General features: G+C 32.5%; 3 protein-coding genes across 4 annotated transcripts; 1 reads left to right on the plus strand and 2 right to left on the minus strand.

Moving 5' to 3' along the window:
• The first annotated feature begins 9690 nt into the window (after nucleotides 1-9690).
• Nucleotides 9691-39236, plus strand: LOC134699737 (inversin-like). 2 transcript variants are annotated; one of them, XM_063561165.1, is made up of 5 exons: nucleotides 9691-9777; nucleotides 17934-18487; nucleotides 23901-24002; nucleotides 33304-33510; nucleotides 36784-39236. In XM_063561165.1, the coding sequence occupies exons 2-5, from the start codon at nucleotides 17989-17991 to the stop codon at nucleotides 36963-36965; spliced, it is 990 nt and encodes a 329-aa protein (XP_063417235.1). In that variant the 5' UTR covers nucleotides 9691-9777; nucleotides 17934-17988; the 3' UTR covers nucleotides 36966-39236. The 2 variants fall into 2 exon arrangements, with proteins under 2 accessions (XP_063417235.1, XP_063417234.1); XM_063561164.1 differs by lacking the exon at nucleotides 9691-9777 and adding an exon at nucleotides 16312-16724.
• Nucleotides 39237-47586: 8350 nt separating this feature from the next.
• On the minus strand, nucleotides 47587-48372 carry LOC134699840 (uncharacterized). The gene has a single exon (XM_063561249.1). The coding sequence runs from the start codon at nucleotides 48370-48372 to the stop codon at nucleotides 47587-47589; it is 786 nt and encodes a 261-aa protein (XP_063417319.1).
• A 3369-nt stretch (nucleotides 48373-51741) lies between these two features.
• Nucleotides 51742-58692, minus strand: LOC134699787 (calmodulin-like). Its single transcript, XM_063561203.1, has 4 exons — nucleotides 58618-58692; nucleotides 54844-54871; nucleotides 53781-53921; nucleotides 51742-53188 (listed from the first exon to the last, which is right to left on the minus strand). Exons 1-4 carry the CDS (start codon nucleotides 58618-58620, stop codon nucleotides 52893-52895), a joined length of 468 nt encoding a protein of 155 aa, XP_063417273.1. The 5' UTR covers nucleotides 58621-58692; the 3' UTR covers nucleotides 51742-52892.
• Nucleotides 58693-72089: the final 13397 nt, after the last annotated feature.

The following is a 72089-nucleotide window of genomic DNA, read 5'->3' on the forward strand; positions in this document are numbered from 1 at the left end:
TGCGATAGGCTATGGAATATGGTTCAAATTTGATCGCCTCCCTTTTATCGAAAATAAATGTGTATTTATTTAGATAATAACAACATCCCACATTGATTGCAAGATGCGTCAAGACACGCTAATTTATATCTGTATTTCAGCCAGTACTTAAATGCTTGTCATATTTATATTTCATTCACTTGAATGTTTTAACAAATTGTCTTAATTTCTTATTGTCGTCATTATATGTGAAATGACTTATTTGAGTTCAACAACAAATAGTTCCATCCACACGTTGGTGCAGAAAGTATTTTCAAGTTGTATTTAAGATAAAAGCTTAGATATACATACGGTTCTTGTAGATAGCATAGAGGCAAACAATGGAAAGGAAATATCTGTAAATAAATAACGGTTTAACAAATGACAAACAGACAGCATAGAGAATAATAGATAAAACTAAAGGCTCTATAGACCCTGTGTCGCTCACCTTGGTCAATGTGCATATTAAAAAAGGGACACAGATGGATAAAGGACAAAATTGTGTTTTGGTGAAGGTGATAATTGTTATGTTTGTAGATCTTTCTTTACTGAACATGTTTGCTTCTTACAATTATCTCTATTATAATGAACTTGGCCCTTTAGTTACAGAGGGAAATATTTTGATAAAATTTCCAAACAATTTACAAAATTTATGAAGATTATTAAAAATGACTATAAAGGGCAATAACTCCTTAAGGGGTCAACTTACCATTTTGGTCATGTTGACTTATTTGTGGATCTTACTTTGCTAAACTTTTTTTTTTAAATACCAATTCAGGGGCAGCAACCCAACAACTGGTTGTCGGATTCATCTGAAAATTTCAGGACAAAAAGATCTTGACTTGCAAAACAATTTAACCTCCGTCTTAATTGCTTCTTATTGGTTTGGTTTCAGAGTTATAAGCCAAAATCTACATTTTATCCCTATGCTCTATTTTTAGCCATGGCGGCCATCTTGGTTGATTGCCTGGGTCACGCCACACATTTTTTAAACAAGATTACCCAATGATGATTGTGACCAAGTTTGGTTTAATTTAGCCCAGTAATTTCATAGGAGAATGCCGCCGTGATGTGAAACGCTATGTTGTCCCTTTGGGCCAGGTGAGCTACAAAAACAGAAATTAAAAATGGTACAAAAACTACAGGCTCTAAAGAGCCTGTGTCGCTCACCTCGGTCAATGTGCATATTAAACAAAGGACATAGATAGATTCATGTCAAAATTGTGTTTTGGTGATGCTGATGTGTTTGTAGATATTACTTTACTGAACACTCTTGCTGTTAACAATATATCTATCTATAATGCACTTTGCCCAGTAATTACAGAATGTAAAATTTTTACAAAATTTACAAAATTTATGAAAATTATTAAAAAATTACTATAAAAGGCAATAACTCCTCAAGGGGTCAATTGACCATATTGAGTATCATGACTTACTTGTAGGTCTTACTTTGCTGTACATTATTGCTGTTAACAGTTTATCTCTATCTATAATAATATTTAAGATAATAACCAAAAAACAGCAAAATTTCCTTAAAATTACCAATTCAGTGATAGCAACCTTACAACTGGTTGTCGGATTCATCTGAAAATTTTAGGGTAGATAGAACATGACTAGATAGATAAGTTGATACCTCAAATTTGTTCTAAATGCTTTGGCTTCAAAGTTATAAGCCAAGATCTACATTTAACTCCTATGTTCTATTTTTAGCCATGGCGGCCATCTCGGTTTGTTGTTCGGGTCATCGGACACACTTTTTGAACCAGATACCCCAATAATGATAATGGCCAAGTTAATAAAATTGGCCAAGGAGTTTTAGAGGAGAAGATGTTTGTAAAAGATTACAAAAATTAAAAGAAAAATGGTAAAATAGGCTATAAAGGGCAATAACTCCTTTAGGGGTCAACTGACCATTACTTTGTCATGTTAACATATTTGTAGATCTTACTTTGCTGAACATAATTGCTGACTACAATTTATCTCCATCTATAATAATATTTATGGTACTAACCAAAGACGGCAAAATTTCCATAAAATTACCAATTAAGGGGCAGCAACTCAACAACCTGCTGTCCGATTCATCTGAAAATTTCAGGACAGATAGATCTTGATATGATAAATAATTTAATCTGTCAGATTTGCTCTATTAAAATGCTTTGATTTCCGAGTCATAAGCCAAAATCTACATTTAACCCCTATATTCTATTTAAAGCCATGGCGGGCATCTTGGTTGGCTGGCCTGGTCACTGGACACATTTTTTTAACTAGATACCCAAATGATGATTGTGGGTAAGTATGGTTAAATTTGGCCCAGTAGTTTCAGGGGAGAAGATTTTTGTAAAAGTTAAAAGACGACGACGGACGACGACGGACAACGGACGCCAAGTGATTAGAAAAGCTCATTTGGCCCTTTGGGACAGGTTAGCTAAAAAAAAAATAAAGACAGAGAATAATGGGATGCAACAGTGTAATTATAATTATATGCAAAACGGATTACAAATATTAAATGGTGTACAGTATGGAGAAATCATCTTTTACAAAGAAAACTTAAATTAATAATACTATTATTATTGTTTGATGTAAATTTTACATTGAGGTTCTAAAAAAAATTACCAATTCACCAACATTCCAACTGACCCCATTTTCACAAAACGACATCTGTAACAAACATAAACTTTTAGCTACCGCTCTACAAGCAGGACCAAATACAATGAAAGTCCCAACTATGTATTGGCTTCCGAAGCTACACAAAACACCTTACAAATATAGATTTATTTCGTTTTCAAGCTATTGTTCCACTACTAAATTTTCTGTTCTACTCACCAGTACACTAGGTACATGTATACAATCAAAAACCTGTTCATAAATTGTTCAAATAAGGCCTTCGAAAATCGTGGAATTAATCACTTTTGAAGTGTTTAGAACTCGTTTAAAATACTTGATAAATTGCATGCTTATATTGGCGATTTTGAATCTGTTCAAAGTTTTGATTTTTCTACCCTGTATACCACATTGCCTCACATTCTCATTAAGAAAAAAATCACACACTTAATTAAAAAATCAGAATGTGAATATATATGTTCAAACTCTTTTAGGTATTTTTTTAGTAGCAATAAACAAAAAAACTATGTCAATTGGACATGCTTTGATACTATATACATGTATGCCCTTGAATTTTACTTGATAACATTTTGTTCGCTTTAGAGATTCCGTATATCGTCAGGTTATCGGAATTCCAATGGGGACTAACTGTGCACCACAACTTAGGACAACATGACAACAATCAGCAAAGACCTATCGAAACAACATCTGATAAACAAATTTAATAATACTTTTAGATATTTGGATGATATTTTGGCTCTCAATAATGACGACTTTAGTATGTATAATAAAACAAGAGGCTCTCAAGAGCCTGAATCGCTCACCTGAATTTTTTTGGTTTAATCTCTCATCAATGATTATTTTTGCTTTTCAATTTATTTAAATTTTCTTTGAATCGTCCTATTTTCTTCAAAAGCAAAAAAAAATCATTTTCTCCTATGTTCTATTTTAGCCATAAGAGCTATGTTTCTTGACATGCAAGGAAATGAAATATAAAATTTATACTAGATACTCTGAAACTCTGAAACTCATTTAGCCTAAGTTTGGCTGAAATTGATACAGCAGTTTCAAAAGAGAAGATTTTTTAAAGTAAGTCAACATGATGAACAAATTGTGAAAAAAGTCTTTAAAGGGCAATAACTCCTAAAGAGGTCAATTGACAATTTTGGTCAAATTGGCTTATTTGTAGATCTTACTTTGCTGATCATCTTTGCTGTTTACAGTTTGTCTTTATCTATAATAATATTCAAGATAATGACCAAAAACTGCAAAATTTCCTTAAAATTACCAATTAAGTGGCAGCAACCCAACAATTGGATGTTTGATTCATCTGAAAATTTCAGGGCTGATAAATATTGACCAAATGAACATTTTTACTCCTGTCAGATTTGCTCTTAATGCTTTCGTTTTTGAGATATAAGCCAAAAACTGCATTTGACCCCTATGTTCTATATTAAGTAACAGCGGCCATGTTTTTTGACGGATCAAAAATCAAAGCAAACACTTTGTGCAGGATAATGTAAGGAACAATCATGCTAAGTTTTAACCAAATCCATTCAGTAGTTTCAGAGGAGAAGTTTTTTTTAAAGTTAGCAAATATGATGAACAAATTGTGAAAAATTGTCATTAAAGGACAATAACCCCTTAAGGGGTCAATTGACAATTTTGGTCATATTAACTTATTTGTAGATCTTACTTTGCTGATCTTTTTTGCTGTTTACAGTTTAACTTTATCTATAATAAATTAATATTCAAGATAATGACCAAAAACTGCAAAATTTCCTTAAAATTAACAATTAAGTGGCAGCAACCCAACAATGATTTGTTTGATTCATCTGAAAATTTCAGGGCTGATAGATCTTGACCTAATGAACATTTTTACCCCATGTCAGATTTGCTCTAAATGCTTTCGTTTTTGAGATATAAGACAAAAACTGCATTTGACCCCTATGTTCTATTTTAAGTAACGGCGGCCATGTTTTTTGACGGATCAAAAATCAAAGCACACACTTTGTGCAGGATAATCTAAGGAACAATCATGCTAAGTTTTAACCAAATCCATTCAGTAGTTTCAGAGGAGAAGTTTTTTTTAAAGTTAGCAAATATGATGAACAAATTGTGAAAAATTGTCAATAAAGGACAATAACCCCTTAAGGGGTCAATTGACAATTTTGGTCATATTAACTTATTTGTAGATCTTACTTTGCTGATCTTTTTTGCTGTTTACAGTTTAACTTTATCTATAATAAATTAATATTCAAGATAATGACCAAAAACTGCAAAATTTCCTTAAAATTAACAATTAAGTGGCAGCAACCCAACAATGATTTGTTTGATTCATCTGAAAATTTCAGGGCTGATAGATCTTGACTTAATGAACATTTTTACCCCATGTCAGATTTGCTCTAAATGCTTTCGTTTTTGAGATATAAGACAAACACTGCATTTGACCCCTATGTTCTATTTTAAGTAACGGCGGCCATATTTTTTGACGGATCAAAAATCAAAGCACACACTTTGTGCAGGATAATCTAAGGAACAATCATGCTAAGTTTTAACCAAATCCATTCAGTAGTTTCAGAGAAGAAGATTTTTTAAAGTTAGCAAATATGATGAACAAATTGTGAAAAATTGTCATTAAAGGACAATAACCCCTTAAGGGGTCAATTGACAATTTTGGTCATATTAACTTATTTGTAGATCTTACTTTGCTGATCTTTTTTGCTGTTTACAGTTTATCTTTATCTATAATAATATTCAAGATAATGACCAAAAACTGCAAAATTTCCTTAAAATTAACAATTAAGTGGCAGCAACCCAACAATGATTTGCTTGATTCATCTGAAAATTTCAGGGCTGATAGATCTTGACCTAATGAACATTTTTACCCCATGTCAGATTTGCTCTAAATGCTTTCGTTTTTGAGATATAAGACAAACACTGCATTTGACCCCTATGTTCTATTTTAAGTAACGGCGGCCATGTTTTTTGACGGATCAAAAATCAAAGCACACACTTTGTGCAGGATAATCTAAGGAACAATCATGCTAAGTTTTAACCAAATCCATTCAGTAGTTTCAGAGGAGAAGTTTTTTTTAAAGTTAGCAAATATGATGAACAAATTGTGAAAAATTGTCAATAAAGGACAATAACCCCTTAAGGGGTCAATTGACAATTTTGGTCATATTAACTTATTTGTAGATCTTACTTTGCTGATCTTTTTTGCTGTTTACAGTTTAACTTTATCTATAATAAATTAATATTCAAGATAATGACCAAAAACTGCAAAATTTCCTTAAAATTAACAATTAAGTGGCAGCAACCCAACAATGATTTGTTTGATTCATCTGAAAATTTCAGGGCTGATAGATCTTGACCTAATGAACATTTTTACCCCATGTCAGATTTGCTCTAAATGCTTTCGTTTTTGAGATATAAGACAAAAACTGCATTTGACCCCTATGTTCTATTTTAAGTAACGGCGGCCATGTTTTTTGACGGATCAAAAATCAAAGCACACACTTTGTGCAGGATAATCTAAGGAACAATCATGCTAAGTTTTAACCAAATCCATTCAGTAGTTTCAGAGGAGAAGTTTTTTTTAAAGTTAGCAAATATGATGAACAAATTGTGAAAAATTGTCAATAAAGGACAATAACCCCTTAAGGGGTCAATTGACAATTTTGGTCATATTAACTTATTTGTAGATCTTACTTTGCTGATCTTTTTTGCTGTTTACAGTTTAACTTTATCTATAATAAATTAATATTCAAGATAATGACCAAAAACTGCAAAATTTCCTTAAAATTAACAATTAAGTGGCAGCAACCCAACAATGATTTGTTTGATTCATCTGAAAATTTCAGGGCTGATAGATCTTGACTTAATGAACATTTTTACCCCATGTCAGATTTGCTCTAAATGCTTTCGTTTTTGAGATATAAGACAAAAACTGCATTTGACCCCTATGTTCTATTTTAAGTAACGGCGGCCATATTTTTTGACGGATCAAAAATCAAAGCACACACTTTGTGCAGGATAATCTTAGGAACAATCATGCTAAGTTTTAACCAAATCCATTCAGTAGTTTCAGAGAAGAAGATTTTTTAAAGTTAGCAAATATGATGAACAAATTGTGAAAAATTGTCATTAAAGGACAATAACCCCTTAAGGGGTCAATTGACAATTTTGGTCATATTAACTTATTTGTAGATCTTACTTTGCTGATCTTTTTTGCTGTTTACAGTTTATCTTTATCTATAATAATATTCAAGATAATGACCAAAAACTGCAAAATTTCCTTAAAATTAACAATTAAGTGGCAGCAACCCAACAATGATTTGTTTGATTCATCTGAAAATTTCAGGGCTGATAGATCTTGACCTAATGAACATTTTTACCCCATGTCAGATTTGCTCTAAATGCTTTCGTTTTTGAGATATAAGACAAAAACTGCATTTGACCCCTATGTTCTATATTAAGTAACGGCGGCCATGTTTTTTGACGGATCAAAAATCAAAGCACACACTTTGTGCAGGATAATCTAAGGAACAATCATGCTAAGTTTTAACCAAATCCATTCAGTAGTTTCAGAGAAGAAGATTTTTTAAAGTTAGCAAATATGATGAACAAATTGTGAAAAATTGTCATTAAAGGACAATAACCCCTTAAGGGGTCAATTGACAATTTTGGTCATATTAACTTATTTGTAGATCTTACTTTGCTGATCTTTTTTGCTGTTTACAGTTTATCTTTATCTATAATAATATTCAAGATAATGACCAAAAACTGTAAAATTTCCTTAAAATTAACAATTAAGTGGCAGCAACCCAACAATGGTTTGTTTGATTCATCTGAAAATTTCAGGGCTGATAGATCTTGACCTAATGAACATTTTACCCCATGTCAGATTTCCTCTAAATGCTTTCGTTTTTGAGATATAAGCCAAAAACTGCATTTGACCCCTATGTTCTATTTTAAGTAACGGCGGCCATGTTTTTTGACGGATCAAAAATCGAAGCACACATTTTGTGCAGGATATACTAAGGAACAATCATGTTAAGTTTCATTCAAATCCATTCAGTAGTTTCAGAGGAGAAGATGTTTGAAAAATTAATAACGACGACATACGACGACGACGACGACGGACGCCAAGTGAAGAGAAAAGCTCACATGGCCTTTTAGGCCAGGTGAGCTAAAAATGTATCCTGTTGAACTTACTTTACATTAAGCTAATACTAACAATGACCACTGCCTTTCCCTCGATCTTGATATCTTTATCACTAACTGAAAGCTTAGTACTAAAATTTATGATAAAAGAGGTGATTTTTCATTTCCTATCGGTATTATCAATTTCTATATGGTGACGTTCCCTTGTCACCATCTTACATGTACGGTGTTTATATACCTCAACTTGTACAATCCGTTCGTGTATGTAACAATGTTTTAGATTTTAACGAGAGAAATTTATGTATTACTGAAAAATTATTACACCTGGGTTTTCAATATCACAAACTAGTCAAAACATTTACTAAATTTTATCATTTTGTTTATTTTCTTTGGTTACATCTTCTGACATCAGACTCTGACTTCTCTTGAACTTAATTTTAAATGTGCGTATTGTTATGCATTTACTTTTCTACATTGGCTAGAGGTATAGGGGGAGGGTAGAGATCTCTCAAACATGTTTATCCTCGCCGCATTTTTGCGCCTGTCCCAAGTAAGGAGCCTCTGACCTTTGTAAGTCTTGTATTATTTTAATTTTAGTTTCTTGTGTAAAATTTGGAAATTGGTTTGTCGTTCATTATCACTGAACTAGTATTATTTGTTAAGGGGCCAGCTGAAGGACGCCTCCGGTCTGCTGGAATTTCTCGCTACATTAAAGACCTTTTGGTGACCTTCTGTTGTTGTTTTTTCTATGGTCGGGTTGTTGTCTCTTTGACAAAAAAACATACCATGCGTCAACGCTATATATAACTATGATTAGAAACGCTAGATATTCTAGGTTTGTTATGCTTTTGCCTCGAGCATCACTGAAGTAATATTAAAGGTTGAAATACGCAGCTGGTGTCGTAAATGTTATAAATGACCCTTCAGGATCTGCTTATTTCTCGTAATGATACACGCCTCCACAAATTTGAAGGCTCACATTTTATTGACTAGTGTAAAAAATAACGGTTCAGAGGGTACATTTTAGACCGTAGTGTCAGAAGATCTTTGTAAGTAATTACAGCAATATATTACATGTATAATAAATTGATGTTTTAAGGGTGCGATGCTTCTTGTACATTTAAGGTGTTACAAAAGTGAAAAAGGTCTTAAATGCGTATCCTCTTCCTAAAAAAAATATGTCATACATTGATGAATCTATCTATATAAAAATTATTTATCTTCGATTATCAATAATATATCAAATTTCAATACATTTGAAAATTAGCACACAATATATTAGTACATTTTGTAACTAGGCTTCTTAAAATATTTTTGACTGCTTAGTAAAGCAATTACTAACTGTAACTAGGATAGTCTATGTATTTACGATTCCCGCGTTTCCTGGATATTTAATTGTCCTGTCATTTTTAAAAATGTCAACATTTATATAATGATCATGGGGCATACAGTGATTATCAGAAAACACTGCCTCCAGCCTCGATGTGAACATCATGTTGTACCGGGTTAAGAATGATTACTAGTTCGACACATTGTTTATGCAGTTTGTTGTACTTAAAAATTAAATGAATTAAACTCGTTTCTGCATATTATGTCTTGTGTCAAATTCTATAAAATTAACAAAAACAAAGTTGTAAGAAAAATTGTTAAAAATAATGTTTGCCCACAGGTTGTTAACGAGTTATTTCATAATTTGTGTTTCATGGGCATATTTTTTTTTATTCACCCCTTTACGGTCTATTTTCCTTGATTGTTTTTTGTTTTGGTTTCTTGAGCTTAAGAAAAATAATGAACAGTTATTAGAACTACGAAGTGTAACTTACAACATTTTTTAAACATAAATTGTTTAAAAAGAATGTCTGTTGTTTTGTTTTTTTAAATACTCTACCACTTTTTCAACAGCACTGGTAGCACAATGAAACCAAGATATGAGTCAAAGGTACAGAGCTCTGTTGGTCTCGTACAGTTAAAGATTTGACTATTTGAAAGGTAAAACGAATGTGATGCATGTCGCAGTATTTGGATATACTTTTGAAATGGTAGGTTTTATGGTTTGAGTTTTATGGTTGGGTTCACGCTGAATAAACTTCAGTTTCTGTAATCCTTTAAGTGGACATGTTTGATTTTCGGGAGGGATAGGGGGCATTGCGTTGTCAGTTTCTCTTTGATAAATCAGATTTGAATGTCTCTCAAGCCTAGTTGTATTATATGTAGATATAGGAAGATGTGGTGTGAGTGCCAATGAGACAACTCTCCATCCAAATAACAATTTAAAGACTAGTATCTCAATTGTTTGTAAAACAATTGAAAGGTCTTTCCTGTAAAAGTGATGTTTTCGTATTGTAATTTGTACGACCTTTCGTTTGATATAAGACAGCATACCTTCTGAAACTTTTCGCTTTTTACACTTAATGACCTCATCCGCCTACATTTTTGAGATCGGAATTATGATACTTGGAACAGAGTAGATGAGCTTTCTTTTGATATGCGACAACACCATGTTCTAAAAAGTTTGATTTTTGCACTTAATAACCCTATCCAACTAATTTTTGGAGGTCGGGAATTTGATATATCAAATGTACACATCATGACCTTTCATTTGATATACAACAACCCTACCTTAAAAGAAAATTTATTTTTTGCACTCAATGACCCCATCCAACCAATTTTTTGGAGACGTCAATTTGAAATTTGAAATGTACGCTTTATGTTCTTTCATTTGATATGCAACAACCTTACCATCTGAGAAATTTGAATGTTTGCACTAAATGACCCCACCCGTCCCCCTGGGATGAAAAGGAGGTTTAAAATTTTCATTTTTAAGTAGAGTTTATTGAGACCTTCAATTTGATATATCAGATGACCCCATTTGACAAAGTGCAAATAATGATGCAATATCAACTATATAAATAGAAGTTATGAAACTTACAAAGTCAATGCAAAACTTGAAAATTTCAAATTGATTTTTTGGTGTTTTTTTCCATGGAATGTTTTTGGTATTTGGTCAAACATATAACTATGTCAACCTCTTCAATTTCTAAGACATTTTAAGTGGTAAACTCTTGATGATTCAGAAATACATGCCTCCGCTCGCAAAACTTCAAACTGCATTATCTCTAAAAGGACTATAGATATTTCAAATATGTTAAATGATAAACGATATACAGTTGAACAACAACATTATAGAAAAAGAATTGGGACAATTTCAAAGTTCATAAAGGTCACAATTTATCATCAAATATATGATGCAATACTAAACTTAAGAACCGGAAGTCGTAGAAACATGGGACTAGCACCATTCAACTCAGGACCACTTAACCTTTCAACTATCACAAGGTCAAGGTCATAGTATACTGTGAAGGTCAAGGTGAAATTTCATCATGACCTGACATTGACCTCAAATTGAAGGTCTCGAACTACTGATCATCTTTGCAGTTTATAGTAGGTTGATATCTGTTACCTTTAAAAAGATATTCACACAATACTATACTTTTAAGAATCATCCCGTTGTAACTTTTGAACAGACGGTCGGACATTTTTGGGCTTATTGTATAAAATGTAGAGCTTGTCGAGAAGAACATTTCATACGCTATATGTATGCAGCAAAGTCTTATCGTTTTCCTAATATGTAAGCTTGAAATTGCAGCGTAATTTTTGTTTGCACTCGGTGACCTTTGACCTTGGGTGCATATTAAAGGTCATATGAATTTACGATTATTGGTGAAGGTTACAAGTCTCTATGACTTCCGGTTCTCGAATATAAATTTTTGAAAATATATTTTTAATTTCTAAAGGGAAATAACTCCTTATAAGGGTTAATAACAAATAAATTGTTTATGTTTATAAACATTGCCATCTGTTCTAATACATGCTGTCATTTTCAATTAAATTCTATCTCTAATACTTTTTGAAAAAAATGCAAATAAAAGAAATTGATTCAAGGGGATATAACTCTCAAAGTAGATGATGAAATCCTATGCAGCCTCATATGGTAATACATTATGATGAGATCTACCTTTTGTCCAAATAAAGTCGTGATATCTTTTAACACATTTTGGGGGGACCATGTTGAAAAAAATCAACAAAAGGGAGATAACTTCTTAAGGGGAAGGTGAAATCCTACAAAAGTTCATCTGGTAAAAGTTCATGTTGAGGTCTATTGATGGTTTAATTTTGGTATTGATAACTCCAATAGAAGCGGTAGGAGGGCGAGCCAAACAAATGCTGGAAGAAAAAAAAGAAAAAAAAACATTAGAAAAACAATAAGGTCTTTCCTCACGGAGAGGAAAGACCTTAAAAACATGCGAAAAACAATAAGGTCTTTCCTCACGGAGAGGAAAGACCTTAAAAACAATAAGGTCTTTCCTCACGTAGGGGAAAGACCTTAAAAATATACGACAAGCATACCTTCTGTAACTTTTCGCTTTTTACACTTAATGACCTCATCCGCCTACATTTTTTAGATCGGAAGTATGATATATGTAACACAGGGTAGATGAGCTTTCATTTGATATGCGACAACGCCATGTTTTAAAAAGTTTGATTTTTGCAATTAATAACCTCATCCAACCAATTTTTGGAGGTTGGGAATTTGATATTTCAAATGTATACATCATGACCTTTCATTTGATATACAACAACCCTATCGTAAAAGAAAATTTATTTTTTGCACTCAATGACCCCATCCAACCAATTTTTGGGGGACGTCAATTTGAAATTTGAAATGTACGCTTAATGTTCTTTCATTTGATATGCGACAACCTTACCATCTGAGAAATTTGAATGTTTGCACTAAATGACCCCACCCGTCCCCCTGGGATGAAAAGGGGGTTTAAAATTTTCATTTTTAAGTAGAGTTTATTAAGGCCTTCAATTTGATATATCAGATGACCCCATTTGACAAAGTGCAAATAATGATGCAATATCAACTATATAAATAGAAGTTATGAAACTTACAAAGTCAATGCAAAACATGAAAATTTCAAATTGATTTTTTGGTGTTTTTTTCCATGGAATGTTTTTGGTATTTGGTCAAACACATAACTATGTCAACCTCTTCAATTTCTAAAACATTTTTCGTGGTAAGCTCTTGATGATTCAGAAATACATGCCTCCGCTCGCAAAACTTCAAACTGCATTATCTCTAAAACGACAATAGATATCTCAAATCTGTTAAATGATAAATGATCTACAGTTGAAGGACAACATTATAGTAAAAGAATGTGGACAATTTCAAAGTTCACCAAGGTCACAATTAATCATCAAATATATGATGCAATACAAAACTTGAGAACCGGAAGTCGTAGAGACATGGGACTATCACCATTCAACTCAGGACCACTTGACCTTTCAAATGTCACAAGGTCAAGGTCATAGTATAATGTGAAAGTCAAGGTGAAATTTCATCATGACCTGAAATTGACCTCAAATTGAAGGTCTTGAACTACTGATCATCTTTGCAGTTTATAGTAGGTTGATATCTGTTACCTTTAAAAAGATATACACACAATACTATACTTTTAAGAATCATCCCGTCGTAACTTTTGAACAGACAGTCGGAATCTTTTGAGCTCAGTGTATAAAATGTAGAGCTCATCGAGAGGAACATTTTATACACTGTAAGTATGCAGCAAACTCTTATCGTTTTCTTAATATGCAAGCTTGAAATTGCAGCGTAATTTTTTTTTGCACTTGGTGACCTTTGACCTTGGGTGCAAATTAAAGGTCACATGAACTTAAGATTATTGGTGTAGGTCCCAAGTCTTTACGACTTCCGGTTCTCGAGATACAATTTTTCAAAAATTGTGTATATTTTTTCAAGGGAAATAACTCCTTATAAGGGTTAACAACAAAATGATTGTATATGTTTATTATCATTGCCATTTGGTCTTGTACATGTTGCCGTTTTCAAATCGATTCTATCTTGAATACTTTTTGAGAAAAATGTAAAAGAAAGAAATTGCTTCAAGGGGACGTAACTCTCATAGGGAATGATGAAATCCTTAGCAGCCTCATATGGTAACACATCATGATGAGATCTAACTTTTGTCCAAATAAGGTCATGATATCTTTTAAAACATTTAAGGGGGGCCATGTTGAAAAAAATCAATAAAAGGGAGATAACTTCTAAAGGGGATGATGAAATCCTACAAAAGTTCATCTGGTAAAAGTTCATGATGAGGTCTATCAATGATCCATATTTGGTCTTGATAACTTCAACAGAAAGGGGATGAGGCCTTGTCCAACAAATGTTGGAAGAAAAAAAAGAAAAAGAAAAAAAAAACACTAGTATCTCAATTGTTTGTAAAACAATTGAAAGGTCTTTCCTGTAAAAGTGATGTTTTCGTCATGTTCTTTGTACGACCTTACGTTTGATATACGACAAGCATACCTTCTGAAATTTTTCGCTTTTTAAACTTAATGACCTCATCCGCCTACATTTTTGAGATCGGAAGTATGATATATGTAACATAGAGTAGATGAGCTTTCATTTGATGTGCGACAACGCCATGTTCTAGAAATATAGATTTTTGCACTTAATAACCCTATCCAACTAATTTTTGGAGGTCGGAAATTTGATATTTCAAATGTACACATCATGACCTTTTATTTGATATACAACAAGTCTATCTTAAAAGTAAATTTATTTTTTGCACTCAATAACCCCATCCAACCAATTTTTGGGGGACGCCAATTTGAAATTTGAAATGTACGCTTTATGTCCTTTCATTTGATATGCGACAACCTTACCATCTGAGAAATTTGAATGTTTGCACTAAATGACCCCACCCGTGTCCCTGGGATGAAACGGGGGTTTAAAATTTTCATCTTGAAGTAGAGTTTATTAAGACCTTCAATTTGATATATCTGATGACCCCTTTTGACAAAGTGCAAATAATGATGCAATATCAACTATATAAATAGAAGTTATGAAACTTACAAAGTCAATGCAAAACATGAAAATTTCAAAATGATTTTTTTGTGGTTTTTTCCATGGAATGTTTTCGGTATTTGGTCAAACATATAGCTATGTTAACTTCTTCAATTTCGAAAACATTTTAAGCGGTAAGCTCTTGTTGATTCAGAAATACATGCCGCCGCTCGCAAAACTTCAAACTGCATTATCTCTACAACGACAATAGATATCTCAAATCTGTTAAATGATAAATGATCTACAGTTAAAGGACAACATCATAGAAAAAGAATTGGGACAATTTCAATGTTCACCAAGGTCACAATTAATCATCAAATATATGATGCAATACCAAACTTGAGAACCGGAAGTCGTAGAGACATCGGATTATCACCATTCAACTCAAGACCACTTGACCTTTCAAATATCACAAGGTCAAGGTCATAGTATAATGTGAAGGTCAAGGTGAAATTTCATCATGACCTGACATTGACCTCAAATTGAAGGTCTTGAATTACTGATCATCTTTTCAGTTTATAGTAGGTTGATATCTGTTACCTTTAAAAAGATATACACAAAATACTATACTTTTAATAATCATCCCGTTGTAACTTTTGAACAGACGGTCGGACATTTTGGGGCTTATTATATAAAATGTAGAGTTCGTCGAGAGGAACATTTTATACGCTGTATGTAGGCAGCAAAGTCTTATCGTTTTCCTAATATGTAAGCTTGAAATTGCAGCGTAATTTTTTTTTGCACTCTGTGACCTTTGACCTTGGGTGCATTTTGAAGGTCACATGAATTAAAGATTATTGGTGAAGGTCCCAAGTCTCTACGTCTTCCAGTTCTTGAAATAGATTTTTTCTAAAATTGTATACAATTTTTCAAGGGAAATAACTCCTTATAAGGGTTAATAACAAAATGATTGTATATGTTCATTAACATTGCCATCTGTTCCTGTACATGTTGCCGTTTTCAAATCGATTCTATCTGTAACATTTTTTGAGAAATGAGCAAAGGAAAGAAATTGTTTCAAGGGGAAATAACTCTCAAAGGGGATGATGAAATTCTATGCAGCCTCATATGGTAATACATCATGATGAGATGTACCTATCGCCCAAATAAGATCATGATATCTTTAAAAACAACGAGGGGGGGGCCATGTTGAAAAAAATCAATAAAAGGGAGATAACTTCTAAAGGGGATGATGAAATCCTACACAGCCTCATCTGGTAATACTTCATAATGAGGTCTACCGATGGTCCATATTTGGTTTTGATAACTCCAATAGAAACGAGGGGAGGCCATGTCAAACAAATGCTGGATGAAAAAAAAAAAAAAAAAAAAAAAAAAAAAAAAAAAAAAAACATGCGAAAAACAATAAGGTCTTAGGTTAAAGTACGGCCTTCAACACGGAGCCTTGGCTCACACCGAACAACAAGCTATAAAGGGCCCCAAAATTACTATTGTAAAACCATGCAAACGGGAAAACCAACGGTCTAATCTATATAAACAAAACGAGAAACGAGAAACACGTATATATTACATAAACAAACGACAACTACTGTACATCAGATTGTGTATGTTCTTCGTGAAAATCACAGTCACTTTTGATATTAACCGGTACAAATCTAGGAGAAAAAAATAATTTAAATTCAACGAAAGTGCTTAAAAGTCAATAATGAAATACATGTAGATTTAAAATGTATTTCGTTACTAAGTTTGACTAAAGTTATTAATGAACTTCTTAGCCCATGTAGGTATATAAAAATAATTAACTTGGAGACTAGCCATTGTTTATGTCGTCATAAATAACAACACTAGGTTAGGACGGAGACAGTTTACCTCACTACAGTAAACTTGTGATGCGGATAAGGTTGAGTAATGAAATGATTTATACTTTATCTGACGGGAAGACAACCTAGTCAACGTAAAAATCATATTTTATTATTAATAAAACCATTGTTGGATATAGACAAAAAGTGATATTTGTCAGGTGGGGAACTTTCTATTTGCTCAGGTATGTAACCTTAATTTTCCTTGAAATTTCAATTTCATCAATGATTTTATTAGGTTTTTTTTAACAATGTTTACAACTGCCACATGGTTAATTGTCAGATGTGAAGTATGAACAAAATTGTAACATTCAAATTTCAATTTCATAAATGAAAATGATTTTATTTTTTTAAACAATATTTACAACTGAAACTAGTGATTTTGTCAGGTATGGAACTTTCTATTTTTCAGGTACATGTAGCCTTAATGTTTAAATTCCAATTTCATCAATGAGTTTATTTTAATTATTTTTACCTGATTGTAAGATTGAATATTGATTTTATTAATCAATTTAATTTTGTATTGCAAAATTCCATATTGAGTACGTTAAATTTTCTTAAGCTAAATGAAAAAAAACCCAGCCAGATCATAAAATGGGTCAGGACATGACATTATGCAACTTTGAATTTAAATTGATATTTAGGTACTGTATACGAATGTCTAATATGCCTGGTCTAAATGAGACAAGGTGTTCTAACTGCGATGCAAGAATCCTTGTTCCATATGACTTTTTACGATTTGTCTTCTTATTCATGTTTTTTATCACATACATCAAGGGAAAATGGGTCAAAGCATAAGGAAAAGATAAAACAATGGGCACTTAAATGTAAAAAGAATGAAAAAAACTCTAAAAATAGGTAGATAACAGAAATGGATACATACCCCATCCAGACCCTTATATACGCTTGATATATTAGAATTATAATACTCGAATATGTATAATACAATGGAGTCCGGGATATGACCATGCTTAATATATAAACGAGTTGAATGTATCAGCACCATTGAAAGTGAAGCCTTTTCTTTGTTTGTCTGTTCATTGATTTTCGGATTTTTACATTCCACTTTAATTATATGAAACTGTGCTTAATATATTTGTTTATACATGTTGCCCCAATTATACAAGTTTCGTTTTATGAATATGAAGCATGTTTGTGAATATCAAGTGCTTCCTGGAATATTTGTTAGCGTAATTTATGTTTATGTTATTGTTCAATTTCTAGCTGTTATACCAGAAGGCGCAATAACGAATTGTTGTATTCTTTGTTTGCATGTCTATTTAATGAATAGACTTACATAACAATGTAAAAACACACGTGTATGCATACATGAATAGGACTAACATACAAAATCATATATGTATCATAAGATTTTTTTCTTTCTACTTTGATAGATAAAGCATACATTACTTGATCAAAGCGTTTGAATAAAGCTAAGTGAACTGAAAAATGTTTCAAAAAAATCCAAAAGAAAAGTCATCTGACACAGTCGATATGGCATTTGGAAAACCAAGAAGACGAAGTTCGAGCGTATCAATATACAAACCCGATAAAATGACAAGCCCTGTCGTTCGACAAAGACGTAGAAGCTCAAGTATCACAGTGCAAGCTAAATTGTCCGCTGAGGGTGCGCCAAGTCCACTGTCAGGGGCAAATAAAAGGCGTGGCAGTAATGTATCCTTGTCTGCAGATGGTTTGTCGAATCCCAATGGGTCGGGGTATCGAAGACGAAGTTCTAGTATGTCTCTTCACGACTTAACGAAAAACGTTCATAATATTGAACAGCTTCAAATGTTACATGCTGTATATCAAGATGACACGGATCAGGTTTGGGAATTACTCAGTTCTGGTTCTGATCCCAATCTTATCGGAAGTGAAGGGTCGCCATTATTGCATATAGCTGTTGAAAGCGGAAATGAAGAAATGGTGAAAGTTTTGCTCAGTTCTGGTAAGTGTAATATCTTTTTTGACTAGTATATATTTGTTTAGGGGCCAGCTGAAGGACGCCTCCGGGTGCGGGAATTTCTCGCTACATTGAAGACCTGTTGGTGACCTTCTGCTGTTGTGTTTTTTTAATTTGGTCGGGTTGTTGTCTCTTTGACACATTCCCCATTTCCATTCTCAATTTTATTGTTGTTAAATGACTATCATCATACTATGATATCGTTGTTTGTATGATTTGAAACTTTTCAGAAAGAACATGGAATATTCGAGTTATCCAAACGGCCTCGTTCTCTTAACAGCGTATTCACTTCGAGAGCGGGAAGTCGTAATTTCTGACTTAGTCAGGTTCACACCAAAACTCTAAAATGAGTATGTGCTGATAAGCACGCAGTATTAAGGAGAAGGACTGTAGTTATAGTGTTACATGTCTCACTGCAGACTGTTCCCGCATGAACTAGCACGTTGTTAAAGAACTGACTCAGCGTACCTGTCTAGTACAAAGCAGGTTCCATGTAAACATTATATTAACATTCTATCGTCCTAAATAGACATATTATTTTCCGATGGACGTTAAATAGCCATCCATAATATCAATATTTGTTCAGCCCCTTTTCGTTACTATTATATATTTTTCAATGAACAAGTGTTTTGCTAAGACAAATCAGTACATCGCAAATACTCTTAAACACAGAAGTGTTTGCCTTAGTTCTAAAAAGTAGTGTTTGCCGCTTCTTTTAATGCGTTTGTAAAGCTAAAAAGGTATAACGGAATATATTCGGGAATGGTATTAATGTGTAATTTATCTAAATTCCCGTCACTGAAATCCATTTCATATCCGCATCATATGAAGATAAGGATTGGTTACTGCAGCTTTCTCTCTCCCTGTAAACAAGGATATATTTGAAAGTAACAACAAATAATTATCACGATTGCCTGTAACCAAAGATGATCGTTGTAAATAAAAACAAATTACCTTTTATCTTAGTTTGTCTTACCTTTAAGATGTTTTGTGTACCAGTCACTGGATTAAGTTTGAAATGCTTTATTTATTTGGAATACGACAAAATAATTGCATTGATGCTGCTCTCATGTATATTTGGTTCATAGGTTAAATACACATTATTGTATTCTCTTTGTAAAGTTTACATGTCATGTGAAAGAAACACAATTGAACCTAGAGCCAACCGCTAAATCAGTGAACATTTTATTCTGAGTCCTATAGTATTGTTTAAGGTTGCGGTCTAGTTATATGTTACGCCTCGTTTGTGTTGGTTTTTCAAATTTCATCGTGAGAAGAAAAGTCTTACAGTCAAATGTACTTTTTCGAGTAAACTTTGTTATAAAGGGGCCAGCTGAGGTCCTATTCCTGGTGCGTGATTTTTCTCGCCGTGCTGGAGACCCTTTGGTGGTCTTCTGTTGTATTCTGTTCTTTGCTCGGATTATTGTCTCTTGAACAATTCCCCATTTCAATTCTCAGTTTCATTAACTCAATCACACTCTGGTTATCTCACGAAACTTGTACTATTAATTTCATACTCAAATACATCAAACGAATGAAAAACAACTGTCATATTCTTGACTTGGTACATGCATTTTCTCATGTTGAAGATGGTGGATAACCCTGGTTTAACAACTAGCTAAGCCTCCCACTTCTATGACCGTTGATTACATTGATTACCATTAGGGAGCAAAATTGAATTATCTCCATGTATTGAGGACACATTGGCCGAGTTTACTTGAAACTCTAGAATGGACTTCAGAGTTTTAAGTGTATCACGTGAATGCACTCGAGTTGCTATTCGGAACAATTCTAAGTAACTCTAGGGTAAGGTCCTGACTAAGCATAAAATACGGAAAACTGTCTGATTAGTTTGACGTCATTCGAGGGTTCCTCGAGTTTAAGGGTTGGAACCGGGATAAGAGGGGTTAACGCGAGTGCTCCGAGTAAAATCTGATTGTTGAAACCCGAGTAAGTAAAGTTAACTTTAGAGTTTCAAGTGAACTCGGCCATAAGCGTGTTCTGCTCTTTAGTCGCGTTGTTGAACATGTATCTTTGGCACATTCCTAATTCCATTCTTCAAAAAATAGGTAACAATGTCCCAAAAAAATGGTTGAAATGTTTGATATCGCATAGGCCATGGTATAAAAAAAATAAGAAGATAAGTACAAATAAGACTCATTATGCAAAGCTGTCTTATTTCATTTAACAATGTTTACAATTCATGTTTTTTTCTTTGAAATTCGTTCATGGCCTTTAGTTATACACTTTATGAAAGATATCTTGTGTGTGTTCATTGGTATACCAAGTAAGAGGCAATACACATTAATGTTTGACTTCTTTTCGCAGGCTAAATAGTATACCTATAACTTAACAGTTGTGATGCATAGTTTCTATATTTAGACCTCTATTAATTATGTGCTTTTTACTAACTACATGTATGCCTGGATTACAAATTGCACTTTAACGGCTTTCGTATAACTTTTAAGGTTTCTTTTACACGATCATATCTCTTTGACCATTTACATGTGTTTGTAAGTTTGGTGAGGGGTGTGTTCATGTTCATGTTCATGAACATACGACCGAGAAGGGGTCAGTGCAAGCATACCAATTTCCTCAATAAATGATTGATCATCTCCTATGTAGCTCTCTCCTAAAATTTCGCTTTATATTAAAAAAGAAGATGTGGTGTGACAGTCAATGAGACGACTCTTCACAAGAGACCAAATGACACAGAAAATAACAACTATAAGTAACCGTACGGCCTTCCATGATTACTAAAGCCCATACCGCGTATTCAGCGATAAAAGGCTCCGACATGACAAATGTAAAACAATTCAAACGAGAAAACCAACGGCCTAGTTTATGTATAACAATTAAACGAAAAACAAATATGTAACACAGCTACGACAACCACTGAAATACATGTACAGGTTCTTGACTTGGGACAGCCACATACATATTGAACGTGGCGGGATTAAACATGTTAACTTAGCAGAATCCCAAACCGCCCTCTAACCTGGGACAGTCGTGTAACATTAAAACACAAGAACGAATTATAAATATCAGATAAAAAGGCTTAACTCATCAGATGGATACAAATAGAAATATATATAACATATATGCCGGGTACTTGTACATCCCAACAATTTTGTATGACTGTTTGGTACAATTTTCATAATCTGGACTGAACAGAAGACCTCACACCTTGTAAAAAATCCTATACAGAAAAATAAAAAGAAGAATTAATAATACATAAATGAAGACTGTCCCCTCCATCCTAACAAAAAAAAGACAAATTAATAATATACATTGTATCAATAAAGTCCTCAAGTTCACATCCCTTTTCATATCCTATTGAATGAGCTGATACAACTTTACTTCAGAAATACATGTAGCGTACTCAATATATATCTACCTAAGCTCCTGAATGTTGTATAATTTTCGGAACAGATATGCACCGGAAATTTACACCTTACAGCAATAAATGTAATTTGAAAACGATTATATATTAAATATTGCCTTGTTTATGTATGTATCAATAAACGTCAACGCCTTTATCTTAACTTTATCTTACTGCATATTCGTTTTGGTTTTAACGTTGATTCTTTAATGATTTATTTATAAATGTAGTCCGTGTTCAAAGGGTTGACTATTAACGTCTCGTGAAGTCGACATAATTATGTTCATCATAAAATTATTATTACTTGTTAATTGATATACTTTGTCAATCAGCCCAGGTGATGTCGTATCTTTAACTAGTTTCTTTGAAGGGATAAATACATTTGAATATGTCCGGCCTTTGCAGTACAGAATATATATATATAGAATTAAAGACAATTATTGAAATTAATTAACCTAAATGATGTCCTAATGGCATTTATTTACTGTTAATTGTCTTTACTTATGTATTCACACGTATTTTACTGTAGTTTAATCTTCTAATTCGTCTTTGAAACAGTTAATTTCTGACCCAGTTGCCTAGTGTAAGAGGTAGGGTCAATGTTCCGAGCATTTGATTCACGTAGGACCATTGTAATACTAATTTATCGTGCATGTTCTCGTTTCTCGTTTTTATATAAATTAGACTAGACCGTTGGTTTTCCCACTAGTAATGTGTGTGGCCCTTTATAGCTGGCTGTTCGGTGTAAGCCAAGGCTCCGTGTCTAAGGTCGTACCTTGACCTATAATGGTTTACTTTTATAAATTGTTACTTGGCTGGAGAGTTGTCTCATTAGCATTCATACCACATCTTCCTATATTTATGTAAACAAATACATCCGTTCGGAAAAAAGTAACTTTTATATGCATACGGGTCATTGCTCTTTATCGTCATTCCCTTTGTTTAGAACACCTATCTCAGTCGGTAATTATAATTATCGTATCACGGCTTTGAGACGTGAGAAAACGCTACAAAGGTTTATCAGCAAAATGGCAGTGAAACAAAGGACAGTCTGCTCTGGCAAAATGTACTTAGTCTTCATATTCCATTTCACGGATATTTTCCTAATGTCGTTACTTCAATCCCGTTCCCTTTTCACACATATTATCTTCTGAATAAGAATATTCACCGGGTTTGTAATAACATGAAGAACACGATAGATGCCACATGTGGAGCAGGATCTGTTTACCCTTCCGGAACACATGAGATCACCCTATTTAGGGCAATATGCGCAATTGTTTCTCCATAGGCGGTAATGGTACATGTTCCTCTGTAGCTCAGCCCATATCGTTAACTTGTATATGTATGATGACTTGTTTCGAAGCTGAGATGTGGTTAAATTTTCGGGGTAAGAAGTTTGATTCATTTTTCTGTGAATTTGCATACCCCAAAAATCCTATCGTGATGCGGCTCTTAATGGTAAAAAGTAATTTTTTCACACAATAATTTCTTTGAAAAATTAATACTTTGGATACATTTGATAACTCCATAGTTTTTACACAATTTTATTTTAAAGGTCCTATACTTTCCAGATCAACACAAATTGTTAAGCTCACTCAATTGTTAAAAAATGAAACATGTCCAATATCGATATCACTACACAGAGAGTTTTCGTGTACACACAACGTTTGTGTTCCTCAATTGGAGGCGCATTAGGTATATTGTCCCAGTTGTTGGTGTGGTTCGAGTTGTTTAGTTTTAAGTTTTATATGTTATCATGTATCGAAGTCGTATTATCAATGTTTTATGTTGTCATTATATTCCCGGACCCCCCCCCCCCCCCCCTTGAAATGTCTAGTGTACTTGATGTTGGTTTTTTTTTTATCAACGAGTTTCAATATATCTCTCTGTTATCTTTCGCCCCTCTTTATGGATCTACTTGTACATTTATTTTTCAATTGACTTCTTAGTACTGTGAATGTATGAAATATGATCAATAATTGTATGTTTTGATTAATTTTTTTTTCTGTTTTCCAGAGAAATGTAAAGTTGATATTGAGGATGTGTTTGGTCAAACACCGATGATGAAAGCCACAATATTTGATGACGTTTCTATCATGAAGATTCTACACAAAGCAGGTAGGACAAATTATTTTCTGATGCAAAGCTAAGTATATGTCAAATAATACAAAGACAAGGTCAGGTAGTGTTTCTCTGGTCACTCGGACTCAATTCCTCGAACGCTTTAAACTGGTCGATATTAGATAGCAGAATGTGCTAAAAGTGGCGTTCAACACCGACAATCAATAGTAATCAATCTATTATATATAATAGTTCAATTGGTGTTGTTGGTTCTGGTCTTGCGGTCATAAAACTTTCGAGTCCGTTTTTTGTACTCATACTCCAATAATAATTAATCAAAATGCTTAATTACATGTTTCGAGCATGATTTTTGTGCTCCGAGCACTGAGCTAAGTTTATGACTTTAACCAGTCTGTCGTATGCTAGTATTGCTTCGTAAAGTGCTGTTGAAAACTAAGCTGTTAGATTTTATTTTTTTTCTTAAATTGCTGTTGAAATTAAGCTATTAGATTTTTTTTCATAAATTGATGTTGAAAATTAAGCCGTTACATTTATATTGTTTTCGTACATTGCTGTTGAAATTTTAGCTGTTAGTTGTTTTTTTTTTCGTAAATTGCTGTTGAAAATTAAGCCGCTAGATTTAAATCGTTTCATATTCTTCGTGTTGTGGGATCTTTTATTTCCAACTATGTGGTATCAGGTTTCCGAATGGTTGACGACTGGACAGTTTAAAATATTTTCTTATATTATTTGAACTCAGGTGGATAATTGGCAATCAGACAAATATATCCTTCTTTTCATATCAAGGTCAGAAAAATAAAAAATCCAAATTATAATACAAACTTTGGACACCTGATAAAATCAAACTGGACAAAAAATATAGCCTTAGAGTTTACATTTATAACATAAGTGTAAAATTGATAAAAAAAAGTATTCCGAGTTACCTTGTAAGTGAAAAAGTGACCTTAGTTGACGTTATTCATTGCTTCAAGTTGACATATGTTGTACTTTTATGTTATTAATTGGTTTTGATATGACTTTTATTTTGCGTTTTACGATCTTTTGACATCTGTAACGTTTTTTTATTGTTACACCTTACAACTGGTCAAAAGACCTTGCTTTACACACATCATTGAAAGATCAATCAGTACTAAAAACAGACTATTGCTTCAGTACTAAGGAGTGGATAGGGAGTCTCAGATAACTTTTTTTGTGCCCATACACCCAGATGAAAATCGATCAACAAATTTCATGGAGATCTCAAATTTCACATTTTTTTAGCTATGCAATTAATAAAACTTGAAACTATACATTTAAAAAATCTAAAATACGTGAAAATGGTTGGGTAACAATTCCCCTATCAATCAAATACAGAAGTGTAACGCCCCCTCCCCCTTCTTTAGAAGTTTTATTGTGTACTGCTAATATTAATCAAACTTACATGCAGATTATAATATATGCAAATCGAGTGCATTATGTATTCGTGTACAACATGTCAACAAAGGTATTTCAATAAAAAAAAAAGTATATGCATGTCTTATTAAAATTGTTGTCTTTTGCAATGCAAATTATACAACGTAAATTAAATCATATGTACATGAACTGTCCATATCTAATAAGTCGGTATAATATTTGAAGATAACAAGTCATAATTGTTCGCTTTTCAATCTTCAGTAAGCTTCTAGTTAATTTACTCTACAAAGTTGTTCAATAAAGCTTAAGGGGGTACAGAACGTAAGGGAGTTAACTCTTAAAAATCAGATGTCTGAGTGTTCCTTTAGTAAGCAGAAATCAAGCCTTTCAACGACAAAACGTAGTGTTTGTCAAAGTGCTATATATCCAACCAAATCATTCAAACCGGAATGATTTGGTTGGATATAAAGCACTTTGCTTCAAATTTCTAGAAATTTTCATATTTTTGTAAAAATCCGGTCAAATTTGATATTTTGTCAAATTTTATGAAAATTTAAGCAAATCTGTATAAGTCAAAGACCAAAGTCAAAGTGTTGGGAAGTTTTCGATATTATTCCTATAATAATGTTAAATTTGTAAAATATTTAAAACTATAGTCAATGAGTATACGTATGTGGTTTAGACTTTGTTAAAATCTAATGTGTTTCTAAATTTGAATGTGTGAAGGAGTATCAAGTTTCTAGTCTAAGAGCTATAGCAGCCGATTGCATTGCGTGTGTAGGTAAAGGTAATATATTTGGTGAGCTTACTTTTCTAGTTGAACTGTGAAGTCATTATTAAATAAAGCATATTACCATCCTTTCGAAGTAGCCTAGTCCCACAGACAGATAGATTGGTTGTGTTTCGGACTAGCATACTCTTAAAGGAGGGTAGTTTACCTAACATAATAAGGAATACACGGTTTTACTAGCAATAAAGCTAACAAAAGATATTACCATTACATACACACTCAATGCAATCGGCTGTAAGAATATTGAGGTATGTTTAACTTATTGCCACCATGTTGCTGTTGTTTAACCCAGAAATGATGACCATGACCTTGATGTCCTGCAGCTGATTGTTTTGACCATGTGATTAACTGATTAAGACCAAGGACATATGTGACGGTCACGTTTATTGAGAAAACAAGTCATTAAAATGAAAAAAAGATATAAATGTTGACGGGTCACCGTGAGAAATATGTTCTGTCAATTTATTGCAATCATTTTGATACCTATTCGTATCAGGATATAGCATGACGTTTTTGTTTGTTTGTTTTTTTGGCAATCTTGCAATTTTGATTTTATTTTTACGACAGCAATTTAAACGGAATTTACTTGACCATAAAATAAATATCAGTTCTTACGTATAAACATCAGCAACTATTTGCCGTTTTTTGTATATCAATAAACGTTGTTCTGTTTACAGTCTGTTCGTATACTAAAGCATTCTCACTTGTCGTCGTGCGCAAATAAAGTTCTATTAAAACGTTAAAATCGGTCTGCCTTCATTTAGGATAGGATTAAAATCTACCCCAAAAGTTAAGAAAATGAGTAAATTTTTGAGTAAAATTACTAATAAACTAGTCTAAGAATCAAACTTAGAGGACTACAGTAACAACGAAAGGAACATATTCAATTTGTATAGTTTGGTGGATACATTGTTATTGTCCTTTCATTTTATCTTCTAAGGTCAAATTTATCGAAAAAGGCCTCATGTACATGCTGTATGATAATTGTGAAACTATTTCCCAAACATATTTTATCTTGTCCCCGCTACAGACGGAGGAATACAGTTTTTTCTATGTCTGTCTCAACGTTCATCCGTCCGGCCATCTAAAAATTGATTTATATTCTCTTACTTTAGTTTGCCTCAACCAAATGTTATGCAACTTTTACACAAAGCTTATTGTCCTAAAACACATAAGATGTGTAGTCGCGCTACATATTAGACATATAATATAGGTATTCGCAAAGAAACGTGACGAAACTGTAAGTTGACCTCTGTCTCTCTTTGGGTGATATGTTGTCTCAATGACGAATATAACACGTCACATTTTTGTTTATATCCTGCATCATTGTAATGGATAGAATATTTTTCACAAAAACAATTAATTGTGGTTTTAATAATGCAAATCCAATGTCTATGTACTTAACCGAATTTATTAATTTAAAAGTGTATATAACAAACATCCAAAGTGGAAAACCACTATCAATTAATGTTAATCATGTTAATTTGTTATTCTAATGATCTTGTAAAACAAAAGATTCTGTGAGAATTACCATAGTATTACCTCAGAAAGGGAACGGCTAGAGTTTGTAAATACGCAATACATCTTAGTACACTTTAATAATGATAAATGGTCAGTCAAAGAAAGTAATAAAAAGTACACGTAACAGATATTTCAATGTTTTTATTAACATTAAATTTATCTCATTTAGTAATTTAAAGGACACATAATAGATTTTTGAATGTTGATATTAACATTCTCGCATATAATTAGTAAAATAAACAAAAACATAACAAAAAAGGTGAAGAAATTAAAAATTACTTATTTCTAATTAAATTTTTAATATTGGCGAATATTCAATGAATTAGGCCTTCGAAATTTGTTACATAGCTTTTTTAATGCATGTAATCACCGTTTAGTATTGCTTTCCAACTTGCATAACGACACAATTAGAAAAGGGACAAACAACAGTATGCAAGACATAACATAGTATACGAATGACTGACATCTGAACCCACACCACCGATCACAGTACTGGTTATCCGGAATTGTTGCAGACCCAGTTCCACACGAGGCACCTGTTGTATTCCTCGTGTAAATAAATGTACAAACCCGGGTATCAAGAGATTTTTTTTTTAATTTGCTCATTGTAAAAGGCATGCCCGGTAGTTGTCACATCCTTGTACTCTAGTCCAAAGAGTATAGTTGTATTATTGGCTATCATATCACATATTTTTATTGTTATTTTGATTAATCAATCGCTATAGTGTCAATAAGAAACATCTTTGTGCAATGATACGTAAAATATGAATAACCGATGCGTTTTATAAATATATACGGTTTAATGAAAGAAATTAAACCGTATTCGCACTGAAGCTTATACAGTTTAGTTTAGAACAACTTTCGTGAATTTTTGCGCAATCATTTTATTATGCGCATTCGTTTCATTTTGGGATTATATTAAAGTATCAACGTGTGAATTTTGAAAATATTTGAAGCTGTTCATTTTACTTCTGAATAGAAAATTAAATGCAAGCCAAACATATTTATAGTTTATAATTCAAAAGTTGTGTACATAAAACATGTTTCACAGGGATAGTGTGAGCGAGGAGAGTACACACGCGGCATATTTTACATGGTCAGTGTGAACGAGGCCTTTAGCATCAACACGTGACATTGTAACGTGAGGCACACGTGAGTTGTAGAGGTGAACATATTTTGTAAATGATTCACAACAACTTTTAGTGAAATATATTTAACAATGTCAAGCATCAGCTAACAAGGATATATGATTTCTTGACACATAGGGTCAGGACGCCAGGTGAAATAAATGTTTTTGTCTACATTACATTACCAAGGAAACGAAAAATCGGTTACACGGAAAACTCAGTACGGAAAAAAAACAACAAATTATGGTTGAACATTTGTTAAGGTTAACTAGACATGTAAACACTATGATAAAAACACCGAGTTTTTCCTTGTTAAACCTAGTCATTCAATGTTTATTCTATTTCAAGGATGTTTCATTTTAAGCGAAGGCAATGCGTTCTTAATGTTAGAATACAGAAATATGTTTATAGTGTTAATATAAATTTTTTGAAGGAGTCACTAACTTCACGTGTAAAACTTTAGTTGCATGACTAAGTTAATGAACAGAATGTTGCTGAGTCTTAATAGGAGAATAAAATACGGAAATGCAGAACTGGTCAAAAGACCTTTCACTATTATATAAACGTTTAAATTAAGGCAAAATCACAAAAATCAAGCATACACAAAAGGATTAAAGCAAAATTATGAAAAATAATTACCTACTATTTCGATTGAAAGGGTCTTTGCCAAGAGGGATCGGGTTTGAACAGTAGATAATTATTGTTCGATGCTATTAAAAAAACAATTGGGTCAAGAAAACACAGAATAGACAAAAATAGACACGCACAAAAAAAGAATTGAGAATAAAAGGCAAAATAAAAAATATATGGATTATTAATTGATGTAGGTTGGACAAGGAGATCACATAAAGTCATGTGTATATAAAAAAGAAGATGTGGTATGATTGCCAATGAGACAGCTATCCACAAAAGACCAAAATGACACAAACATTAACAACTATAGGTCACCGTACGGTCTTCAACAATGAGCAAAGCCCATACCGCCTATAGTCAGCTATAAAAGGCCCCGCTAAAACAATGTAAAACAATTCAAACGAGAAAACTAACGGCCTTATTAATGTAAAAAAAATGAACGAAAAACAAATATGTAACACATTATAAACAAACGACAACCACTGAATTACAGGCTCCTGACTTGGAACAGGCACACACATAAATAATGTGGCGGGGTTAAACATGTTAGCGGGATACCAACCCTCCCCCTAACCTGGGACAGTGGTATAACAGTACAACATAAGAACGAACTATAAAAATCAGTTGAAAAAGGCTTAACTCAACAGATAGACAAAAAATACAAGTATATATACATTTGTATAACTCAGCAATACAGATTATAGGTTAACATAATACTTTTGTTTATATAGAGCATATTGTCCCTTTGTAATATATTTATTTGTCGATGACCGATGGAGAGTTCAACTATATTAGTACAAGCATTCTAGATGTTTCTAAACATGTTGGTTTCTTTATTCTTTCTTTTAGTTTTTCCTAAAAATTCTCTCGATGCCCATCGATAAATGCTACAAATGTTTTTAAAATAATATCTACATACATGTATCAAAAAAAAAAATTTGAGACCATCTTCAAATTCTGCATTTTACTGTCAAACAAATCTTAAATGCGAGTCACAGGACACCGTCGAATAGTTCGATAGACAGACTTGCTAAAAAAGTAAAATAACAAAAATACCAAACTCCGAGAAAACTCAAAACTGGAAGTCCGTAATCAAATGGCCAAATCAAAAGCTCAAACACATCAAACGAATGGACAACAACTGTTATATTCCTGACTTGCTAGAGGCGTTTTGTATGTAGACAATGGTGTATTAGACCAGGTTTTGTGGCTAGACAGTGTAGGTTTATATCATGATTGATTAGATATATATGGGACACTTAAATATGCAAAATGACTTTCTAGATAACGGTTATTTTTATTGTTATAATGCTTTAAGTAACAGCATTAGATAACAGCTATAGAAGGGTGCTTTCTATAAGTCATAGTCGTCAGTTTCCTCATATGGTTTTCAAGAACAAATTTATAAAGTTTAAGCTGATAAAAAATATTGCTGTGGTCTTGTCGACTATGTATGTAAACGAAAATATTATCAAGTGAATGTTATCAAACAATCGTTCACTGATAAAGAAATCACATTCAAATGTTTTAATGAATGACTTCTTTTTGTGTTCATTTTTGTTTATTTAGCAAGTGTTTTATGTCTTATGGAATGCATGTTCCATTGCAACTAAAAGTACATTTGTTGCGTCAAATCGATGTGTAGCGAAAAGAATTTAAACAAAAACTGAGAGAAAAAGAACCACAATAAAGTGGATCAAACTTTTAGAAAGCGTACATTAATGTCTTTGAAACCTTTTTCGGACGTATGTTCAAATCTGACAACCTTAGATGACCTTAGTGATATATATAAATATGGATTATAAATTGATGTAGGTTGGACAAGGAGATCACATAAAGTCATATGTATATATACATTTGTATAACACTAAGTCTTTATAATATATGTATGTTTGAAATCCGTGCTCAATAGATCTAAAGCGGAATCGTTCCTTTTTATATTTCCGATTGAATTTTACTTGTATTCGTCAAATGTTTTACAATAAAATACATAAGACCAAGGGAACATTTGCAATCGCGAGTTCAAGTTAAATGGCCCTCAAAGTGTAGCATAATATTTTTTTAATTGTTCATCTAACTGATACCCATTTCAAAGTTAAAAGTACGGGATCATTCAAATTAAAAAGTAAAATCTGTGAATTAAGAAATATAAGTTTGCAGTTTATACCAGTTGTGAATTTTGGAAGACGCTGTATTGTCTGAAGATTGCAGGTGATCTGAGCGACCGAACGTCATCTTGGCTATGTACATGTATTTGTCATAAATACACGACTGTATACATTTGTAATTGTTGACAGTTTAGAGTCAATCCGTATTAGATAGACGGTTTAATGAACGAAAGATAAAGATAGCTTTTCCTCTCTTTTTTGTTACATACATGATATACTAGTATACAATCTAGACTTCCTTAGAATTTTGAAACCCTTAAAAAAACAACGATAAAAATATCATTATCGGTATAGTCGAAATTCGAAATTCTTTCAGACGATGATTATATGTAACATAATGCAAACGATTACATGTAACTTGCCAGATTTCGGAGGAAAGAAATGTACTTCTGTTCATTCGACATGATTATATAATTAAGCAAAGACGACAAACATGATTAAAAACAATCAAAGTGAAATGCTATGCAGTTGTCATCTGAGTAATAACCGTTCGTTTAAACAAAAAGAGTTCAACTTGATTATAGATATGAATTAATAAGGGTATAGTTCTAGTTATAACCAGTTTAGCAGTTTGTAAGAAGCTGTAATGTCAAATGACTGCAGGTGACTCGACCTAGCGTGAACTTGTATTTTGTCCAGATTTGTCATTTAAGTGTAATCATTTACAGCTTTAGTGTCATGCTGTACAAGATAGAGACATGTGTAATCTTGTCTGCTATCGTTGGTTAAATGTAATTTTTATTGCTATATTATTATTGCGAAATCTTTTGTGACAATAGACAATTCTATAAAAGTCTTTATTGCGTTGACTCTCCTGGTTTACTTTAAATACTAGTATTACTCTCACCTCATCTTTATTTTGCATGTCATCCGATTTTTTTCTTTATAAGAAAATCATCATAAATTTGAACATACTAACTAAAGTTTGTTTGAAATGAAAAATGGGGAAAAACATTAAGATAATATTACCAGATATACATTTGACATTTTATTTATATAGAGAACGACAATGATTACTTATTTATATTAAAAACATGTAGTGACTTGAAGACATTTTAAGATAAATTAGGTGGCGATGCAATTTTTTTTTGGTCACTTTGATACCTGTTAACAATATACAGTATGCTTTATTTAAAAAAAAAACTCAGCCACATTATCAGCTCTATTGCAAATGTGTACTTTAATACTGCAAACATCATCATCCAACATTGAGATTTTATCATAAAAAAAACATTTTGTATTACTGATTTCAATAACGGAGAAAATGAATATACATAAATGATAAAAACTATTATTCATTTTTTTTGTTTTATAAAATCAAGAGGTCATTCTTAAGTACATGTTTGTCATTTTCTTGCATAAAAGGGATGCGTACAGCACCAAAATATAAACAAAAAATGAAGTCGCAAACAAACGGACAAAATTTCCGGCAAAGCGCCTTTCTGGTTAAAAGAAATTCAAATTTAAAGGCTTAAATTGAAAAGTTCGCTGTATAGATTATGGTTTGCGCTTCGCCCAGTGTTACACATTACATATTCCAAACTACATTTGAAGCCTCCTCCTTCTTCTTCCCTTCCTCTTACTCCTCGTCAATATCATTACCAAGATACTTATCGACATCATTGTTTCATGCCTAATTTCTTAACCATGAGATATTACTAAAATTATTTTCTGATTTTTTTTGATTTTTTTTTTTGGAATTGTAGGAGCCAATTTAGACAGTGTGGATAAAACAGGGAAAACTGCATTACTGTCGTGCTTAATAGACGGGAAGTCCCAGGCTGCAAGATATTTAATTAAACATGGATGTGACGTCAATATTGTAGATGATTTTGGCCAAAGTGCACTTTACCAGACGATAAATAACAAACAACCTAACTGTGTGAAAACTGTGCAGCGATTAATGAAAGCAGGTAAGAAAATATTTTATGTCTGACATACATGGTACATCAAGCATTTGTAAGTTCAGAAATACTGTCAGAAAAGCTTATGTGTCTTATGTACTTTGTTTAACTTTCTGTTATCGACATGATGCACTGTGAACGGTGACGAGAATCTGTGCACTCTTCGCAATTGGCAGTTTCGGAATCTAAAGAACCATGGGTTATTTCTTTGTGCGTACCACGAAATTAAAATGTCGTCAATTTATTGGTTGAATTTCCATTGTTTTTTTACATCTTTAACCAATCACAATCAAAATACTTTTGAGAAAATATTACTCATATTGCGTAAGATTCTGAAACGGTGAATTGATAATTACGTTTTTAAATTCAAAATATTCCGATTTACAAAAAAATAGTTGAACTCTTTTGATCATGCACATGTCCCAAGACTGGAACCTCGTTAGTAGTTGTTATTTCTTTATGTGTTTTGTTATTTAGGAATATTTGTATCTATGGTAGATCTTTTATTGTCCAATGTCTAGTTGTTTTTTTAAAGAATAATTGATTGTTAAGAAAATGCCTGGACCAAGTCTGAAATATGACAGTTGTTATCCATTCGTTTGATGTATTTGATGTTGTGATTTTGCCATTTGATTAGGAACTTTTCTTTTTAAATTTACCTCGGAGTTCATTATTTTTGTGATTTTACTTTTTATTGGTGACGACCACAATGTTAGCCACTGGTGCCTTATTTTTTTTTTTTAATTTGTGGAATGTATCGATCGTATTTGATTTTTTTTTCCCTCTTACTAAATTTTTTTTTTAACACTCCAATATGCATTTGCCTGTATGAAAAATTGTAAATATAAACTCAATTTATTATCCCCTCAAACACATATCGATAGTATTGAATTATATACTTTATAAGGGAAGTCACAATATGCAACACGATTCATGTTATCGACATGATGCACTGTGAACGGTGACGAGAATCTGTGCACTCTTCGCAATTGGCAGTTTCGGAATCTAAAGAACCATGGGTTATTTCTTTGTGCGTACCACGAAATTAAAATGTCGTCAATTTATTGGTTGAATTTCCATTGTTTTTTTACATCTTTAACCAATCACGACATTTATGAGTATACTTTTGAAAATATTACTCATATTGCGTAAGATTCTGAAACGGTGAATTGATAATTACGTTTTTAAATTCAAAATGTTCCGATTTACAAAAAAATAGTTGAACTCTTTTGATCATGCACATGTCCCAAGACTGGAACCTCGTTAGTAGTTGTTATTTCTTTATGTGTTTTGTTATTTAGGAATATTTGTATCTATGGTAGATCTTTTATTGTCCAATGTCTAGTTGTTTTTTTAAAGAATAATTGATTGTTAAGAAAATGCCTGGACCAAGTCTGAAATATGACAGTTGTTATCCATTCGTTTGATGTATTTGATGTTGTGATTTTGCCATTTGATAAGGAACTTTTCTTTTTAAATTTACCTCGGAGTTCATTATTTTTGTGATTTTACTTTTTATTGGAGACGACCACAATGTTAGCCACTGGTGCCTTATTTTGTTTTTTTAATTTGTGGAATGTATCGATCGTATTTGATTTTTTTTCCCTCTTACTAAAATTTTTTTTTTAACACTCCAATATGCATTTGCCTGTATGAAAAATTGTAAATATAAACTCAATTTATTATCCCCTCAAACACATATCGATAGTATTGAATTATATACTTTATAAGGGAAGTCACAATATGCAACACGATTCATGTTATCGACATGATGCACTGTGAACGGTGACGAGAATCTGTGCACTCTTCGCAATTGGCAGTTTCGGAATCTAAAGAACCATGGGTTATTTCTTTGTGCGTAACACGAAATTAAAATGTCGTCAATTTATTGGTTGAATTTCCATTGTTTTTTTACATCTTTAACCAATCACAATCAAAATACTTTTGAAAATATTACTCATATTGCGTAAGATTCTGAAACGGTGAATTGATAATTACGTTTTTAAATTCAAAATGTTCCGATTTACAAAAAAATAGTTGAACTCTTTTGATCATGCACATGTCCCAAGACTGGAACCTCGTTAGTAGTTGTTATTTCTTTATGTGTTTTGTTATTTAGGAATATTTGTATCTATGGTAGATCTTTTATTGTCCAATGTCTAGTTGTTTTTTTTAAAAATAATTGATTGTTAAGAAAATGCCTGGACCAAGTCTGAAATATGACAGTTGTTATCCATTCGTTTGATGTATTTGATGTTGTGATTTTGCCATTTGATTAGGAACTTTTCTTTTTAAATTTACCTCGGAGTTCATTATTTTTGTGATTTTACTTTTTATTGGAGACGACCACAATGTTAGCCACTGGTGCCTTATTTTGTTTTTTTAATTTGTGGAATGTATCGATCGTATTTGATTTTTTTTCCCTCTTTCTAAAATTTTTTTTTTAACACTCCAATATGCATTTGCCTGTATGAAAAATTGTAAATATAAACTCAATTTATTATCCCCTCAAACGCATATCGATAGTATTGAATTATATACTTTATAATGGAAGTCACAATATGCAACACGATTCATGTACCCTGTATTTATCTATTAAACAAACAAAAATCTAAATGCACTGCAGTATGTTACTGGATACATATATGGGAATTTCGGATCAATTAAATTGTCGATGACTTTTCAAGTTTACGTACTTTGACCTACAATGGTTTAATTTTACAAATTGTGACTTGGATGGAGAGTTGTCTCATTAGCATTCAAATGATATCTTCTTATAGCTAGCCATATTCAGTGAGGGCTCTAAAACGCAAGCCTCTACATTCAATACCGAACAAAACAACATTTCCTATAAAGCACATCAACAGAAATTCACCGTAATTTTCACGTATTTGTTTTTTTATATCAATAGTAATACGATGGTTGTGTCTGTGTTTCATGATACTTTTAACAAACCAGGTGTCAGCACTTCGGTGTTGACATGATTATCAATTATATGGTCAGTTTTATGAATTAACTGTTTGAAAAGTCTTCTCAAACCAATCATAGATTACATTAGCCGTGTTTGGCACAACTTTTTGGAATTTTGGGTCCTCAATGCTTTTCAACTTTATACTTACTTGGCTTTCTAACTATGTTGATCTGAACGTCCCCATGAGTCGTATGAAGACAAAACGTGCGAGTGACATATCAAGTTATAAGCCTGGTACCTTTGGAGACTAGTACTGATAGAAAATAAATCAAATATCTTTTAAATAAATACCATTTCTTTTATCATTTCAGGGTATAAACTTGACAAAGACAAGAAATGGATGGAGGAAGACGGCTTTGATATCAGAATTATCCATACGAGAGGATTATGTAGAAAACTTTTGGGGAAATTTAGAAGTAGAATGAACAAAATCAAATCGGACAGGTCTGCATCTTCCGGGGTTCGTCGACGTATTCTGACAATATATGATTGACATTTTTGTGTAATTTTATGTTTATTTGACCGACATAAATGTGTAATTTTTATGCATATTTATGATTTAATGGACATGTTTTTCCCCAAGACATCTTTTGGATATCATTGATATTTGTTTTGTATTTTTACACTGTATCTTCCTAACTTGTTAAGAGATCTAAGTTCTACTTCTAAGTTTTTATAATTTTGCTTTTCTCTAATAAACATCAGCTTATTTTCATCATTAGTATTATTTCAGAGCAACACGGACCTTTCAATCTTTTTCGCGGTATAATACTTCTTTTATCAAAGTTAGTAATTTTGATACTAGAATTTTGAAACTAGGTTGAATCAAATTATCACGAAGTAAGTCAAAGGCAATCAACTTAAATGCACTTTTATGCACTTTTGTTCGCCATTACTTTGAGCAAACAAGTTCCCGTAAAATTAAGACTTAACTTAGACTTTGATCAATGTAGACGAAAAACGTGGACAAATAAAAATAATAAAATCCATGATAAAACTAAACTTTGAATATACGAACCGCTTTTAGTTTTTGATGACGCTTACTATTTAGTAAATATAAAACTTTGAATAATTATACGAACTGCTTTTGATTTTAAAATCTTTATAGCTCCGCTCATATATCTGAATGCTGTGATAATTAATTGTCATACATGTACATGATGTTACTATAATACTTGTCATGGGCGAATTTGAAGTTACATGTTAGTCATATTATATTTGTATTTGTTGACTGATTGTATTTATCTACAGAATTAATATTTATAATCTAGATATTTGTCACATTTCTACAATTTAAAAAGTTTGTTACAACAATTCTTTAAATGTGAAGTAAAAATACATACAGAACCCGTCATTTTGTTCACTCTAAAAATAGTATATCACATTGCTATTTCGTTTCGTATTACATATGCTATAGTTGATGGTAATGTGTTTTTTAAGAGAAATAGAATTGATTTCGCCGACGCCAAATGCCATAGAGCTGATTTGTTAAATAATAACGCTATTGGAGTATGTTCCAATTTATCTGGTCACCATAATTTTATCTGAATCCTGCATTTTAAAACTATAAATACAGGCCCGTGAGTGTTTTTTAAGAGAAATATAATTGATTTCGCCGACGCCAAATGCCATAGAGCTGATTTGTTAAATAATAACGCTATTGGAGTATGTTCCAATTAATCTGGTCACCATAACTTTATCTGAATCCTGCATTTTAAAACTATAAATACAGGCCCGTGAGTGTTTTTTTAAGAGAAATATAATTGATTTCGCTGACGCCAAATGCCATAGAGCTGATTTGTTAAATAATAACGCTATTGGAGTATGTTCCAATTAATCTGGTCACCATAATTTTATCTGAATCCTGCATTTTAAAACTATAAATACAGGCCCGTGAGTGTATCAAATTAACGTATTGGCTATCATTTGAGCTGTCTCAGAAAGAAATCGACCTTGTGCAAGTGCACGTATCATATTGATTGATTTAAGAGCATTCAAATATGAAATAAAACATTATATGTTTGTAAAGGTGTAACTTTATTTTCAAATAGCAACAGCTCAAAGATTTTTGCAACTGACAAAAAGTTAACTGAAGTTTTGATATATATTTGCATGAGATCGAATATTATCCGACGCAGCTCATTAAATGAATATGCATATAACATATATCGCAATAACAGCTAAAGCTTTTATACATGTTTTAATATCAATTATAAAAAGTACAGTCTGTATTTGAGACAATGTATATTCAATTCACATGTGTCACTTTCTAAATAAAGGAAGCAGCCACCATTCAATCTTTACAAACACTTGTTTAAGCATATTTCTACGTAAATGTTGCATATGTTTAATAAATTTCAACTTTTTTTGGCACAAATGACAGACATGACAGAAGCCATCAATGATCGTACTGGGATAGGTCTGACTGTAGTCATAAAATATTGTTTTTTAAGAAATTTAGTTCAAATGTTTAACAAAATTAAAAGAAATGTTTTATAAAGAAATTATAGATAGAAATAGCTGAAACCTAAGTGCCTCGAAACTATAATACCATATACAATTGGTTGATTGCATAACTTTTTCGGTTAAAAGGTAAAAACGTGATTGTGTGTTAAATTCAGTGGTATACCTTTTCAAATATATGTGTTTTTAATTATATGTCGTTATAACTGATTTTTTACCTCAACTTGTTTTTTTTATTTTTCCTCATCATCTAATATAAGTTTTGGCTTTTACGAGAGAACAAATACAGTATTATATTAAAAGTCAATTGTTCATAAACAATTGATAGGTCTTTCCTTTTTTCTTTTATTAATTGCCTTCTTAGTTAAAAAATATATGGTTTCTAAGGACTTTTATGTTCATAACAAGTGGTTGCTAAGGACAAAAATCATTCATAAGGATAAACATATTACTGTTAGTATTAAAAATGTCATATGTACTATTCATAGTATTTAAAGTTAAAAAAATAAGTGATTGTTAAGGACTTATATGTCGTTGCTAGGGACAAAAATGTCATTTCCAGTATTAAAAATTTCATATTTATATTATCCATAGCCTTCTAAGTTCAAACATATATGGTTGCTAAGGTGTTTCATGTCGTTGCTAGGGACTTGACCTCTGACCTTGACCTAACTTTGTAGATCTTATTATGCTGATCATTATTGCAATTCAAAGTTTCTTTCTATCTCTAACCACTTTTGGGTTATAAGCAAACAATCATCATTTCGGACCCCAAAAACAGTTTTGGTGCCCTAGATCCATAACAGTTGGTCCAATGATTTTAAACTCAACATAACAAATGTAGATCTCAACAAGACACACATTTCCTTCGTTACATTTTATCAGCCATCTTTTACGGTTATTTAGGAAATCCGATAACAAGCTAAGGTCAAAATCTAGGTCATGACCTTGACCTTTGACCTTAGGTCAATTTTCATGTCCATGTCAATTAATGATCATTGGTGATGATCCTAGGTGGCTACAATTTACAGTTTCTGAGTTTCAGTGGCCAACCGAAATTTGTTAATTTTCAAAGGGGCATAACCCTACCAATGAGTCGTTGAATCTTTTCGATTCAAATGTAGCGAAGCACAAGGGTCTGTTCCTGAACAAATTCCACCCTTTGTTTTTTTTCTACCTATTATGGTTATGGAGTTAGAATGATAACAAGGTTTTTGGTGTTAGGGGAGATAACTCCTATAAAGGAAATGTTACGGGGTCGTGCCCTCACCACAAGATAGCTTTTGGTCAACCGATACTAAATACCTAATATCATTTCAACATGTCGCGTACTTTTTTTGGGAAATTTAGTTAAAGTTTGGCGGAAAGAATAATAATAATAATAATAATAATAATCAGAAGAAATACAGTAAGGTCTTTCCTTATAGAAAAAGGAAAGACCTTAATTATAGTTCAAATAATAATATCGAATAATAACATGAGTATCGGAAAATGTAACTACAGTTGCTTTATAGTGCTATATTTATCGGCTTTTCTTTTGATGATATCACGTGACTGTATATTCAGAAGCACGTACACATTTTGATGTTATTACCTCATTGATTATGTTATCACCCCGTTTAATATGTTATCACTTATTTGGGTATTTTTATGTTATTAGGTTTGTATTTAAGTTATCATCCAATTGAATATCTTAATTTTATCACGTGATCATTTTTTTTGTGTTTTAATTTTAATTGTATATTTTGTAATAAAATGTAACCATTTGAAAAAGTATTGTTCATTTATGCTTTACATCTACAAGTGGAAGCTGATGGTCGATATAACGCCGCATTTAAAATTGTCATTGGCTAATTTAAAGTCAAATATGTTTTAAAAAATGTTGTTTTCGCGTTAACATATAAAGTTCGTATATAAACTCATCATAAATACCAGGATTGATTTTTTGTTTACGCCAGACGCGCGTTTCGTCTACAAAACACTCATCAGTGACGCTCGAATAAACAAATGTTAAACAAGGCCAAAAAAGCACGTTGAAGAGCTTGTATAGTACAAAAATAGAAAGATATGGTGTAATTGCGCATGACACAACTTTCTTCCGGATACGAATTGATGTAGGTGGAAAAGCAACTGTCGATCACTCGTAAGGCCTTCAACAATCAACAAACCCCATACAGTATGCCAAGCTATAAAAGTCCCAAAATGACAAATGTAATACAAGTTAAACGAGAAATTTTTGGCTTGATTTATGAACAAAACAATTTAAACGAGTAAACTATTGGCTTGATTTATGTAAAAACAATATACGAATTATAAAACATGCAAATTGGGCTTAATACACATTGCTTCCAGAAATCATCTTTCCTTCAAAGCATTTGGTTTAAGACAACGTTATATATCATCATTTTTGCTTTTGATGGGTATACGTACTTGTCAGTGACAAGATGCAAGGGTTAAGTTTGCCATTAAACATTTAAATGCAGCGAATAAGAAAATATTTCTGGTAGTAGAACTGATAGTTATCACCAGTTATATGTACTGTTGAATCTGTGTATTCGAACCTGATAGCTAAAAACGGTAAAATACAAAACGGAAGCAACTTTGAATATTAAAATAACACACAATCGTCTTGCATCAGTTAGATTAGGACCTTATTTTGGTCCTTTTAACTTTTTTAGATTCGAGCGTCAATGATGAGTCTGTCTTACATGATACGCGTGTCTGGAGCAAATACAAAATTGTAATCCTGGTATCTATGATAAGTTTAATCATAGCTAAATCAAAGTAGGTCTACAGGTCCTGTACCGAGTCAGGAGTATGGCAGTTGTTATCTCATATTTCGTTTGTATGTATGTTGCATTTTTTTTTTATGGTTGCTTTCCAGTGTTCTGTTGTTTTGTTGTTTTCCTTGATGTGTTTCCCGCGGATTTAGTTTGTCACTCGTTTTTTTTTTCTATCAATCGATCTATGACTTTTGAACAGCGGTTTACTACTGTTGCCTTTATTAATCATTCAATACAAAACACATAATAATTCTGCATAATATTCCCTCAAATGAAATGCAAGGTTTTATCAGTTTCAATGTAGGTCATATTTGAAATAATACATTTTCTTTTCGTCGTGCCAAAAACAAAATAAATTTATCTGTGACATTATACGAAATCATTTCGGTCAATTCATGAATGTTGTTGACTAAGTGAACTCTTTCTTTTACAAATGCTGAATTTATCGTTTCATCGGACGATGAAAGTTGACCTTTGCATTCATAACGAGATACGTCTTTGTCAAACCTGTCCAGAAAAGGTGAATGCTTAGGGAATTCATCATTACGACATATTTTGATACTTAAGATGTTGTATGAGAAAATTTCATACCCTCATGAATAAGTAAACATACATTTCGGGGCCTTTTATGGTTGACTATGCGGTATTGGCTTTGCTCATTGCTGGAAGGCCGTAAGGTGACCTATATTTGTTAATTTCTGTGTCATTTTGTTCTCCTTTGGAGAGTTGTCTCATTGGCAATCATACCACATCGTTTTTTTTAATATATATACAAGATCGTTTTAATTGATTGATGTTTGAGATTGCCTTTTTCGTATTTATGAACAGTTGGGATGCTTTCTAAATTCTCTTATCATCTGTCCGGAAGTATATGATGGAATCTATCGAATAGTTATCAAAAGTACCAGGATTATAATTTTATACGCCAGACGCGCGTTTCGTCTACATAAGACTCATCAGTGACGCTCAGATCAAAATAGTTAAAAAGCCAAACAAATACAAAGTTGAAGAGCATTGAGGACCAAAAATTCCAAAAAGTTGTGCCAAATACGGCTAAGGTAATCTACTCCTGGGGTAAGAAAATCCTTAGTTTTTCGAATAATTCAAAGTTTTGTAAACAGAAAATTTATAAAAATGACCATATAATTGATATTCATGTCAACACCGAAGTGCTGACTACTGGGCTGGTGATACCCTCGGGGACGAAACGTCCACCAGCAGTGGCATCGACCCAGTGGTGTAAATAGTTATCAAAAGTACCAGGATTATAATTTTATACGCCAGACGCGCGTTTCGTCTACATAAGACTCATTAGTGACGCTCAGATCAAAATAGTTAAAAAGCCAAACAAATACAAAGTTGAAGAGCATTGAGGACCAAAAATTCCAAAAAGTTGTGCCAAATACGGCTAAGGTAATCTACTCCTGGGGTAAGAAAATCCTTAGTTTTTCGAATAATTCAAAGTTTTGTAAACAGAAAATTTATAAAAATGACCATATAATTGATATTCATGTCAACACCGAAGTGCTGACTACTGGGCTGGTGATACCCTCGGGGACGAAACGTCCACCAGCAGTGGCATCGACCCAGTGGTGTAAATAGTTATCAAAAGTACCAGGATTATAATTTTATACGCCAGACGCGCGTTTCGTCTACATAAGACTCATCAGTGACGCTCAGATCAAAATAGTTAAAAAGCCAAACAAATACAAAGTTGAAGAGCATTGAGGACCAAAAATTCCAAAAAGTTGTGCCAAATACGGCTAAGGTAATCTACTCCTGGGGTAAGAAAATCCTTAGTTTTTCGAATAATTCAAAGTTTTGTAAACAGAAAATTTATAAAAATGACCATATAATTGATATTCATGTCAACACCGAAGTGCTGACTACTGTCACCTTTAAAAAACGGTTCCTAAGAGAAACGGTTCTACTTGATCAACTTCATTGTTTTTATTTTAGTAATACTTATGTGTTTGAGGAATGATTGGTCAAAACAAAAGAAAAAGGAAAATTGAGTGTTAGAATATAAAAAATAAACAATAAAGAGCCAAATTTTTTTATTTTTTTAATTGGCTTGAAGACATCCTGGTGCTTTTAGACATGATTGTACGGTAAAGAGTCAATCGGATCAAAAACATTTACTTCACTTGTACTGTTAACAGCTGAAAAGCACACTGAATTGGTTAGTTGATTAATTAGTGTTCGATTGACCGATTACTTAACTTCCATGGTTAATGTTTTATATTCAATAGTACATGACAGTTATTATATACAGATACATAAGGACGTCATCGTCGTTTTTATTATATTCATCGTTATAATCATCTTCATAATTATTATCATTAGTATAATCATTAACATCATCACCATTATTATAATCCTCATCACCATTATTAATAACATCATCATCATCATCATCATCATTATCATCATCATCATTACTGCAAATTCAGAAATAGTGCATGCATTTATTATTGCGATTTTATTATTTTAGATCAAAACGCGATTATTATTTTTTTTTTTTTTTAATTATTGCAATTACAACCTTGTCACACTATTCGCAAACATAAAAACATCGCAATAATTTCTGAATTTACAGTATTATCTTCATAACCATTATTATCATCATAATCATCATAATTATCATCATCATCAATATTATAATTATCATCATCATCATCATCATTATTATCATTATCATCAATATTATAATTTTCATCATCATTATTATCCTTATCATTATAATTATAATCATGATCATCGATACATATAGCATTGTTACATATGTTGTTGAATGAAGTATTGAATTATTTTTGAAAACATATTTCTAATAGTATTGAAAAATTGACTTTAGTATTGCGTTCATTATCACTGAACTAGTATATATATTTGTTTATGGACCAGCTGAAGGACGCCTTTGTGTGTGGGAATTTCTCGCTGCATTGAAGACACATTGGTGACCTTCGGCTGATGTCTGTTCTATGGTTGGATTGTTGTCTCTTTGACACATTCCCAACTTCTATTCTCAATTTTATTACCAGTTCATACCAGTTGCGGTGAGTGAGGTCGCTTTAAGTTAAATGAATGCAGGTGACTTGCCCTGGTATGAACTTGGCCCATATATGTAGTTGTCCCATGTTTTACGAATGGTACGGTTGAATGAAAACAAATGCTCTTTTGTGAAATACTTCTAAAGAGTCGGAAGAGTTTGTAAGGTCTCTTTAATTTAATTTATTGTTTTCATTTTTTTCAGCACTGTGTCGATAACTCTGCTTTTGGACAATTTGTCCTGAGGGGGATCATCTCCTCAGTAATCAGTATTTCTGGTACTGATATGATTAGTACATCATACTTCCCTAAATTTGCTCTTTGTTCGGGTTGTTGTCGTTTTGACATATTTGCCATTTCCAATCTCAATTTTATTGTCCTTCGAATGATTTGGCTTTTATTTATGTATTGTTTTTATAATTAAGCTCCCCAACTGATTATGTTTAATACATCCTTGGCTTTCAAATACTTGGCTATGAACGTTCCTGTGGACGGTAAAAAGCGCCTCGGTCGCATTTTTTTTAGTGTTGTTTCATATTTTTTTTAACAGATGAAATAAGTCATGTCATTTTTGTTTACAAAATCTGCTGAAACACGTGAAAATAATGTGTTCCTTAATATGTCTTCCCTTCCGTAACATCTGATATCTTCCTTGAATGTTCGATTTGTTTGTGTTGTTAAGTTTAAGATTTAAAGTTTATTTTGTTTTCTACTGAGTTTATGTTGACTCTTTTAAGCCTTCGATTGTTTTTCCGTATTTTGCCGCGGCGTTGTAAGTTTACCCTTGACTTTAGAGCTTGACGATTCTTTTTTTCAGTTGATGGTAATAAACAAAGTGATGATGCATCGTGATTTAAATGATTATGATGTAAGATTTCAATGAAAAAGAAATGGACTTGTTGTATTGGTTCGACATGGTCAGCATGCTAAACAAATACGACAAACAAAATAAAAACACTATTTGTAATAGTATCTGAACTGTTCATCTAACAAATACCCGTTCGTTTTATAATTGAAAAGGTGTACTGGATCAGTCAATGTTCAAAATGATGTCAATATATTTCCAGTTTAGACCAGTTGTTCAATTTATAAGTATAAAATGATGTTATGTAAAAAGACAGTAGGTGACCCAAACCAGCTTGAACTTGTATTTTTTCAAGATTTGTCATTTTTAGGGTCATGTTTACAGCTTTTGTGCCATGTTGTACAGATTGAAAAAGGTATAATACTGTCATTTGTAAAATGTAATGTGCTTCGCTATGACGAAATTATGATACTAATGGTGGATCTTTGTTAGTCTCCTATCAATATGGTTTTCCTATTATGAATATAAAAATTATTTGAGAGGGTTAAAATGAATTCCTTACTTTTTTAAAATCAAATATCTAATCATTTTTGTATTGGTGACGAAGCTATGTTGATCATATTAGTGTCTAGATATAGCTGGGTTTTGTTTGTAGTTGGGATATATTTAGGTATATCAATCATCATCAACAGCTTTACTAGTTTTTAATGGAAAATCAAATCTGTGAAAAATAAGAAGATGTGTAATGATTGACAATAAGACAACTTTCAACCATAGAGTAAATGAAATAGAAATAAAAGAACTATACGTTACTGTACGCCCTTCAAAAACTAGCAGTCTACCAGGCGAAACTATACAATACAGAAACACAGAAAAAAAAGGACAATATATAACAAATACCGAACTCCGGATATTTGTAAGATGAAGAGAATATTACAGGTATTGAGTTTTTTATACTCAAATAGGTGAAGTCCGTTATTAATGACAAAATCAAACGTTATCAATAAAATCAACGGTACCAATTTTGTTGCACCAGATGCGCATTTCGACAATACATGTCTCTTCAGTGATGCTCGTGACCAAAATATTTGAAATCCAAAGCATATATAAAAGATGAAGAGCTATAATCCAAAAGGTCAAAAAAGTAAAGCCAAATTCGTAAAAGGAATCAGAGCTTTGCATGAGGGAGATACATTCCTTAATTTATAATAATTCCTAATATTTTGTAACAGCAAATTTCAATAACACATAAAATCCGTATTTTCATGCCAGTACCGAAGTACTGGCTACTGGGCTGGTGATACCCTCGGGGACTAATAGTTCACCAGCAGAGGCATCGACCCAGTGGTAGTAATAAAATCAACGGTACCAATTGTGTTGCACCAGATGCGCATTTCGACAATACATGTCTCTTCAGTGATGCTCGTGACCAAAATATTTGAAATCCAAAGCATATATAAAAGATGAAGAGCTACAATCCAAAAGGTTCAAAAAGTAAAGCCAAATTCGTAAAAGGAATCAGAGCTTTGCATGAGGGAGATACATTCCTTAATTTATAATAATTACTAATATTTTGTAACAGCAAATTTCAATAACACATAAAATCCGTATTTTCATGCCAGTACCGAAGTACTGGCTACTGGGCTGGTGATACCCTCGGGGACTAATAGTCCACCAGCAGAGGCATCGACCATCAATGGAAGAAGTAAAAATACAAACTGTCATATTCCTACATTGTGTAACTAAATAAAGGCATTTTTCGAAGAGTATGGCTGCTTATATAAGGTGTTATAGCTAACGTCAGCTACCTACTACCTACCTATCCTCTTCGCTCCTGGTGGAGCATAAGGTCGCCACAAGAATTCTCCATCCAGATCTGTCTTTAGCCTTTATTTCGGCTTCTCCCCAGATCATGTCAAGCTCTTTTAGTGCTGCCTCAATTGTTCGACGCCAGGTGGGTTTGGGTCTTCCTCTTGGTCTCTTCCCCTGGGGTGTCCATCTAAGAGCTGTCCTGGTTATGTTGGATACAGGCATCCTGAGAACATGCCCCAGCCATCTGAAGCGCCTCTGTTGTATTTCTGTGAGGATACACATGGACTTGGTCGTTTCGAGGAGATGGTCATTTGAGATACGATTTTACAATTTCGCCTCAGACAATTGTGGTGGAAACTTGAGAGCGATCTCATATCTGTTTTTGTTACTCTCCAGCATTCACTTCCATACAGAAGAACAGATTTAACATTACTGTTATATAGCCTGATCTTTGTTTTTCTGTTGTATTGGCTAGACTTCCAAATTGGTCGTAGTCTTTGAAATGCAGATCTTGCCTTGGCTAGCCTACTTTTAATATCTTTTTTGGTGGAATCTTCTGTACTAACGACAGTTCCTAGATAGGTAAATTTATCTACTTTTTGGATGTCTGTTCCTTCAGCTTCTAGTCGTAAGTTTGATGTTGTGTTGAGTCGCATTTCTTGAGTCTTTTTTGCATTTAATTCCAGTCCAATTTGGCTTGCAAAATGGCTGAGCCGATCTGTCTTTTCTTGCATATGATCTTGTTTTGATGAAAGGAGTGCTATATCATAAGCAAAGTCAAGGTCCTCTAGAGTTGTAAACATCGACCATGTGATGCCTCTTTTCTTGTCACTGGTGGTCTTCCGCATCACCCAGTCAATGGCAACCAGGATTAAGATGGGTGAGATGATGCAGCCCTGCCGTACTCCAGATTGTACTTCAAACCAGTCAGTTTCCTTGTTGTTGAGTATCACAGCATATTCAAAGTTGGTATAAAAGCATTTTATCATTGTGACGATCTTTTGTGGTACTCCATATGATATAAGAATTGTCCAAAGAGTCTCTCTGTGTAAACTGTCGAAAGCCTTCTTGAAATCGATAAAGTTGATATATAGAGGTTTCTTCCATTCTATACACTGCTCAATGATGTTCTTAATCGCAAATATCTGTTAAATGCATCCTTTCCCTTTTCTAAACCCAGCTTGTTCCTGTCTCAACCTGTCATCCAGTATGGAGTCTATTCTGTTTAACGGTATTCTGCAAAACACTTTACTTGGGATTGAGAGTAATGTTATCCCTCTCCAGTTGTCACAGTTCCAAAGATCACCTTTCTTTGATAGTTTAATGATAAGACCTTTTGACCAGTCTTCAGGGATTTTGTTTTCTTCCCATATGTCTTTGAAAAGATCATGTAGTATGGCAGTTGCTGTATTGATGTCAGCTTTCAGTAGTTCTGCTTGAAGTCCATCTATGTCTGCTGCCTTTCCTGATTTCATGGATTGGCTAACGTCAGCTAGTGTTGGATATTTGTAAAATCATACTGTATATTTGCAAAAACATAAAATATGGATAGAAGAATACGGTATTTGTATTAAAACTAGTTACACGAGAGGATTGTGTGAATGGAATCATACATTATAGTTATAACATTTTCCCGGCTTTTCGTGTATCCAAGGCAAGTCAGATGGTGAATGTAATATGTTATCACTGTATTTATATGTGTATGCCATGTACATGATTTTTTGAAATAAAATGTGTTTAAAGTATGAGAGTTGGTGTAAGGGTATATATTATTTTTTGTATTTATTTAATATGAACTATTTGCTATGTAACTTTTTGTATAGCTGTTGCCTCATGAAAACATATGCATGTGTGTGCATACCACGAATTATACAGTTTAAAAGATTCAACAGTACAACAGACGAATGTCGAAATCTGAATCACTGTCGATATATCACTGCGTAGATAACCATCATCATGTTAAGGATGTTGATTTCACTGTAATATCGTAAAATGTGTATACTGTCAACTAAAAGTGTTTGGTGCAAGGATTCAGTTAACCCATAAAACATTAAACTGAACTAAGAAATAGGACTAGTATAAAACAATATCTTTTCTAAAAATACGTTATTTGATGATTGGGAACTTTCATACATATTTTTTAACTCCGATTAGTTGTTCCGTTCAGTATGACACCGTTCTATATGCAAGAGTTCTTCATATTACAAATGTAATGCATGGAGAAGACAGTTTCAATGACGGATATTATTCAATCATTTCTATTCGATATGATAAAAAAAACTAACTTGATCTTCAACCAGTCATTGCCGGATTTTGATAAAACCGCAGTCATTAACATGATACAGATTTATAGTTACAGCGGACAATGAAACTCGACCTTCGCATACAATGTACACAAGTTATTATTTATTTGTCATCCTGTCCAGACAGGGTGACTACTTATGTAATTCATCATAACGACAAGATGTTTTACTTCAGATGATGTCCGAGAATATTTTATACATTTATGAATGATTTAACGTAGAAGGTCGTTCTATTTGTTAAACATGTAACATGTCCTTATTCTGATGTCAGAACAGTTAGGATCAAATCTTATATCTCTTAACTTCTTGTCGGATCTTTTTTGTATATAATGCATTAAGAATCAAATTAAATCATTTTCTGACAGAAGCGGCTATAAACTACACCGTTTTAAACAGTTCCAACCTAAAACAGGTGAGACCGTTCTAACCCCTTAAAGTTTTGAACAGTTGTAATCAGAGCACATTCTGGTAGTTCTATCCTTGATTTGATTGAGATTTTTACACTTTAACTTAGAACGAATGGTAGTCAATCTCGTTAACCAACCTCATTATTAGCTATGGTATTGTTGCCAGTCAGACATAACCACATCATAATCGAAACATAAGAACACAAGGTTGTAAGCAATTCAGTTGAAAAACTTTGTATTATTTCAATTTCAGTTCTTCTATAATTATATAGAAAATGGTTATTTATAGGCATATTTGCATGAGTTCAGTAAATAGTTATCAAAGGTACCAGAATTGTAATTTAGTACGCCAAACGCGCGTTTCGTCTACATAAGACTCATCAATGACGCTCAAATCAAAATATTTATCAAGCCAAACAAGTAAAAAGTTGAAGTAACAGTTACACAAGTAATCAACTTTCTCATCAATTTGCAATGACATAACCTGTTTGTTAAATTAATATGGTGTTACTTGATTGCATCGAGACAACTCTCCATTTAACAATTTGTAAAAGTAAACCATAATAGGTAAAAGAACGGCCTTCAAAACGAAGCCTTGGCTAACATCGAATAAGTTATAAAGGGCACTAAAATACTAGTTTAAAAGCAATCAAATAGGGAAACTAAAGGTGTAATATGTATAAAAAAAACAAGAATCAGTTACATAAGTTATGAACCATATCAACAAACGAACACCACTGAAAACTACGTTCCTGACTTAGGACATGTACAAACAACTGCAGCGGGTTTAAACGTTTAAATGGGTCTAGTAACAGATTGTCATTCATATTCTTAACGTGGGTAACTAACATTAGCTTAAATAGGGGTAAACATGTACAAATATACCAGGATGATTTATAAATTTGAGGTTATCGTAGTATAAGACATTGTATATATTCACCAATCCGCTGCTTATGATGGGAAATCAACTGGTATAACTCATTAACATACTGTAACAGATTATAACACATATGACTAGTTGTAACTTTTTGTTCTTGAATGGACCTTGGTATATTATTCTCTAGTTTGTCCGCGCTTGCTGTTTTAGAGACATGTTAAAAGATAACAAATGTTTTGGAAAGTCCAAACGTCCATCGCTGTCTTTAAACAATCCAATGTATAAATAAAGGCAACAGTAGTATACTGCTGTTCAATAGTCATACATCGGTTAAGGAAGATCAAATTCGGGTCAAATACCAAAACCGAAGGAAACACAACAAGTATAAGTGGAAAACAATGGAACAACAGAAACCTTGAACTGCAACAAAAACAGACACCAAAATGCATGATACATTGTAGTAACGAAATATTGATTTTTTTGTTGTTGAAATTTTTAATTTATATCTATGTAGTTGTATTATTAAATTACTAGTAGTTTAAATAAGATATAAATCTTTAACACAAATTTTATCAGCATTTTATTTTTATCTTGTCCGTTGCTTTTTATTTGAAATTTTGCTATTTTGCATTCCCTTGAATGAAGAGTTCAAGGAAAGACCATCTCATTATATAACAATAAACTAAAAGACAGACACGTTTATAACCAAGTTTTATTAGTCTAAGACATATGTTTTGTAAATTATATAAACATATATACCATTTAATATTGTACAAAAAAACCATTAACATACTGAACTAGTTTCTTCAAATTTTTGACACTTTTGGTGGAATATATAATAACTATATTTGACACCTAAATAAATATAACAAGCTTTTTTTCAGGTAAAAATCATAAACGGCGGGATATATTTTGCAGTGTTTTGTAAAAAAAAGTTCGTTGAAAAAAGCAATAGTATTTTTGGATTGACTTTTTAAACGGTTTAGTTGAAAGAGGAAAGGGGGATTCATAACATACGGTATTCAACGGTAAGAGATGTCATCTTGCAGTCTATTTTCCAGATCCACATACTGTTACAAAAAAAGTAAATAACAAAAATACCGAACTCCGAGGATTTCAAAACGAAAAATCCGTATTCAAACTGAAAGTCAAAGGCTCAAACACACCAGGCGAATGTATATCAACTGTCATATTCCTCTCTTGGAACGGGCATTTTCTTATGTAGAAAATAGTAGATTAAACCTGGTTGTATAGCTTGGTAAACCTCTTGCTTGTATGACAATCGAATACAGTTCAATTCTATTTACAACGATTTGTGAACAAAACAAACAAACATGATAGGTCAAAATGTCAAAAATTTTGCAGTAAACATTGTATTATAATAATAATCACAAGAATCACAAACAAATATGTACCAAATAACACAAAATGTCAAATAGACATAGCACATTAGCAAAAATTTAAACGTACAGAACCACATCCTATGTAACAAATAAACACAAAAAGTCATACATTTTCATTATTTTGAATAATAACAAATTTAAGCATTCCATTTATTTCTACTTATTTAAATTTAAGAGCACTGTTTTTTTTTCGAAAAATGAGGACGGATAAAGAACTTTACCGTTTTCTTAAACGATCGGAATCTTTATTCCTCAAACTTCTTTTCTGAGCAATTATTTAATATTTTTTATGAAGAATAATGATTGATGTAGTATGATTTCAGAATATTTTATTATTTTCCGAATTTTTCGATCTTTTTTTAATGCTAAACAAAAACAGGAAACATATGCTGAAATGTAACATGACGCAAAACAATTTGGCTGTTAATTTTATTTTATTTCCTGTTCAATATAAAAGTAAAAGAATGAAAACATATATAATAACATATTTAATTCCCACTCTCATTCTCTCTCTTTCTCTCAATTTAGTTTTGTAGCTGTACGATATTGTATTAAATCACTATTGTATTCCTGTATTAAGTCTTCATAGTTTATTGACTTATCTGTAAAGTCTTTTAGCAGATTGTTTATTTCGTCTTCAGAGAGCTGGTCGTCTGCTGTTGTGAGTACTTGCCGTAGATGATCTGTACTTACTTCCCCTATACCATTGATATCAAACAATTTGAATGCCTCAAGAACTGTCTGCGCAGAATCCATTTCATCAAATTTTATCGATAAAATCTTTACTAACTCATCAAAATTAATCCATTCATCTTCTACAAAAGATTAGTTCATACATGTTACATAATCCTGAACTAAAATATAACACACTGTCAGCTATTTAATTTGATTGAAATGAAAGAAAAAGAAGTTTCATATATCTTTTTTTACAAAAAAAAAAAACCCAAAAAAAACAACGTAATGATCTTAAAGTAAGGTTTTGATTCCTTATCATTTATCGCTTTAACTGTCTAGGGAACCAGATGATCCCCTCTCAATGTATCTGAGTTTCTACAAAACCACTTCTCTTTCTATTGAATTTGTAAAAAAAAAACATAAAAAAAACAAGTATGTAACACATCAACAAACTACAACCACTGAATTACAGGCTACAGACTCAGGACAGGCACATTCAGAATGTGGCGGGGTTCAAAAATATAATCGGGTGGTTATTGGCCTTTTATTATCGCGACAGGGTTCTAAAGCTGTCTGAAATTAGGATTTTACTTGATGAATATCCCATGAGTTCTTCCATGTTTGTACCTATACATGTATCTGATCATAATTATTGCAAGATTTGAAAATCACTCGCTTATAAAGAGTGTAAATTTATTATACCAGCTAGATGTACATGTATTATATACTGACCGTCGTCGTCAACAGCCTTCATCATTGACTTGAGGTTTTCATCATTTGGCGCAGATCCTTGAAGTGCTTTCACAATGCTCTTCAAACCTTTAAAGTCAATTGATCCTTCAATTGCGAACAGATCGAATGCATCCTGAAATTCTACAATTCATAAAGTCAAACGCTATTTAGTTTCAAAATTACCGTTGTATTTCAAGCTGTACAAATAATATTTAAAACAATTGTAAACATGTCGTTCTATTTAAGGGGCTCTTTTTAAATGTAGTTCACTATATGTATTATTTTGGCTTATTGTTGAATGCTGTACGATTATCGTTAGTTGCTGTATACGTTCGTTTTTGAGTCTATGTTGTGTATTAGGTGTTTGATTAACGATCATACTATGTTTCCTTATTCGTATGTTCATACAATGGCTAGATACATGCATGTTTATTAGGAGCCTAGTTAGTGATAAATCAACTCATTATAGATACCAAGTTTGAATGATTTCTTTTAGTCATGTTATCGTTATTTTGTTTGATTTGTTAGTTAGAATTTAAATATTTTGGTAAAAGTTGTTAAATAAATCGCTATGTTTGACTCTATTGCTATAATTTTGGGCGATTAGGCCCTCGTCCCTTTTCACTTAATTCCTGGCAGTGCCCTCGAAAGCAAATATCCAAAAGTATCTGTCTCTATCAAAACTATTCACGAGAAGTATTTACACTCGGAGCGATTTCAAACTTGACATAATTACATGTACAACCTGATCGAAGTGCCGACCCTTGTCTGTGTCCACGATTTGCTTGCATGGCTTGTAAGCGAAGCTTGGACACCCGATATTTAATCAAATTCACTTCTATACTGAGGATCATAGGCTGACCTCTGTGTGTCTCCTTTGCTTGTGTCTTGCTTCTTTGTTGTTTCATTGAAATAAATCCCCATATCTTTTGTTCTTATTTACTGGAACAAAACATAGTCCCTGTCGGCTATTTAATCAAAGTTAAAAATGACTATAATTTACTGGAATTAACTAAATAGAACCTGTCGGCTATTGCAAAGTCAGAAACGACTTATGATTTACCTATTAGTAAGTAATCTTCACTTGTAGCCTGAAATAAACAAGTTTGATATACATGTATAACTCAAAAGTAAAAAAAAAGAGGCAGGGTCAATTCTCTCTCAATTTATTTTACGCTAGGGTTATTTGGAAGGAGGTTTTTCAATAAATACTGAAATCATACAGTTGTAGTGTTATGCAATATTTTACGATTTAAAAACGAATATAGGCCGAATCCGTAGGTTTCCCATGTTTTCAAATTTTTTTATTTTTTTATCTAAAACATGCAAAAGACATTTTTATAGCAATTCATTATTGTTTAGCAAATTCATTCAATCTAAAAAAAAGTTTCAAAACATGTAAAATTAGCATTTTATACAAAGTTCTACAAAATAGTTGGAAAAATATACATGATGTATAAATCATAGGATATCAACAGTTGAGAAACTCTTAATATCTATTTACTTTCCTGTAATTCTGACACATTTAGGTTTTGACCTTTTTAGTGAAACAAATAAACGGGAAATTGTCCCTTCCTCTTACTTAAATCATACTTATTATTAAAATCAATAACAATTTTAATAATAAGTATGATTTTAGTAGGAGGGAGATGAAAGTTGATTTCAGGGATTATAAATACAATAAGTTCAAACGGTTGATTGATGCTTGTTTACTGTTCAGCTTAAGGCGTCAAAGCACAAAGAATAAAATAGCCTTTCAAACGTCATGATTAATTGGACTAGTTTCCAAACTGTGAAAAGCGACGTTAAACATTAAATGTTGACCTCGTACTTTTTGAATTCAACTCTTTGATTGTAAATTTCAGTGGCGGATCCAGGGGCTGGTTCCGGAGGTTGGACTCCCCCCTTTTTTTAGAAGATTAATGCATTTGAATGTGGACATTTGGTTAGAAAAAAAGTAAAAACACAAAAATACCGAACTCCGAGGAAAATTCAAAAAGGAAAATCAAAAATCAAAAGGCAAAATCAAAAGTCCAAACACATCAAACGAATGGGTAACAACTGTCATATTCCTGACTTGGTACAGGCATTTTCTAATGTAGAAAATGGTGGATTGAACCTGGTTTTATAGCTAGCTAAACCTCTCACTTATATGACAGTCGCATCAAATTCCATTAAATTGTCAACGATGCATGAACAAAACAAACATACTCAAAGGGTAAAAATGTCAAAAATAGGGGTACAACAGTCAATATTGTGTTATCATCTTAATATCTCTACATAAACAACAAATGTAACAAAGAAGCACAAAAAGGCATACATTAATTTAACATTCTCATTTTGCTTTTCTTATACGGCTGAATTTATCTATGTAAAGTCTACCCATAATGATAGAAGGTTTCATTACTGGTTTAAAAATGGTAGAACCTCACCTTTATCCTGCGTTGGGTACCCCCTCCCCCTTTTTGAAAATGTCTGGATCCGCCCCTATTCTATTGTTGTAAGTCTCTTAATAAAAACAAAACAAAAACAATAAAAACAATAAAAACATCTACCCGACGTATATCATTTCAAGGGTTTGGATGGGGTTTACAACGTGGAGAATAAAGAACTCTCCACTATTGACAAGTACTTTCAATTACATAATTACATTTACGATTAAGATAATTACAGATGTATCACTTTGTCATCAAATGTATATAAACTTTTTTCGAAGACTTTGGAAATACATATCGTGAACTTCCTCGAACAACACAGAGTACTTGGGGAAAACCAGGGCGCTTTTCGAAAGGATCGACGCATTGAAGATCAAATATTTGCTTTACAAGGTATTTGTGCTTTGTCACGCTCTTATAAAAGACCCCTTTACTTAGCCTTTTTGGATTTATCAAAGGCGTTTAATAGGGTATGGCGCGATGGGCTTTTTGTTAAATTATGGCGAAGTGGGATACAAGGGAAGGTATGGCGTCTAGTTAAAAATATTTATAGTCATGTAGAAAATAAGGTACTATTTGGTGACATTGAATCTATCTGGTTTGAACAGGAATATGGTGTCAAACAAGGCTGTGTATTATCACCCAGTTTATTCTCTGTGCTCATGAATGACTTGGATGATATGGTTAATGAAAGCGGTGTAGGTTTTGATCTTTCGCAACAACTTATAAATTGTCTCCTATTTGCAGATGATGTTGTACTTGTTGCCAAATCGCCAGAAGACTTACAGACGTTACTTCGGATTTCACACGATTTCGCAACTAAATGGAACTTGAAATTTAATCATAAGAAATCTAAAGTTCTTGTGGTTGGGAAGCGGTTAAATACGGAACGAGTCTGGTCTCTTGGTGATGTAAATATCGAGGAAGTGAACGAATATAAATACCTCGGTTACTACATAAATAGATCACTAAAGTCAAATTTCCATGTAAATAACTATTTGAAAGATAAGATGAATAATATGCTGAACTATTTGTTACGTGTCCTCGGTGAGCATGGAAATTTTAACCGTGTTAAATTTGGAGACGCCCTTTGGAACTCAGTCCTCCGGCCTTCTTTAACACACGCATGCGCCGTCTGGATGACACATTCAGCTACAAATATATCGATCATCGACAGTTGGCAATACCGCGCAGCTAAGATCATTATGAACACTAAAATGAATATTCCCCGTTCCGCTCTCCTTCTCGAGCTTGGATGGGAACCCGTATCTGCATTTATCACCCGTCAAAAAGTTGCGTACTTTAAAAGGATTAATAACCTACCAGACGATAGACTGTGCAAGCGAGTCTTTAGTGAAATGGTTCAATTCAACGAAAGTGTCTGGAAATACGTTCAAGTGATGAACACCTACACGGAAAGTATTGGGTCTGATAAATTCAACTGTCAATATGGTTATGCCATAAGGGAAAGTTTAATTATTGATGTTACTACTAAAAGTAGCCTTGATTTGTATCAGCACTGCTACAACTATATACACTGCTATATCTTAAGACAGGTAGCCAGTTATACTTAGAGGACATAAGCGATTTTAATTTATCTCGTCTTGAACTGCTCGCAAGAACAAATTATTTGCCATTAAAGCAGTTTCTTTTTAGAATGCATATGTCCGAGGACAACCTATGTCCCATTTGTGATTCAGGGGAGTCAGAAGATTTAGAACATGTTCTGCTCGGGTGTACATCTCTTGAACAAACCAGGTCTAAATTTTTCACCTTATTTGCCTCTTTTAATGATAGAAATGTAAGTTTTCTGGAACTGTCGCCACGTGCACAAGTATTATTTTTAGTTGGCGATATTGGTTATGCTTTTAACGATGAAATTGGTTCATTTTATGATGTTTATGGAAGAATGCATCTTTTAGAATTATTTAGATTACGTCAAACTATGGTTGAACCAAATTAACCTTTGAGTTAACTTACTCGTATGTACTATTATATATTGGTTGATCTTAGTTTTTATGCTTTATACATGCTGCATGGTCGTATTTGTCTATGAGTGTTTTAATTACATGTATATTTTAACATTCTATAAATTGTCTTTTTTTTTTATTATGATTATGTATTTTAGAAATCTATTTTTGTCTTATTAATGTGCCATGTATGTTATTGTTTCAAAGACATTCTATAATGAAACCATTAACTAAAATGTATAAGAATAGAATAAGAATATTTTAAAATGTATATAATTGTAAATAATATAGTATAGACGCACCTTCACTTCTACCCTGATGACGGGTGCCCCCGATGTAAAGGGGTAGTTTTCTAAATAAAATATATATATATACACATAACAAGATAAGAATAATTATTGGTAGAATAATGACTAAAGCTAATTAACTTACCATGATCTACAATGTGTCAAATCAATTTTCTAAAGAAGGAAGTAAATTAAGTAATACTTTCACTTTCGATTTAACATTATGAAGGATGCAGCGTAATACCAATACTAAAAGCAATCCAAATAAAACAACGGTGGATGTATGTATAGTTTTTTATAGAGCCCTGCGATATGGACCAATTGAGGTAAAAAATATGCAAACAATACATCAAACAAATTGAAAGTTACTCCTGTTTATTTAGCCTTCTGTTAAATGAAATAGGAAAAACAAAAATAGTGTCAGGATTACTATGATTAATATCAGACATTTCTATAATATCAGCCCAAGGTTTAACTTGATATCAGCGAAAGATCCGAAGGCGGATCGATAGTCACTGATGAGTCGTTTGTAGACGAAACGCGCGTCTGGCGTATAAACAAAATTTAGTCCTGATAAGTTTATTTATATACATCTGATATGAAAAATGACTTGTTATGACATTTTTATCATATGCTTCAACAATACAGAAAAATAACAAATCAACATATTGATCCTTATAACTGCATGGTTCCCATGTAGAAGTTAAAAAAGTCTGCGGACGTCGGACGCCAAATGTAATTAATCCGACATGAAATCTTTCTATCGTATGCCTCAACAGAGAAGACAATAACAATATGATATATTTCTTATATTGAAGATAAAAAAAAATAAGAAAATATATAAATGAACACTCTGTTGATAACTTCATACACCTAGCTACCCCTTCTCAAATTTCAATGGAATTGTCGTCAATGTAATGCTATTATCAAACTGTAAAAATTATAAAATGTATAAGTTATTTGCTCTAAGTATATGCTAATATTAGATATCATATCGTTAAACCTTTAAAACTTTTTTTTCGCCTCTAGAATATGTGACATATGTTGCATATTGAACTCAGATTGCGAATTAAAGTAATCATGAACTCTAAACTGAAATCGATTGTTTTTATATTTCTTCATGAGGTTTTACCCAGATTCAGTATCTATATATATATACAATATATCAATCTATGTAACTATAGATAATAATAAAATGTGTCGCGACCGTCGGCCAATATTCTTCTTTTTTCAGCTAAAAAATACAAAAGTCCATGATTTTATTAGTCTTGTTTAGAAAAAAAAAAACACAAATACAGCCCGTTACAGAGAAGTGATCGAATTCGCGTTTCTTTACCGTCAGAATAAGTTACGTTATCGACAAACTTATTTCAGAAGTGACATAATTTAATTTACTTCATCGACAAAATATTTCATGTCCAACGTATAAGTTTTCATTGTTTAAGTCGAAGTTTTTTTAACACAGTAAAACCTTTTTTTATAATCAACCTCTGTCATTGGCATTTTCATTTTAACGGTAAAGGATCAAATACGGGATCTCCGAAATTTCTATCATTTGTTACGAGGAAATTATTCAATCGAACATATGTCTTGTTCATGACACATATTATGAAATGCAAAGAAGTTGAAATGATCAAATACTTTCGAACTGACGGAAACAAAAATACATAATCTAGAATGTGTGTTCTGTCATAAACAATGGCTTCGTCGTGCGAATCGACGAGATCATGTTACATGTAACTGATCTTAGCTGTAGAAACAGTTGGTGCGACCTCGATAAAATCTTTATCCATTTAATATAAGCGATAAATATTCATGACTACAATGATAATGAATTTATTGGAGTCACATCCACTGTTTCTACTGTAAACATGAACTCGTCGGTTAGTGCAATGAAGACACTTTTAAAGATTGAGATTGTTGGTTTATTCTTTACACCTTCGAGGTATTAAAATTATTTCAGTGTTTTTTTTAAAGAAATTTATTTTCAAATCTCTTCTGTTTAATATTGTCGAAACTTCCGTTTAAGATTTCTGTGGTAAACTATCTATTCTATAGTTAGGACCATTTTATAATAAATACCCTTTTGTACAAGGATACTTTCTTTATAGAAGTATATATCTGCTGGTTATAGATTTATTTTTATAACTTCCATTATTGTGACGACGCGTCTTACGGTGCTTTTTGTCCGTAATTTGCTTTTTGTCCGCTTTTGCTTTTTGTCCGATAATTTTGCTTTTTGTCCGACACTTTTGCTTTTTGTCCGACACTTTTGCTTTTTGTCCGTTGCTTTTTGTCCGTTTCGCTATGAAATTAAAAAAAAAATGAAGTTGTATATAAATTTTTGGTCATAAACACAAATCTTTTAAACAGTTCGACGAGTGCGTCAATGTTACAGTAGTATGTTTACTGTAAGTTACTAAGCTTGGTCCGATTCATCTGTCATTTATGGAAACTAATTCACCACTTTCTGAGACATTCATTTTTATTTCTCCATCAGACATGGAGCTACATTTGTAACTAAAGGAAAACTCTCAAATTCAAGAAATTTGACATGATATACTGAAACTTTCTATAATCAATTAAACGACTGCTTTTCTTATGTGATTTTTCATGGTCAAACTTTTTCATTGTTAACGGACATTTTGAGATTTTTTATTGTAAAAAAATTGTGTTTTTAAAGAAATCAACATTCAAAATTTAGAACTTCATGAACATGTAAAGGAAGCTGAATTATTGCACATCTATGTACTACTTAAAATTGTACTTCGATCTGTTGCGTCATTGAAATGTTCTGACCGTCCTAAGATTTAATGTACGGAAATGTTTCGGTAAATTAAATTTAAATCCGAATTGAATGTTTATGACACACAAAAAGAGAAACCAGAATCTCTTGATGACCAAACGTATGTACACGTTGGGGCGATTTAGAGCTTTTCAGAAGGAGTGAGATTCCACCCTTGTTGAAAGCCTTGTGGAGACCTGTAGATTTTTAAATTCCCTCCGTTTTTCTCATGGATGGAGTGTGGCCTCTCTGTAAATTACCCCATATCTTTTTATTTTCCTATTTACCGAAGGTTCCATGTGAAAATTTCCATTGGATCATATCTGTTAAACTAAATGTACAAAACAGGCTCAAGAAAAGGCGAAATTTCTTTTTCAAACCCGAACTAGAAATCCATTTTTTTTTCTAAAAGAGCACCTTACATTATCGTCAATGAGTTCAGGCATGTGAAAAATTATATAATCATACACGAGAAAGAAACCCTGCACAGGCTTTCAGCAATAATTTTTACCTATTTAATATTAAGTAAATATTATCATGTACATGTATTTGATAAAGAACAGATATAACAAAGAAACTGCCCGGTATCCGACGTAAGAGTACACTTTTTACTGCACGCGTAGTCGGTTCACTACGAGGACACTTGTACCCAACTACGCGTGAAGTATGAGTACAGAATCGTTCCATACAGAACATTTTCTTTGTTATCCTAGTATATTATCCGACAGTTAAGAAAATAATACTATCAAGACGTCCTTCCATAAATCTTTTTTTTCTGTTCTGACTTTGAAGAAATTACTACTTTTCGCCCAATCGAAATGGTGCATGGACATATTTTGTTTCATATTACATGTATTAGAATTATTTTCAATATTATCGGTATTAAACTTGACTATCGACACATGAAAGTTTGTCAGCATTGTCAATCTTTTTAACGTTAAAGTACCAATAGTTCGGTCACTACTCCATTAAGTTTGTCGATAACGAGCTAATTTTGACGGTAAAGAAACATCAATTCGATCACTTCTCTGTTACGGGCTGCATGTGAACAGAAAGAAAATTGCATAACATTATTTTCAAACAAGATTCAAAGCTTTCATATAATATTTCCTGGGGAAATAATTAATTACAAATGATTGCTTTTTCTGGTTAAACAATGAATTGGTAGTAAGGGACGACATCAAAAGATCAATGTAGTATAAAAAAAAAACTTAATTCAAATAGTTTTTTCAATAACCCCCCCCCCCCCCCCCCCCCCCCTCTCCTTTTTCCCTCAACTTAATTTGGGAAAAAGTGATTGACCAAATAATATGGTTATAGGTAAAATCGATTTTGATAAACAAAACTTGCAGCAATTTGAATCCCCCCACACACATCCCGAAACAAATTGATTTAAATTTTTGATCTTTTGATGTCGTCCCTTACTCACTCAGTCGCATTATTTAAAATATGAAAACCTTGAAATAGTTTTTGAATTAACATTACATGCATTAGATTGATCCGTGACTAACTCTTTTCAATAAAGAAAATGAACGATTTTCTAAAATGAATAAATTTGTTATGATCGTAGTTATAGGTCGAGTTATCTCGCCTTCAACAATCTTGAATAGTAGTTTGCAGTTATATTGTTTCTATAGATCTTTTGATTTTACTTGTATTTTACAGAAATTACTTAATACAATTGCAAAAAATAAATGTATCGAAAAACTATATATTAACGTTTTGACAAAATAACGTTTCTATATATAGAAAACAACATGAAGATATCAAAACCAACAAGAATGTGTCCCCAGTACACGGATGCCTTACTCCCACTATCATTTTCTATGTTAAGTGGACCGTGAAATTGGGGATCAGAACTCTAATTTGGCATTAGATTTACAATAGATCATATCGTAGGGAATATGTATACTAAGTTTCAGGTTGATTGGACTTCAACTTCATCAAAAACTACCTCGACCAAAAACTTTAACCTTAAGCGGGATAGACGAACGGACGAACGGACGGTACAACAGACGAACGGACGCACAGACCAGAAAACATAATGCCCCTCTACTATCGTAGGTGGGGCATAAAAAATGACAAAAATGTAACATTGTTAAGATACACTTTTTAAAAAATGAAGCACGTCATGAAGGGAAAACCCTCTCACGAAAATTTCTCAGTATAAAAATTGAATTTATATACTGACCAGCAACAGTCTTTTAATTAAAACCCTAGTAGCTAAATAGTAAGTATTCAATGCATTACAATTTTCAAACCGTCCTTGTTTGCTTTAAATATTGAGGATTAATGATGAAAGAAATATATCAAAAGGACATTCAAACTCATGTGTCGAAAATAAACTGACAACGCTATTGCAAAGAAAGAAATCAAGATCAAAAGACAAACAACAGTTTACAAGATACAACATAGAAAATTAAGCAACAAGAACTCCTCCAAAAGGGCGCATTACGTTTACCTGAGTTTACCTGTCAAATAAATGCGCGCAAATGTAATCAAAAGCTGTGCGCAAACGTAATGATTTTTGCGCGCAAATGTAATAGGAATGCGCGCAAATGTAATAGTAATGCGCGCAAACGTAATGCACCGCACCAAAAACCGGGGGCGATTGCAAGTGCTTCTGACGGACAAGCATATCCTGCTCTACATGTGTATTGAACCCGTCGTATTTTTCATCTAAGTACATTTGGACAAAGTCAAGAATAACTAGTTTTAAAATATTTATTTTTAGATACAAAGTATATATAACAAGAATGTGTTCGAGTACACTATCATTTTCTATGTTCAATGGACCGTAAAAATGGGATAAAAATCTCTAATAAGGCATTAGAATTAAAAAGATCATATCATAGGGAAAATGTTTACTCAGTTTTAAGTTCATTGGACTTCAACTTCATCAAAAACTACCTCAACCAACAAACTTTAACCTGAAGTGGGACAAACGGACGAACGGACGCACAGACCATAAGATATAATGCCCATAAATGGGGCATACAAACTAGAATTTCTCCTCTTATACATGTAATTATTAGAAACAGGTTGTATATAATAGTTGCGGGTTTTAGAGGAGAAATTTTCTAGTATCATACAGCTAAAACAATTATTGAATCGATATTCATACCTCAAATTAAGTTTTTCTAAACAAGTAACAGTTTTCGAAGAATTCATTTGTGACAATTTGAAAGAGCATTTGTGTGATTGCGAATGGTACAATGTATCTATAGCATAAGTATGGTAAACCGAATTTTAAGTATTGCAGAATGGACATGTTGTCTTGAAAAAGTTCTTAAAGTCGAGAAATAAACACACTGCGAAAACAAATTTCATGTGAATAGTTAATATGTTATAGTCATAGAAGGTATGCATATACAACATCCTGTGCATGGATTTATTTAGTTGTCCACTGAGAACTCATATTATAGTCATACAAGGTATGAATACCCAACGTCATGAGCGTGGATTTATTCTAATGTTCGCTGTAAAGGCAATAAATGGTCTTTAAAGGTGTGTTTCCCCCACATACTGAACGTGAATTTATTCTGATATTGACTGATAAGTCATAAAATGGTCATAGAAGATATGCATATCCATCATCTTGGGCGTGGATGCATTCTAATCTTCACTGAAAGTCATATCATGGTCAGAGAAGTACGTATGCGTATCCATCGCGTTTGGCGTCGATTCATTTTGATATCCACTGGAAAAAACATATAATGGTTTTTATGACCATTATATGACTTTTCAGTCAAAATTAAAAAGATCATATAGACCAGGACGTTTTGAATGCATAGTAATGTGTGTTTTATATAATTGACACCATAATAGATTAATGCACAGGACTTTGAGAATGACACCTTGTACATGCATGACTATAATGTGTATTCTTAGTAGATTCAAGATTTATTTCAAAAATGATATAAAACCTCATGTTTGTTTTAAAACTCTTGTTATAAACAGTGAACCTGTGAGTTAGATGAAAGCGAGATAACTATGACACATCTCAAATATATAATAGACACAGTTTTAGCTCCTTAGCGTCCCCTCCATTGACCAACGTGATCCGCGATGACATCCCCAGTGATTGTGGATTAAGGGGTAATTTCAGTATGTCTTGAATTCAATCTATACCCGATTTACCTTTAGAAATTAGAAAGTTTCATATATCATTCATAAAAGTACTAATGAAGCCCTATCTTTTGCACAACTTTTTGGAATTTCGGATCCTCAATGCTCTTCAACTTTGTACTTTTTTGGCTTCATATATATTTTTATTATGAGCGTCACTGATGAGTCTAGCTTATGTAGACGAAACGCGCGTCTGGCGTACTAAATTATAATCCTGGAACCTTTGATAACTATTTTGCAACAATAAAAGCATAGGGTAATGTGGCATTTTTTTTTTTATTTTTTTTTTTTTGCATCTCTAGTTTTGATCCATCTTTTAAGAATATGTATTACAAACATTATCTACCAACCAGAAGAGCACATGGCTTTAGTTTTATACAGAAAGCTCTACCTCAAATGGGAGGTCCCTGATGACGTATATTAATTTACTGAATTTACCCCTTAAGCTAAATACTACACATTTAATGTCTCGTTTATTTGATATGCTTGACGTTTTCTTTTTAAATCACACTATACAATATATGCCTACATCAATGGACGTATGATTTTTTTGTCTAGCTAATATCTGCTCAGCATATTCAAAAAATATCTATAGCCGAATATAGAATTTACGATTTTTTTTTATTTTGAGACAGAATAAACGATATACTTCATGTTTCATGCATTGTTTCTACAACCAGTACTCATATCAATAATGTTGGCTTTCAATAACCGTCTTTCAATACCTTGAATGTTATCTTTTAAACACAGATCAATTTGTTTTGCAATGAATTGGAATGAGATGAGGGGTATCGTTACCGACTGCTTTAATGACAATGAAATCAAACCAGTGATCTTTTGATAACACTAAAAATATGGCTTTCGTTAGGGAGGCATATATTGTATATTGTGTTTTGAAAAAAATAGGGTTTTTTACACAAATCACATTTTGTGACAGACACTTTAAATTGATTGTATCTGAATGCGACATTTTATCCGTTATACGTTATAAATGAGCAATAAAATATTAAATGCATGTGGATTAACATTGCAAAAATACATGCAGTTTTACGAACTGTTAATAAACTAAGCAACAAAGTGAAATTATATCCATAAAAATAGTTGAAGGACATCTATAAACCTTAAGATATAAATTATTTATTATATTGCTGATTTATAACGCGTTGCAGATGAAATCTCACATTGATATGCAATAATTTCAAATTATATGTTCAAAAATCTCTTGTATTACTTGATCAATCAGGCGAAATATAAGATAGCAAGCTAGAACTACATAACACGACGATAAATTAAACTGATATTTGTTAAGTGATCATTTTAAGAAGTAAAAACACAAAAATACCGAACTCCGAGGAAAATTCAAAAAGGAAAATCAAAAATCAAAAGGCAAAATCAAAAGTCCAAACACATCAAACGAATGGGTAACAACTGTCATATTCCTGACTTGGTACAGGCATTTTCTAATGTAGAAAATGGTGGATTGAACCTGGTTTTATAGCTAGCTAAACCTCTCACTTATATGACAGTCGCATCAAGATGGGGTGATCATCAAACGAAACTCAGAAATTATTGCATTCAATTATCATTCGTATTTTATCATTTAAAACTAAAAATGGCAATTTCAATTTTTGCGATATTGAGAAAAATACTGTTTGATTCATATAAAAAATTTCAAAATGCGAGTTCAAATTATTGAGATTGTTACCCTGTTGCATTTGGCGCACTAATAAAAACATAGTAAAATTTTCTGAATTTACACTTATTTCACTTCCAACACTATAAGATATATCGCGGCGGTCAGTTTTGTGTTGGTAGAGAAAGCGTGCCACAAGAGAACCACCGACCTTCGGCAGGAATACTGACAATCCTACATGTAGCCAATTATGATTGGACTATAACGCACCTGCCATGTACGGAGTCTTCGTGTTGACAGGCTATTAATACAGAATTTTCTGAGATGGTCCGAGAACAGTTATTTCGTTGAGCATTTATTTTAGACAATAAATGACAATATTTTAGACAATAAATAAAATCCCACCTGCGCTTTCTCTATAACATTTGTATAGTATGTTGTCATACTTTTGGGACAAATTAATGAAAATTTTTAGAAAAAAATGCATCGACTCTAACTTAAAATATGGACAATTGTATGTTTAGGGGGGCCTGAAATCTTTTGACAGCTTCCGAAGTGCTTATTTTTAATCTTTTTCAGCTGGACCAAATCACTACTTTACTTTAAAATTCTTGACCCAAATATGTTTACAGTGTAATTTATTCACCCTATTTGCTATTTGATGCATAATAAATGAGGAAATTTATTTGAAAGGGGTATAAGAAAAAATGGAAGGTATTTTTAAATATTCAAAAATTAATGTTTCTCGTACCTCATAGCTTTTTAAACATACATTTGTGAAAATTTCATATTTAAAATTAACAAACTTATTAAGATCTTATCTTTATGTTGTGTCTAGAAAAAGAAAAATACACGTTTTAAAGTGTCTTTATTTTCATGTTGTGTACGCTTCGTTGTCATTACACCTTTTTGTACTGTACGCTTCGTTAACACACTATTGCGTTTGTCAATGAATTTTGCATGTATTAAATTATACTTTGGTATGATTATAACCAATATGCATGTTAGAAAAAAAAAATTACCAACATTTCATGCAGACAGCAACCCATAATAACCGCTGTATTGTTGGAACACTCTTAGAGGTATTTTGTGCATATAAAAAAAAAAAACTTATGTATACGAAAGTGTAAATTGGTAGCAATAAGTAAAATCACAAAATTACTGAACTCAGAGGAAAATCAAATCTGAAAGTCCCTACACAAATCACATCGGAAAATCAAATGACAAAACACATAAAAAACGAATGGACAACAACTGTCATATTCCTGACTTGGTACAGGCATTTTCAAATGTAAAAAATGGTGGATTAAACCTGGTTTTATAGCGCTAAACCTCTCACTTTGTACGACAGTCCCATCAAATTTCGTTATATTTACAATGATGCGTGATCTAAACAGACATAATAAATAAAATAGTCCAAATATGGGAACAACAGTCATCATCGTGTTACAATTTTAAAAGAAACAATCTAAGAGAACGCAAAAGCATCTATCAAATTAAAAACACATTCAAAATTGAAAATACAATAACTCGAAAGATGCATAATATGGCTAAGCAGATATGTACACACGTCCGATTTCTAATTGGATACAATTTTTGAAAGTGTATACGTGACCGTCAATGTACGGTTAGGGGGTGGTTTGGGTGCCCGTTAACATGTTTAATCTCGTCATATTTTGTATGTGCCTGTCTAAAACCAGGAGCGTGTAATTCAGTAGTTATATATATTTGTGATTCACTATTTTGTGCATACATTAGGCCGTTAGTTTTCTCGTATGAATTGTTTTTCACTTGTAAGTTCGGAGTGTTTTATAGCTGACTATGCGGTATGGGCTTTGTTCATTGTTGAAGGCCGTACGCTGACCTATAGTTGTTCATTTTGTGTCGTTTGGTCTTTTCAAATGCGAAGAGTTGTTTCAACACCACATCTTCTTTTTAATATAAACAGCGATAAACAACCATCAATGGATTATAGAATTTTGGTCTGAATCTCAGAGGCGAGTCCTAGTGGGTCATAGCTATAGATTACAATAGAGTTACTTTAAAGCTACAGAATATGTGTATACAATGACCACGTAACTTATAGCCACCAATAGTAATTCAGTTTCTATAATGTAAAGATGTAAAGATTAAGAGATAATTTTTGATATTCAACTGGTTTGCTCTCTTCAATTTTGTTTTTTGTTTGTTTAATTTTTAAGGTTTAAAGATTGTGCTTAACTTTCTCGAACATTACAGTCTTTCTACTGTGATGGCAAAATCTAAACGATTCGTAATTCTTGTTACTATTAACACCTTAATGTCTACTCACCCATATGCATTTCATTCAAATTTTGACTTATTTTGAAGAAGACAGAAGGGTCCATATTTATATTCCCCAGTTACCCTTGGCGTCACCGGTAAATTATGCGGTTGAGCAAAGCATCAATCATCAACCTAACCTTAGACATTTGCTTTGTTTCTTCTGTCATGTCTTAAAAGTTATCAATATGAAACGCTTCACAGATGGTACTGACCAATTTCTGCACCCCATTATTTGTTAATGACACGCGTATGTAATGGCTGATTTGGGGTTGCTTAAGTAACGTTCACTTGCAAAATATGTCATGCGTGTTCAGGATAATCACATAAGTAGCAACACATATTAAATGTAGGTCCTGGAAGGAGGCCCTCCGGAATTAAGACAGAGAAGTTTGGACTGCCACTGGATTAAATGAGGTATAAGAATAAGAATAAGAATAAGAATAAGAATACTTTATTAATCCAATTATGGACCCTTGCGGGTTTTAGATTTCATACAATGATTACAATGATTTGTTATAACAATGAAATAATAAAATGAAATACATGACAATAGAACTCTGAACAGTTATTGCATGCACATGGAATAGAAAGTAATATGGGAGACAATCAATCAATTTCTGTAAGGATTATTTCCCTTTAAACAGATATGGTGTTTTGAGTTGCATACAAATGATATGCAACCCCAACTGATTAGATATAAGGGTATTTTTCTCCCATGTACACACAGCAACCAATTACTATATATTTATGTATATAATTATATTTTTTGACAATTGCAGGAATATGATAAGCACCTTAGAGTTTTACTGCAGTTTGTTTATAAGCATTTACATATTAATAGAAGAAATATGCATACATATAAAGAAATGTGCACTTAAATTAAATTTTTGAATTCAAAATATATATATATATATATAGATAAACTAAAAGAGATTTAGCCATTAACAGAATTTGTGGATCTCAATTGAAAACTCTGGATAAGAAAAATGCATAACTTTTTCAGTATATGTTGATCTTCAGTGGTCATTAACCATAAAAATTTTGATTTGCAGTCCAAGTTATTGAAATTTTGACAGTGTTCATGAGCTTGTGCAAACAGTGATTCTCTACATTGATTATACAATGGACAGTTAATTAAAAAATGAAACTCATCTTCAATATCATTATGAGAACAAAAATTACAAGTCCTCTGTGACCTTTCTATAGGTTTGTTCTTATGTCGCTCTTTTTCTACTCTTAATTGGTGAGCACTTATGCGAAATTTACATAAAATTTGTCTTGATTGAAAACTTTGAATATCAAGATATTTTTCCATTTGGAAATTACTTTTATGAGAAAAATATGTATCTAGCTTTCCATTAACATTATCTTTATCATTGAACCATGCTTTTAAAAATAATGTCTTTAACTTTTTCATAATAAGTTGTTTTAATCTATTAATTGAATAATCAATACCTTGTGTTTCTTTCAATTCAAGCTTTTGTAAAATAATATTGAATAAGGACACACATGTTGCCTTTCAACAGGCCATTTATGGACCTCTCATAAAGTTTTTGCAAGGGTTCGCACATGCAGTGTATTAGCGTGGTGTTCTCTCTTCACGAGACATTGGATCTAATATTCCCATTCGGATTGGACGTCACTGCGTACTTTTACATCCCACACAACTAAACGGTTGGCCAACTTCGGTCAGGTTTTACTGCCGGTCGGAAAAGAAGAACAAAGTGACCATATCTAATAGTATATTTCCCAGTCACCCTTTACCAAATTCTTTCATAAAATAAAATTAAAACAAATAAAATTTGGCTACAATGTAGAAAGTTTTGCTGTACCTGTTAAATTAAAACATCACTTAAAATTATTACAATATATGCATACTTATGAGAACTCATAAGATCGTACATTCTCTTAAAATTGATACTGTTCACTTATAACTATTTGGGATTGCACAAGATCATGCATTTTATTACGTCTTGACCTAAAACCGTTGGATATATACTGACTAATACTTTAGATACATGATTTATCTCCTAGTTGTAATTCGATTTGAAATAACTATCAGTTATTTAATTACCCCTTTGTCGATATTTTATGTATACAATGTATGTACAACATTTTGAGTTGAGCTAATATTGCAACTGTACAGGTTTTTTTTATCATGTTGTGCTGTTACGCGAGTGTCCCGTGTAAAGAAGAGGGTTGGGTGCTCACTTGTTTAATCCCCGCATTTTTGTGTGTGTCGGTCCAACGTCAGGAGCCTGTAGTACATTGGTTATACAGATCTGTCATATTTTTTTTCTTCTTTAATACATAATTTTTAAGTTATTAATATATAACCGTTAGTTTCCTCGTTTTAATTATTTCACATGTTGTTCTTTTTTTTTTTCATATCGGGGCCTTTTTTAGCAGACGATATGGTATAGGTTTTCCTCATTGTGAATTGAGAAATTTTGTACATTGGACTATAATAATTGTTTTATAAATACACCCATTTCATTTAAACTTAGGTGGAAAGTTGTCGCAAAGCTTTAGATGTAAAAAAAAATGTAAGTCATTCGGCAAACTAAGTTCAACGAGATCCTATGTCTGCTTTCGTCTAGGCGAATTTGGACAAACATCGGTATTTGGAAGAGCCTTAAATTGTGAAAAGTATGTCATTAAAGTTTTATTGACTACTATACTTTCTCTGGAATATATTTATTAACTGTTCATTTCATCTGGAATAACGTTGAAAGTCACAATTTTCAATAGAAACATTCATATCTGA

The sequence above is a fragment of the Mytilus trossulus genome, unplaced genomic scaffold (assembly GCF_036588685.1).
Source record: "Mytilus trossulus isolate FHL-02 unplaced genomic scaffold, PNRI_Mtr1.1.1.hap1 h1tg000085l___fragment_1__unscaffolded, whole genome shotgun sequence".
Lineage (NCBI taxonomy): Eukaryota > Metazoa > Mollusca > Bivalvia > Mytilida > Mytilidae > Mytilus > Mytilus trossulus.

Coding starts and splice junctions, on each gene's coding strand:
- LOC134699737 (XM_063561165.1), top strand. CDS start 17,989: ATGTTTCAAAAAAATCCAAAAGAAAAGTCATCTGACACAGTCGATATG. Junction 24,003..33,303: donor GAAGATTCTACACAAAGCAG/GTAGGACAAATT, acceptor TTGGAATTGTAG/GAGCCAATTTAGACAGTGTG. Junction 33,511..36,783: donor GCAGCGATTAATGAAAGCAG/GTAAGAAAATAT, acceptor TTATCATTTCAG/GGTATAAACTTGACAAAGAC.
- LOC134699840 (XM_063561249.1), bottom strand. CDS start 48,372: ATGATAAAATGCTTTTATACCAACTTTGAATATGCTGTGATACTCAAC.
- LOC134699787 (XM_063561203.1), bottom strand. Junction 53,922..54,843: donor TGAAGATTACTTACTAATAG/GTAAATCATAAG, acceptor TATGAATTGTAG/AATTTCAGGATGCATTCGAT. Junction 53,189..53,780: donor GAAGGCTGTTGACGACGACG/GTCAGTATATAA, acceptor AATCTTTTGTAG/AAGATGAATGGATTAATTTT.